Source organism: Patella vulgata, chromosome 2 (assembly GCF_932274485.2).
Source record: "Patella vulgata chromosome 2, xgPatVulg1.2, whole genome shotgun sequence".
NCBI lineage: Eukaryota > Metazoa > Mollusca > Gastropoda > Patellidae > Patella > Patella vulgata.
The window spans coordinates 72,154,403-72,218,849 of record NC_065880.2 but is presented as its reverse complement, the minus strand read 5'-3'; the positions used below and the strand labels follow the sequence as shown (position 1 = coordinate 72,218,849).

General features: G+C 37.1%; 1 protein-coding gene across 3 annotated transcripts; it reads right to left on the bottom strand.

Annotated features, from left to right (window-relative positions):
* Positions 1–10,135: 10,135 nt before the first annotated feature.
* LOC126810360 (plasminogen) lies at positions 10,136–36,811 on the bottom strand. Of its 3 annotated transcripts, none has more exons than XM_050535369.1 (4): positions 36,429–36,811; positions 27,037–27,620; positions 22,614–22,753; positions 10,136–15,052 (listed from the first exon to the last, which is right to left on the bottom strand). In XM_050535369.1, the coding sequence occupies exons 2-4, from the start codon at positions 27,056–27,058 to the stop codon at positions 14,375–14,377; spliced, it is 840 nt and encodes a 279-aa protein (XP_050391326.1). In that variant the 5' UTR covers positions 27,059–27,620; positions 36,429–36,811; the 3' UTR covers positions 10,136–14,374. The 3 variants fall into 3 exon arrangements, with proteins under 3 accessions (XP_050391326.1, XP_050391325.1, XP_050391327.1); XM_050535368.2 differs by having other exon boundaries at positions 27,041–27,620; positions 36,429–36,809; XM_050535370.1 differs by lacking the exons at positions 22,614–22,753; positions 27,037–27,620; positions 36,429–36,811 and adding an exon at positions 15,208–15,324.
* Between the last annotated feature and the right edge of the window lie 27,636 nt (positions 36,812–64,447).

Below are 64,447 nucleotides of genomic sequence, written 5' to 3'. Positions count from 1 at the left end.
TTATACTTTAAAACGATGCCCTTGATCAGTTTCCCGATATATCTTCAGCACTTTATGTATTTAAAAACAAATTACAAATGGATATAAATTGTAGGGCAAGCAAGGTATTTTAAAGAAATTTCTGTTGGACTTTTATAGTTGAGAAGTTATTTTTAGTAATAGTAAATATTAGTCTTTAAGTTAGGAACTATGTGTTTGAATCAAGTTACATTGAAAGCTAACATCAATATTTCTTTTATAGCCAACGGGAAGTTTGTTCAATTTACGGCTATTTTTACCACCAACTGTAAAATGTCGAGTTTGAATGAAAAATTTCATAGTTAGCTTTGCATACATAATAAGTCCACGGAGAAGGCTTAAATTCATTGAATGCGTTAGTTTTGCATAATAAGTCCACGGCGAAGGGGGAGCCACGGTGGCTGGGTGGTTAAGACGTTGGCTCGCTAGCCTGGAGGTCGGGTGTTCGATCCCTGCATTGGCCGAGAAAGTTCATCTGGATTTTCCGACGTGGTTTCCCCTTGTCAGTGATGCAGAACGGAGGGCCTGACAAGGACAGCTGTCTAGTCCTTCGGATGAGACGAAAAACCGAGGACCCGTGTATACATTGGAATGCACGTAAAAGACCCCTTGGCAGTTGGAATTCGATATAAGAGTAGGCGATAGTGCCGCTGCCCGGGCAAAATTTCCCTCATAGCACACTGTATGGCGTATGCCCGTCTTCATTAGCCCAGTATAGGAGCAGAACAGTAGGACGTTAAACCCCATTTCATTTCATTTCATTTCATTTCCACGGCGAAGGCTTAAATACATTGAATGACTAGAATGCAATAAGCTGTAATTCAAGGGGTGGAGGTGGTCAAATGGCACGGAAGGGGTGCGGTCGCCAGTTGTTTTTGTTTTTTACGGATCATCCGGTTTCCTCTCACTGCTAAAGAACTCTATCTCTCTCTCCAATCAAAAATTAGTTATCTAGACGAACGGCATGCTGTTACTTGTAAGTAATTTTCACTTAGGAATTATTCTATAATCATCTAATCTTTTATGAAATAAATACTCTTTAAAGTTGCTGATGGTTAGTCGGGTACAATAAAGATGGTGTTGCTTAAAATATAAGTAGTGGGTAGTGTTATTTTACAAATGTTGATGTTCAAATTCGGGGCCCCCTTCAAAAGTTGCAGTTACCCTACCCATTTATGAACATATTTTTTTATTACTTTCTGAACCCCTCATCCCACCCCCCCCCCCCCCCTGTACACACCCGCTGAAGTTAAGGGGGTTAAAATGGGGGTGAAAATTCAGATTTCACTGAATATCTTCATTATTCCTCCCAGTATAAACCTCATCTAGACTCTATATAAGGTTTTTCGGAGTCATTGAGTTCAATGGTGATTTTAAATTGAAGACCTGAAAATCCAAAATGGCGGAAATCCAAGATGGCGATAATATTTCCGCAAATGTCATACACGTTGATATTTTCTCAGTGTTTAACGACTTGTCTAACATTTACTGTTATATTTCTTATCTATAAATTTTTTCATGTATACTTATCTGCATACTCAACTATATTTGTCTATATTCTCACATATTTGTGCTTATTGTGTGCGTACAGACTAAAGTAATACCGTAATGACCTCACCGAAACCTAAAAAAAAAACTGCCCTTCGGCGCGAAAACAGTTAGGGGAGAAATTGTATATAGAGACAGCTGGATGTATCTAATGAGACCAACTAGGGCTGGTCAAAGTGGTCGTTCTAAAAATGGTGCAGCTCTAGTTTTGGCATATGTGCTTGCAGAACTCTGGATATTTTGCAACGTACTACCAAACACATCAAAAAGAATGTACTGACTCTCTACACAAGATTCCAAAATCTCATCCAAATGGGCCAGGCAAGGAAAAATGAAAAATATAAAGAGAATGTTAAACTATTTAACACTAAATATTCTGAACTGTTTGATATCTATTGCGAAGATACAGAGGTTAGAATGTACCTAGAAAGTTTTCATGGTGTGAAAATGGCCTTTGTCGAATTTGATTTCTTGGAAGATCAACGAGGTGAAAACTTCATAAAATGTTTTATAGACTAGGAAATGTAACGGTAAATGTTAGACAGTAAAAGTATGTCAAATTTGGTAGGGAAGTATAGACACCCAATTTTACTAGAAAAATACTTGATTACCCGAAAAATGCCCATGGGGCAAGCACTGGGCAAAAATGTCAGGGTATCACTAACTGGCAACCTGACTATTGTCTATCAGCTTAATGTGTGCTGAGGGAGCAGTTGTTATTTCTTGATCAAATGGTTAGGCGGTTTTGGGAACATTGCGGGGTGTCAACGTAAAAAAGACTCTGCAATTAAACGGCGAAAAAAAGGGCGGATTGGGACCGGGAACCGGCCCGGGCTCCCGTGTCGGAGCGGCCCCTTTTACTGACCGCGGAGCCCGGACGGGCGGTCCGGGTGCTCTCCCCCGGGAAAGTTTTGCAAAATGAACCCCAAATATGCGATTTGGTGGCATATCTGATTATAATTTCTGCCAAATATTGAAGTTACGAACCACCGGTCAGAAACTTTTTAAAAAAATATGTTCATACATGGGTAGGGTAACTACAACTTTTGGAGGGGGGGGGGCGAAAAAATTCATATTTAACACCACCCCTTAATATAAGAGAGATCCAATATAATCTTTTCTAGTAATTTCTTAAGTTTATATCATGCATTTCACTTATTCAAATTCAAACATTAATAACAATATAGCATTATATACAAGGTATTGGGTGGCGAGCTTAATGTTAAATGTGCATTAAATATGTCGTCGATAAAAGTGCTTTTCCATTTATTAAAGAGGTATTATGCAAGATTTGGATAGAGAGCTGGGCATTCTCACTGTAATATTTCAAAAATAGATAATACAAAATTAATATTTTGAAAATTTTATTCAAATTTCTTCATTTTGAGCGAAGTAATCAATGGTTGTAGTTTTTGACAAGTTGTGTGCATTGATCGTAACTACCGCACTGGTCATTTGAGTCTTAGCCTCGCTTCTCCATGTTTAGATTAAATCATTAAATGACCGAACCATTCTAATCTATTAAAATCGGAGCCATCCGATTTAATCCAAAGTTGTTTAGGATTTTGTCGTGTTAATAAATATGTAACTAATAATTTATAACATTTAAGGCCTAAAGAAAGACGCACAGTAGACAGATTTAGCTCTTACACAATCTATGTTTTATTAATGCTTGGGTAGATTAAGAAATATCTATTAAAGTTAAACGTTAAAACAGTATTAATCTTTTAGAGGCATTTAGTAACTGGATAGTACGTCCACATTTTACAAGAGATGGATAGAGAACAAGCTAAATAAAAAGTACGATTTCTCGTACAATCAGGGGCCATAATCCAGAAAGTTATGGTCTGAAATGCGCAAATGTCGAAAGGGGTTGAGGTATTTGGGATATAAAGATATATTTTACATGTAAGTTTTATCAAAATTAGATAAAGATTGTGACTTCTAGTGGGTCCACAACCTTGGTATTACATACTTCTACACTATCTGTGTACAAGGAGCGGTCATTTGTCCGGCAGGTTTGGGATTCGAATCCCCGGTTGTACGTGACAAGGAGCAGGGTCGCCTGTCCAACCTCGTAGGTTTTCTCCAGGTCCTCCCAATGCTTAAAGACCCCTACATGCAAGCGAAATATTGAAATAAAATTGAACCATATGTTAGTCCCGACATGACCTAGTTTGTGTCGAGTGGACGTTAAACCCCATCTCTCTCTCTCTCTCTCTTTCTCTCTCTCTCTCTCTCTCTCTCTTAAAAGATACATTATAGGAGATTAGAAAACCTTTATTTATACAAATTTGATAAATTACTGGTAGGTTACTTTTTGATGCTGTAGTAACTGACAATCAAAATCACTGTTAAGAACAATAAGTAATTTACCTCTTGATATTTTATAAAGAGCTATACGGTAATAGCAACTGATAGAGCGAGGTTGGCCTGTCTAACCTCTCAAGTTTTGTTTGGTATCCCAACTATCCTTAGAAAAAGCTTTAATGTAGATATTTACTGTTTACATGAATAGACATTAAAGATACATTATTGGAGATAACGAGTTGGCATTTCTCGCTATAATAGTTAAAATCTAGATAATGTAAAGGGGATTTGCTGAAAATTTCAGTCACATTGATCCACCCTGAACCGAGATTTTGGCGCTTGAAGTCTGTACGATAAAATACATAGTCTCGATTATCCATTTAATGATTAAATTATGAATGGAAGTCGAACAGAAAATCGGAACCTAATCTAATAAACATCGCAGGCTAGCGATGCTATCGAGAGTTGATTATGGTCTAAAGAATGACCCGCAATAGGCAGATTTATCTCTTGCATAATGTATGTTTAAATATGATATTATGGACAGGTTGATTTAATTAAATTATTTACACTTAAAAGGTTAGAAATTGGTAAAAACACAAAATAAAAAGCTCTTGTATATCAAAAAGTCACCTTAAAACACACTTATAAAATCGCTGTTTTGAGAAGAGAGGGCGGGTCATCTTCTCCCTTTGTCATAATAAAAACAAGTTAAAACAGAAGGTGCAGCTGACAGGTGTTTGGCCGCTTGGCGTCATCAGTGCGGATAGAAAAAAAAGCCGTGTGGAAAAAGAATCCGCTTGCTTTATGTTGAAAAGGGAAGTGCTGGATCCATGGATTGTTTACGTATTAAAAACTTTTCGTCCAATAAGTTCCATATAAAAGTCCCTTTAAAACGGTTCATAACTTCAACGTTTAAACGTTACAGACATTCCATTAGGGTTTTTCTTGCGTATGACTCTCTCCAGATAAAAGTTACCAGAAAAAAAGAAGAGCCAGCAGCAACACAGAATAAAACAATTAAAACAAATTAAAACATTTATAGAAACCATATATGGCATTAAATTTTTAAACACAAATTAAATAAAACTGACTGATGCACTGTCATTGTTAATAATGGGTGTGTAGGCCCTTATTCCTTTCGTCATTATTTTTCCCTAATACATCATTATATTAAATCATAATGTTCCTTCCTTAATGTCAATATTTATTCTTAGCATCCAGGTGACTTATCCACCAACCTGGTTTACACAACCAGTTATCTTTCCATGACTAGTACTCTTTTGTCGGAACTAACCACACTGATCCGCAGTGAATATTCGCTTGGCCGCTACAATCACTGATAAGGATGACATCGATGCAACTTAATGACTACAAAATATTAACTTTTTTCTTTCGACAAATTAAATTCTGAAACATTTTTTTTAGTATTAGAAAAATAAATAAAGGTGTTTGAAGTATATCTTGATAAAAAATATTCCATATTTAGCGTAAATAGATACAGAAAATAGTACGCGGAGGCGTAAAATGGGTAAAACGATATAATTTTGCCCGTACCAGTTCATATTACTACGTTCGATGTAAACAACGCACGTGTGTCAGAAGTACATTTTTTACCGTCTAATCTGATTGACCGGCCCGTGTTTGTTTTAAAACAACAAAAACAAGCCACAGAAGTAATCTTTTTTTGCGTTATCGATGCCATCTTGCTTTGTTGGTAAACATTGTGATGTGACGTTACCCTTAGAACTACAGCGGTCTGACAGTCATCTTGGACAGAGATAAAAGACGGATGTCGCATTAGGTCTGTAAAACAGATTGGGAACTAACTTTTAAAACAGTTAATTTCCGATTCTGTTTTAAATTTTGAGATCTCTTCATAAATGTCATGCGACATAAATTCCGACAGGGGAAGGGTACATTTGGGGGGGGGGGGGGATAAATTTAAGTTTGGCATCTTCCATTAAACATCTCACAGGGAGTCTTTTCTCTTCCAATTTATTGCACGCAATGACATGATTAACGGTCAAAATGTGGCCGCATTCGCACTTCGCTGGTTTATATTTATGGTCAGCTTTACAACTAGATCGTTATTTTATTTGAATATGAAAGTATCTGATTTAAGTTTTTACAGTGCTATTCAATTCCTGGACGATAATGAAGATGGTGTTGTTTTTGGTTACAAATTTAGCGTCCAATACATTGTAACGGATAATTTGCTATGTTTATATTTCCAAAAGTCCAGGCAACTATGAAAAGCGACGTGTGGGATTTACCCATTTTTGATTGGTAGAAGACCATTTACGAACAACGCCCATTTTTCGATACGAATACTGATTGACCAGATCTAGACCATCTTGGTTTAATATGTTAGGTCACGACAACCCGAGTAATGACTTTTGTTACATCTTAGCGTATTGTTTTGACAGTTTAAACCGTCACCATTAATCTGACTTAATTACGTCTAGATAAACAATCAATAAAAGACCCCCGATTAATGCTCTTCAATATATGTATACAATTTTATAACATGAGTTAAATTATATCGACACCCATCAATGTCAAGGTTGATTTATGCTTTGCTTTTTACTGGATTATTCCCTTGTCGTATTTAATAATAACATGCATACAGTACATTCTAATTATACTATATAGTCTATAAAATAGATATTCTTAAAGTAGCTAAGTCTCTAACTCAATATCATCCAAAATCTTCGACATTGAAAACACGAATTATTTGTCAATTTAAATCAACATTGATGTTGTGATCTTACGGGCAAAAAGATGGGCTTCTGATATCCATTAATTAAGACAAAATAAACATTTTAGCGTTGGTACACGAATCGTGTACCATGGTGCATTTCAGCGCCATTTTTAACAAAGGACTCGTAGAAAGAGGCTAGCTATATTCCACAAGTCATGTCAAACGGTGACGCCATATTCTTATCTGGAGAGCATGCACAATAAATACTATCGGTATAGAGTGGAATAACCAGACGCTAGAGATTGCCTTTCGATTAAGACTTCTGGCGTATTTCGTCGAACATAACTGATTAGAAATTGCAGTAAAAACAGAAACGATTGAATGTAAATCAGTTTATATACATTCACATTGCATTATTGTATGCGTTGCGACCCATTTGTGTCAATTTCTAGATCCAAAATATTAGCGATTTAGCATAATTGTGCTAATTGTGCATAATTTCCTCAACATGCACACTGTTACCGCATGATGCAAAAAAGAGGGACAATAGAAAAAACACGAAATACAGTTTATTCCTAATTCATTCATAATTTAACTAAAGCACATGTGCACTGCCTTTAAGTTGCGTTGTCCGTTTAAGACATCCAGTCTTCTTAGTATAATGTCTGTCTGATTGGGGAAATTGTTTCCAATTCTATCCTCATGAACTTAGATTCGTTGATTTATTTTCAGAGACGGGACAAATCGTTTAAAGATTTGATATCTAAATATAAATATTAAACACAAATCCTACTATAAATATACATAAATTCACCCATTTAGTTGGTTTTAATCGATTTTCAAGTTTTGTAAAGTAAAATTGGTCTCTTGAGTTTTACATAAATTCAGAAGTCAGTTAATTTAACCTCCAGGAATTCCTTATCAGTAATATTCGCCTTTCTTTAGACGAGAATAACTGTTAAAGACAGCGCCGGAATTATCTATAGGCGTGGGGCTGGTTGGAGCCTATATATATATAGGCCTTGTCATAAGCCCTTCTCCCACGCACTGTAGTCTTAAACATCCGTCACCATCGTCGGCTTTGCTCAACTGTGTTTAAAACACACTTTCGTCTTCCTCTAATCGCGAGGGTGGGGGATTGGAAGGGGCCTTATAAGTGGAATAGTCAAGGGCCTCCCGTCTAAATACGGCACAGGTATTAGTGGAATGGGGTGGGGTTTAACGTCAATGCTTCTGTTATTTTCACACTAACCCACCAACGGGTACACGAGGGGTAGATGGGCCTCGGGTTTTTGTCCCGCCCGATCGACTAAGCACGACATTTCTTATCAGTCCCACAGGCGCTACCCAAAACAAGCAGGAAACGGGCTGGAAAAATTCCGAGATTCTTTGGTACAGGGAATTTAACTGGGTGAACACTGGTTTTCGAGAATGATGGTACGTTTATAGATGGTACTCCCTCGGGGCATATAAATTCTAGACATGGATAGCCAATCTAACTGTAAATAAACTGCTTTAGTGCGTAACAATTCTCTAAAAATAACTCAAAGCTAATTTTTAAATAGCACTGCGCTGACTATCACAGGTGTCTGGATCGTGATGCAATGATTAAAAAAATAGAAATAAAAAAAAAAACTTACAAAACAACCTACAAAAACTAAGAATGCATTTCTTTTAAAATTGGATTTCTAGGAATGCACAACAAGTGTTCACTCCCCTCGAGGCAATAACATTTATATACGTTAGTATATGCAATAAAGGTGCATAGATTTGTGAGGTGTGTCGAATTCCATATGTTACTGTGGTTATACCTATTCCGATACATCCATCGTTATCTGTAAGCCCAACTCGGCACGTACAATGATTACTGGGTGGGACAGAAATACATGGGGTCAGTACAAAGTTGACACCATAGATACAAAGAATGTATATTTGATTCCATTTCAATCAGTGTCAAAGAATAAAGACGAAAATATATTCATGAATAACAGAATATTTTCATTGTGGTTTCTAGTTTCCTCCACTTAGGGTTCAACATCCACTGCAACTAGGTCAATTCAGGACCAACATCTTCCGGTAATTCGCTTGTGCCCATGTCTCTTTGGCTGTGGGAGTAAACCGGAGGACCCGACTTAAACCACGAGCTTACGCAGACGACCACACCCCTTGACAAACCGTATGTGCTAAAGCCCACGCGTTACACCCCTCGACCCCCACCCCCTATCTACTTATATTTTGATGAATACAACTATATAGTTAATTCCTTGTCAAAAGCTGTTATAAACGATTTACCTAGTTCTGTTGTAGGCCCTATCTTGAGGCTTTTGTTAAATACAAACTATGACGTGGTTTCGATTCCCCGCCTGTAGCAAGGAGTAGGGTCGCCTATCCAACCATCATGGGTTTCCCCCGGGTCCTCCGATTTTCCACTACTGCCAAAGACACCAGTTGCAATGTAGCTGCGCTGTTTTGCGCAAGTAAACATAGCTTCAAACACAAAACTCCCAACACATAGCATCTCAGTTTGCATTGAAATAAGTAAATTTGTTACAAATAGTGAAGAGTGGACCACTGAAATATAGTTACAGAACAGTTTTTCTACATTTACGAGGTGACGTTAAATCACGCGTATTCTAATTCGGGTAGTAGAAATACCGCGTCGCCGCTGGATTTTATCACGAATTTTTGTGGTAAGGTTTGACCTTTATTCCAATGAGAATTAGTTTATGATATTTAAGCTATGTGCAGTGGAGTTATAGGCCAATAATGTTCTTGTAATCAAATGATTACAAAACTTGCGCAAAGAATGTTCATTGAACCATTCACTACTGTGGCTGGAGGCAAGAGAGAAGACATCAGGTAGTGGAACAATTTATACTTAAGACCCCTACGTGCAAGCGAATTATTGAAATAAAATTTATCTCTCTCTCAGTAGACCAAAAGTCCTTTCTGTCCGTTTTTGTGGGTCACAAATTAGTTACCAAGCCCCCAGTAACTACATGTAGTTAAAAAAACTCAGAATGATCAGTGTTTTCGACTAAAATCGTTGATTAAGGACCTTAAATGTCGATCAACTAGCTTAGTGTCTGTTCTGAAGCGGAGCTAACTGGAGACAAACGTCCTGAGTTTAGTATGATTGCATAGTACACTGAAACGAATGTACCGCATCATGCGCGGATCCCTGGGTGGTGGGGGAGTGGGGGGCTGGGGGGCGTGCCCCCCCCCTCAGCCCCAGTGAGACTGCAGTCATCACTGTTCAGACCAGCACCTGCAGCCAGCAATGGGATTCCCAGATTTTAGTTTATTTTTAATGAGGCCGCGACGAAGACTCTGGGGACTACACCAAACCACTAATGCATGCGGCACTCTAATGATTACCCTTTGCTCCAATGTATGCCCCCCCCCCCCTCGACAAAATCCTTTATCCGGGGCCTGCGCATTGTCTGTGATGTGGAAACGGGCGTTAAACGACCAAGTTGGTGATGCTAATTTTGAATTGAACCCAATATCATACCATTTAACCCCCAACTTTTTTTTAAAGAAAAAAAAAACAAATAATGGACAATATAATTTATTCTAGGAACAAAAAATAACAATATTTATAACAATATTTATATAAAGCAACATATTTAATATCAAAACAGTTTTATTTCTTCCGACATTTGTCAAACCACCGCTCAAGAATTTAAAAAAGAAAGTAGCTCTTTTATTTATGCTACACACACATGACGATGTGATTAGGTCGAAATTGAGACGTTCATGATCAGCACAACAATCTCACTGCAACATTATAACTGTTAGTGTTGGATATGTATGTAAATTCAAAATTCTAACAGTTTAAGCTCCAGTACTTCCACTAATTTTTTATAAATGTCCAAGTTCTGTGCTTAATGCAATCTAGTTAAAATACATTTATATTTCGTTTCGTCTTTGTATACTTTAGATGGCCTCCACTACATGAAGATCTGACCTGTTGTAGTGGGAGGTCGCGTCTGGGGTCATTCCAGCTGCTTTTGGCCCTATGACGTCAGACATTTGATTAACCAATCAGCGTTGACGCCAAGAAATCGTCGCAACAGACCTTTCCATTGGCTAATCCCTCACTTAAACTAGAACGCGGGCTATATAACAACCATGACAAGTAAAACGAAATTTTGGACTATTAAAAACGAAACAAAGCTCGTTTCCCAATTTAAGAATTATAATTTTCAAACAATTTATTTAAGAAATGTGAGGGTTTGTAAGATCCAATAAGTTTGTAGATGACCATAATATAGAATGTTTTCAACTTTAAGAAAAGACTGCCATGGTTGAATTTTTTTTTTATAAATTAATAATATTATTTCTTTGAAATCTCTAAAACGTTTAAAACTATGCACAATCAAAAGAACTTAAAAATCTGGTTCAAAATTTATTCACCTTAATTCCAAATGAATTTTTGTTATGGCTATTTATAGTTTGCACTGGTTTCAACAAGATCACATCGCCATCTTCATACAATTAAAACATTTATACCTTCTTTTTTGTAGAAGCCAGGCCATTCTTTATGAAAATCTGTTAAGCTCTTATTGGCCTAATTACGCAGAACAGATTTTGTAAATTAAAATGGTACATCGACTTTAAAATATATGTGAACGATATGCCTTGCTGTGCCTTAATATAATATTTACAGTTGAAACTTATTCCAACTGTTCGAAAATTAAAGTCTGAAAAAAAAAACCCACTAAATCAGTAGCGTGCAGGAGCTAGGTGATTGGGGCGCAATGGCGCGCTTTGCATCGTGGTATTCGGGTTTTGCGCCCCCTTTGAGTTTCTGCGCCCCCTCTAAATTGCAAAAAATCACGTGGTTCCAATGCGGCTTTTAACGATATAATCATAATCATAATGCTCAACCAGTGCCAAACATAAACCATGACTCAGATATGCCACAAATTGACTCTATAGCATGTTTTTTGTGCCTCATGCAAAAGCACCCGACTAAAGTATATAGGGCCTAGTACTGAGAAATGTGAGAAAGGAAGATATATTAAATATATAAAAACAGATGATATAAACTTGCTTTTAAAATTTAATTTAAATATTAAGCCTCATAAATTAAGTTTGGTACCCCAAATGGTTGACCCTTGTCGTCACCCCCTCCCCTTCCCTGCATGCCACTGATCGACATACAATTAAATCATATAAAATATTTTTAATAAACATAAATCAATTCAAGAAGTCCCGTACTTTTTATTTTATTAAACTGAGATATGACAGTATGCCCTCTATATTTTGGTATTTAATCGATTGTACAGGATGTTTATGAAATCGGTTCATATTTGGTGTAGTTACATAGCATAGAAATGAAAAATGAATGTCATTTTTATAAGGTTTTTTTTATATTATATTATATATATATATTTTTAATATCCAGAAGGTGCATTATCTAGAATGGTGGTAAACAGGATGCCCACCTTCAATTTCATTGTTGGTTTAACATATAATGTAACGTTGGGTTGTAACCTCGAACATTCCATTTTGTTAGTGAAGGAAATAACATGTCAATATCTACATTCAACGACTACAAAACACCTCATGTAAGCCATTTCTATATACTGTCAATTATACCAGACATGACTTCATAATGTATGGACTGGTAAACCTTGAAAAAAAAACAAGTTTAAAATTTCCAAGTTTCCTGTGTTTGAAGTGAGTTTAAAACTCAGTCATTTGCATTAATATATTAACTCGTCAATTCGGGAGACATGGTGGCTCAGTGGGTTGGACGCTGGCTCACTAACCAGGAGGTCCAGTGTACACGTTAGCGTGCACGTAAAAGAACCCTTGAATAAGTTGGAATTCGAAGTTAGAGTAGACCGTAGCGTCGTTGTCCGGGCAAAATTTCCCTCATAGCAGTGGTATTTCGTATGTGCGTCGTGAAGTCGATGCAGAAAAGTAGGACGTTAAACCCCATTTCATTTCTACATCAGTTGACTATATTAAGTCGTCAATTCAGTTCGTTGTCATAATTATCCAATCTAATTTTTTTTTTTCTTCTATTCGGCTCCGGTGGACATTTTAATCAGACTCTTCATGAATTTAGTTAAATTGATATTTTGACAGATTAGTAATTTTTTTTTAAAACTAAAAACTATATATAATCGACAATCGATTAAGATAGAATTGTTCATATTTTTTCCTATATCATTTAGTAATTGAACAGATTGAGCACACAAATTATAATTAAAACAAAATAATAAATATTATATCAAATAATCATTTACGCCTGTTTACATATACACATATATATATATATAATATGTACTTATATTTGTGCAAGCTATATATATATATAAGCTGCAAGAAAAACACAAAGTATACGATTACATTTGAACAGCCCCGGAGAAGAACGATCTAAGTCACTTTTTCAATGAACCCCAGTTAATAACGTCATCTGGAAGCAAATTGTATAAGCTTTCTGTGGAACAAACCATTTCAGGTAAAAACGATCGGAGTCACATCGAACCAAGGCCCTTCTGAAATGGGCTTCCGGACAAATACGTCAATCGTACCCTTTTTACCTTAATTTGGCTTAAAAGTGGAAGTTAGTTGTTGTACTGGTAATTATGATTCGTATTAAGCATCGTTTTGAAGTTGTAATTAAACCAACTCGTTGTTCTGTTCCTTCAAGCATTCTCGCCCAAAAGTCTGTTTTGCCTTTTATGCGAAAAGACAGAAATGTGAATTAGGCCGTTCTTCCCCTGGACTCATCATTTAACAAATACGAGCATACTATGGACCAGGAGCCGAGCATGACGTCACTGCAATACGTCCTTCAATCCAATAAGCATGTCGAGTTTCATGTCGATTGTACTTGAATTGGCGGAGCCTTAGGCTTTATTCGAAAAACGTCGCATTCAAGCAGTAGAAGAACAATAACAAGATGAGTAGCGTTTTCGGCTCAGTTCCTGGTCCAAAAAGTTGAAACATGTTCTCCCCACAGATGCGCCCATGTTCCTACCCGCTTTCTTCCACCTGATTGAAAAATGCAACACAAAAGTTTTTGAAATTTTGACTATGGCTCACTGAGTGGCATCCTAAATTTTTAGATTTTCAAGTCAGCATGACAATCATTTCAACCACAAACAGAATATTCTTTAATGACACTTTTAACATTCGATTTATACGTAAACAAGGTATATTTCCCCAAAAAAATACCAATTCAAACAAATATCAAATCTATAAAGTCAAAAATACATTTCTAGAGGTTGCGCTGTAAACGATGTGATAGCCCTATTGAAATGGTCGGTTAGCAAGTTCTCCCCGCGGGACATAGGAAATAATAGCACTGTGACAGCAAAGGGACAACTCTGATTTCCTCTGGATCACTGTGCATTCTTTTTAAGGTTTTTTTTAAAGAAAAGAACAACAATCACAGTTTAAAATAACACACATAGATTGTAAATTAATATAACAACACCAAGAATACAAGTAGTATTTTGTTAGCGGATTTCATATGTGTCTGTTGTAATTATGTAAAATGCTAGACATAGAGTCTATGTGACTCCATCATCCAGTATTTTCATTGTATTATTAAAGGCCAGACAGCCTGAATGCGTATAACCTGTCAATGTAAGACATGGTAATTGTGGAACATATTGGTAATTTAAGTGGTGAAGAAAGTTAACAGACTTCACCACACGCCTTGGCTTGAAGGCGTCTGTTTCAAGCTGAGCAGGTGACCTCCGACATCTCATTATCTCCTGTTTTAAACCAGTCACTACCAAAATATCGTTTCACTATGTTTTAATCGTCTCAGTTATTTTCTATAGTGTTCCTAATCCACGACAGGTAGCTAGATACCTTGGTGTAAATTCCGTACTTTCCCTTTCTACCACAGCCTTCGCCATAGCTCGTTACTCCGTAAATAAACCACCGTTTAACACCGTTGTTATCTTCTCTAGAACACATGAGAGGCCCCCCACTATCCCCAGCACAGGAATCAACCCCACCCCTTTTATACCCTGCACAGACTTGGGTATCTGTTATGTCATAATTGAATACACTTTGACATCGCCTCCTGTTAACAATAGGTACGCGTGCCTCCTGTAATTTCTCTGATCCATAAATAAGTGTGTTTTTTGTTTTGCCCCAACCGATTGTGTAACATAAAGTTTTTCTGCGAACTTTGTCCCTTTTGTCTGGTAAACAGGCAAATTTTATCTTATCACTTTCTACTGCGCGTTTAAGTTTGATTAATGCGATGTCATTGGTAATGGTGGCATAATCAAAGTCAGGGTGAGGAAAGTCTTTCGCGGGATGAACGGTTAGTTCCGTTTCTTCATATTCTCCCAGATCGAGTTCACCGATTTTCAGTATAACTTTTCGCTTCCGACCTTTCTTGCGCACACAGTGAGCCGCCGTTAAAACCCACTGAGGAGCAATTAATGTTGCACCGCAATATTGTTCTTTCCATCTGGTCATTACAGCTACCTGAAGAACAACAAAGTATATAATTAAATAGATATGACGATATATAGATATGATCCTATGACGATTGGCTAGGGACGTTTTATTACTGAATTATTAAAGTAAATGATTTTCGAGAAAATGTTTTAGATTGGCTGAATATAAAATTTTCAAATTACATTATTACACCTTTATGTAGATTATGTTTGCCACATATTACTTTTTGTAAACAAACAATACTACTTCAGCTTTACAATTTACTACCACATGCTTTGTGTTTCTATACGCATTTTGTGGGCATTGTTAATCGATCCACTCTAGTCAGTTTAGACTTCATAGCTGCAAGACATGGTAAGCTTATTCTTTCCCCGAAAACTAGATCACATATGCCGTGTAGCTATCAGAGGTATATTTACTTTTACGTTTGGATTTATAACGTTATGTGATATCTACTGTCGACAAATAGAGATAAGGGGTAATGTATTACGGACTTACAAATGCGCCAATGCCTTTACAGTTGTGCGTGAACCATTTCCGTATATTCAATTGAATATATAAATATTGACTTTATCACTTCATAAATCTAACATGGAACCAAAGGATCAAAATAGTTTGGAAATATTAAGAACTGGGATATGGATACATATTGAAGTAAAATATTAAATAAATTGATTAAAATCCAAATAATATAGTAAGTCAGCTTAAACCCCACACTGTGTATCATAATAGTGCATGCTATATTGAGATGTAACATTGTGTAAATAATGTCTTAGATTTGGATGCACTTTACAATCTTTACTTAAAACAGAAAACAAAGAAATAATTCTTAAATAATGACGTCAAATATGTACGCAATACGTATTGTGCATGCCTACAACATTCCAGCTAGTTACCGACATACTAGCAATATCAGTAAGAATGGGGTGGCTCGATATATAACTCTTTACACTAACATGACAAAGAAAGCAAGAACATCTTACAGATACCAAATACCAAACATTTCTTTGAGAAACGTTTCTCCATCATCTCAAAGACCGAAATATACACTATACAGCTTTATATCGTTTCTCTAGATACAATCCTGTACAATAAATCCTATAATAAAACCTGTTATTCAATCTAAAAATAATGTGTGCAAATATAAACAAATATTAATAACAGTGATAATTCTGGCGGTAATCCAGAAGTTTATCGCAACAGACATTTGTATTGAGGATGACTTTCAGAATTATACGTTTCGCTTGTTTCCAAAAAGTACATAGTTCCATTGGTTCCACAAGGTTGGCCATTTAGTAAAGTGGCGTTGTTTTAATTCCCAAGGAGTGAGGTCGCCTAACCGGTCGTGTGGGATTTCGTTTGGTCCTCCGTTTCCTCCAATTGCAAGCGAATAATTGAAATAAAATTGAACCATCTACTGGTCCCGAAATGAGCTAGTTTGTGTCGAGTGGGCGTAAATCCCTTTTCTCTCGGCTAGCTGTGGCTAATGATATATAGACATAGCAACACTAAACATAGCTCTGCTAACTATATATTTGGAAGTAATGAAAGCTTACACCACCTGGAAATAAATACCACAAATTCTACAAAGAAGATACTATAAACATGATACAAAAATGTTGGAACCAAAGCGGCTTTAGAAGAACCTGTGCGTTTCAGTATACTATTCGCCCTTCGTTTTAATATCACTGGAATATTGTATTTAGTCTGAAACATGCATCCCATATACACGAAACAAGACGATTATGCGAAATATTTTCGTTAATTATTATTGAATTTTCAGTTTTTCTTTATTGGAAAATTAAATGGCATTGGATTTAACGTAACACGGACATGCGTCATGCAGTTTGCTATGCGGGACATTTTTCCAAAACAGTGGCACTATTTAGAATTCCAACTAATAAGAGTTCCTTTGCCATGCATCACTGACCGCACTGGACAATCTCGAGGACGTCCTGGTAAGTGAGCTAGCACCATGCATACCGAGGCCACCAAAGATATCAAATTTATAGGGAAGGACAGGTAACAGCGGATACAGCATACATTTACTATTTATATGGCAGAGATTGTTATTACGAAACTATATTAAGAGTTTGAATAATATATGTTCACAGAATCGATCAATCAGACCGCAGTCGATAATTTAAATATGTACAGATAGCATAATGTGAAGACTTTGGTTGGCCACACTGAATCTGAGGAGTGGGAATCTCTAGCGAGCCGGAGGTGAGAATCAAAAGTTTTTTCACCCTGGTATAACCCGGAATTGAATTTATCGATATTAACACGAAACTGCATATGCTGATTCTCTCTAGAACAGTTCTTCCAAGGGGATATAAGGGGGGATTTGGTTGACCAAATGATCACAGACCTCCTTACCCTAACCCACAATTCCCGATAGATGACTTTTCCGTATTAAAATATGCCCTGCCAAACAAACAACATTTCGGTCTATCTTTCTAACTGGCTTATAAAACACCATATCGGGGATTTCCACCTACCCAGTTGAGACGCCCAGGGTCTAGGTTTACCTAATACTAACCCTAACCCAGAATCGCCGATAGACGAATTTCCTGTACTAAAATATTCCACATCTCATCCCCAATCTCAATCGGCCAGATGTCCTCCAAATAGTCATATCTTCGCTAACCGGCCAGATCACCCCTAACTGACCAGATAATATACAACGACGTGTTGACTAGGTCAATGACCTGTTCCATGTTACTGATTCTGTAACACGTGAGTAACTAATGCCTGTTTTTCGCATATCGGTGATTCTGTAACATGTGTTACGCATATGTGTTTAATAGGGCAGTGATCTTTCCCATGCCAGTGATTCTTTAACGTGTGGATGTCTGCTGGGCCAGGGAATCTTCTAGTCTCTATCGAAATGAAATGAAGCGGAGTTTTAACGTCCCTCTTTTTGGCACCAACCGTTCTAATGACGACATGCATTTGTGGCTACTCTTCGTACTATCATGGGGCCTTAAACGTGCATGCCAATTCCGAGATTGTGGAGGAATGGCTCCAAAATAGAACAAGGGATGTGCTATGAGGGGAACTATGCTCGAACAGTGGCGCTACGGCCTACTCTTATTTCAAATTCCAAAGTCAAAGTTAATTGTATTACGTGCACGGCAACGTGTACGTATAGGACCTAGCTTTGTCGTCTCATTCTTGTGCATCTGACAAGGGGAAGTCATGCTGGAAAATCATCGGCTCTGTGCACGCCACTGGGTTCTTAAAATAATAGTTAATTGTCTTTACTATAGGTCAGTAATTCTGGTAGTCCTTGACATCGTGTGGGGTGATGTCGTGATTAAATTGTACGGTTTATAATCTATTGCTAACTTTAGTTCTTGTTCAATTATATAATCATCAGAGACTTGATCCAATCATATTGTACACATGACTTAATGTTGTGCTGATTTTGTTAACGTAAAACTTATTTATGGATGTTAATTACCACTTTGATTAGCAGATTACAAGGCGTGAAAATGTCAACTCTTTCCATTTCATAAGATTATATCAACATGTTAACAATTTCACTTGACTTTTAGGTTTGAAAAGATGGCGTCGCCTAAAATAAGCATGTAATTACCCCAACAATACACAGTTGAAATAAGTGTTTGACGCGTCCTGAAGCTGTGACCCCCACAAAGGACATGTCAGTTGAATAATTACCCAATTTTTAAAGCCCGGGGATTAGTAAAATTCTAGAATATCTGACAATAATTGTAATCGATAGAGTACTGATATCGATTGATTGGGTATATGTCTAAGAATACTCGTTATGACGTCTATATACCGGTAAAATTGAAAGTGATACCCACGCGCGTGTTTTTTAAAGATAAAATGGTCATTATGAACAATAGTCCGATAAACATCAATTCATTACAGCACTTATAGCACATCATGTTTTCCCTATTATCAACTAGTTAAGCAAAGAAAAAATATTTGAAGAATCGAATTGAGTCTGGTGCCATATTCTTTCCTTTCAGTCGCTATCGATCATGGTGTGAACTTCAGTATAAAAGTTCATCAACAGCAACAGGTGAATGACACTATAAGCCCTTAGGTAAATAAAAGTTTATACTATTTAATTTTGCACTGTAACAAAAATTTCCTTGAAAAAACGTAAAAAATTCCGGAAACAAAAATTACCAGGAAAATTTTATCCGTATTTGTTTTTCCTGTAATTTACAGAAATTCCTTCAATTAACATAAATTCCATTTTCAAATACAGAAAAAAAAAATCCTGGTAAATTTTGTTTCGTGACCATGAAGGTGATAAAAATTTCATTGAATTAACCATTGACTTTATACGCGTGCGTGAAATAGCTTTATTTAACGTCCGCTTCCACCGAAGTGATATCGCAAATAATTTTTAAACGTAACCTCTTTTCGCTATTATAAGAATCGAGAGCAAGGTATCACAAACCGCTACTCGTCAGTGGTTGGAGGCTTTCAGATTTAAGTTTGCGGTATTATCAATTCGCAGGTATGCAGACTCTGCCATAGAGACAAACCGACTTACACTGGCCAACCGGTTGTACTATCCGGACTTTAGCGTGCTTTTTTTTCTTTTTTTTTTACCAGATATTACAACCTTAACACCCGCAGCATTAAAACATACTTTTACATATTTATGAAAATACTTACAATCTGATTACCGTATGATGAATAACAATACACTTTATAGATCTTATAAATAATGGAAATTAGATATACATGTCAAATAATATACCAAACGTTACAAAATATGATTCTTCATATTATGGTTAATAAATTGAAATGAATACTATAACATTATGATTATAAGGAATGATTATATATGTATACGATTACTTATCGTTGCACCGTTTATCCCGTAAAACAACAGAATTAAGTCCATTACAGAACGGAATAAAACATTTTATCCCTAAATTTCACGGAACTTCCTTGTCATTCCACCGTTTATTCCGTAAAATAACAGAATTAAGTCCGTTATAGAAGGGAATAAAACATTTTATCCCTAAATTTCACGGAAATTTCCTGTTTAATACTGAATATTCCACAGAAATACATAAAACACGTAATTTGAAGAAATAATTCAGACAATTAACACAATTTCTCCAAAAAATCCATCGATTAACAGAAAAAAGGTGTTAAATTACGGAATTCGGCCACATAAAAAATGGATATTTTTTACAGTGTGTCCTACTATCGTGACAAATATTGGTCGTCAGTATAATTTCGGATGGAAAGATCCCCGATTGCGTTCAATTAAATCAATATTCCACATGAAATTTAATGATAGACCTATTAACATTTGGGATAAACGGTAGACAGCTCAAAGTTATATTTAATTTGGTTTCGATCGTTCCAACATTCGCTTTCGATCGAATTCAGGAGAGAACCAAGAACATTGGTGCCCAATATTATTACTTAGCTATTTCGTTCCTGATATCTTATCTGTGTCAAATTTTACTCTACTAAGCTATTTCGTTCTGATATCTTATCTGTGTCGAATTTTAATTTACTTAGCGGAACCAGTGACTTATGAGATTGCATGAAAAATCGTAGTCGTATATAATACAGACTGTAATGATGAGCTGGGCATTGCGACTGTGGTCACGATACGATTCGTATCGCGATGTATAATTAATGCATTATGTACCAAGAAAACAACAGGATAAATGAATAATTTATATTTTTATTGGAGTAACTAAAACCTGGAAAAACAATGTAAGGACCAAAACAAATGAAATGAAATGAAATGGGGTTTAACGTCCCACTGTTCTGCTCCTATACTGGGCTAATGAAGACGGGCATACGCCATACAGTGTGCTACGAGGGAAATTTTGCCCGGGCAGCGGCACTATCGCCTACTCTTATATCGAATTCCAACTGCCAAGGGATCTTTTACGTGCATTCTAATGTATACACGGGTCTCGGTTTTTCGTATCATCCGAAGGACTAGACAGCTTTCCTTGTCAGTCCTTCCGTTCTGCACCACTGACAAGGGGAAACCACGTCGGAAAATCTGGATGAACTTTCTCGGCCAATGCAGGGATCAAACACACGACCCCCAGGTTAGCGAGCCAGCGTCTTAACCACCTAGCCACCGTGGCTCCAAGGACCAAAACAATTTAAGGGTGTTTGTGTACCTATAGATAATGTGTGACGTGGATAATTTAGAGCCAGCGTCTTAACCACCTAGCCACCGTGGCTCCAAGGACCAAAACAATTTAAGGGTGTTTGAGTACCTATAGATAATGTGTGACGTGGATAATTTAGAGTGATAGGTTAGTTACTGAAGCGACAAAAAAAACCCATTTAAATAATGGAATCGGCATCTCGCGATTCAATACGCGAATCGAGAGAAGATGAATCACGATACATCGATTCAATGATATATCGTGCCAGCACTCTACAGTCTAAAATTGCCCAGGGCACTTAGAAAATCTTTCCATCATTTGCCCTTCAAGATAGATGAGATAAAGACGGCAATGGAAAAGAACTACAAACGTTTGTCAGCTATGTGAACATTTCAAAAGGGAAGTGGTTTCAGGTGTTCTAGAAGAGTAAGCATACCCTGGGTCAGCCAAAGGCCTATGGAGTTTTATCGATGACGATACATTAGCACAAAATTCCCCATACTTTAATGTTCAAATTGCCATGTTTTTTTTAATTTTGCCATATAATGATATATTTAACAATTCTGAAATTGATGACATCGAAAAAGCGTTGTCCCAAAAATTTCCGTAATAAAATAACTTCATCAACCCCGACCCGTTGTCGACCATGAATTGTTAGCTAATGTTTTATATATAGCCAACACCACAGCTATCTCGAATCCACCTGTAAATGCATGGCTATATGATTATTAGTCTCTGATGGGGAAACGTTGGCTTAGAATTATTGATATGCGTTTGATTTATATATATATATATATATCACTTGGTTCAGCCAATCTAATATCTCGCTCATCAGATCAAATAGATTGTATATGGCGTGAAATTATTCTGCAACTTAATATAGTAAAATCTAGAATGTCTCCAAGCGTACATTGTATTTTAAACCAATATCAGGACAATTTGTGTAAATTACCTGTGATCTAATTTATTAATATATATAAACAAAGAGATGGAGACAATTGGATTACACATTCACTAGACTCAAACTATGTTATTTCTGGTACAATTATTTTATTTCAATAATTCGCTTGCTATGTTATTTCTGGTACAATTATTTTATTTCAATAATTCGCTTGCACATAGGAGTCGTTAGCAGTGGGGCGAGGAGGTGTTGGGAAGGGGGGGGGGGGGTGGAGAAAACGAATGAGGTTGAAAAGAAGACCCTTCTCCTTGGTCAAAAGGTTGGGATCGAATCAGGCTACTTGACCCTTGACACAGACTGTACGACCCAAAGCTCACGGGTTGGACCATTCGACCATCCACCTACCTACCCCTCCACGCCCGGGGTTATAAGAATATAAAAACGGTTTCATTTTATGTATTTAATAATTAATTATACTAACCATCCCGGGGTTATAAGAATATAAAAACGGTTTCATTTTATGTATTTAATAATTAATTATACTAACCATCCACGGCCATGATAGTTTTTTCGCTTCTTGTCCACCTACTATTCTGTAAGATCCAGACATATTAGGAGGTCTAATGCCACATTGTGCCTCAAGACTATCCAGTTTTCCTACTCCTATTTTTCCCTTTCTTTCTGATTCTAAAAAATACACAAAATATAAACAACGTTTTCTAAATTTTACAAAATATACATTTATGACGGTAGATACTTTGGTAAAATATAAGTGGTTTAGCAACGTTAGTCGCAAACACAACATACATCTACTGGCACTGTCAACAAAGGCTTTCATAACCTAGGTGCTGCTGTAGTTCGAGTAGAACTACTGCACTGGCATCCAGATCATTTCAAAATAGACATCAATGTATAATAATAAATGACACCTCCTCGGACCCCAGAAGCACCCCCGCTGGTGTTCCACATGGATCTGTACTGGATCCTCTGCTATTTTTAATACATATAGTGAACAATCTATGTGAGCTAAATCACAGCACGCCACCCGGTAAAAGATACCTTACTCCGTGCCGACACCAGTATAAGTCCCTAATAACAAAGGGGTGTGTTGACCTTGACTGGCGTAATGTGATGGGGCCCCCATGAAGCACACCAGGTTAATCCGGCCCTAATTATAGGTTCACAAATTACAAACCTATATATAATCTCATTTTGTAGGCTTATTTAACATTTACATAAAATGGATTTGTAAATTGAAAACCAGCGAATTTTTTGATAATGTTGTCGACAAATTAATTTCAAGTTTAGAGCCTAATGGATGTGTTGAAGTAGCTAAGCCTCTAACTCAATATCCTCCAAAGACATTGAAAACACGAACTATTTGTCGATTTAAATCAACATTGATGTTGTAATCTTACCAGGAAAAGAAATGGCTTCTGATATCCAAGACAAAATATACATTTTACCATTGGTACGCGAATGGTGTACCATAATGCGCTTCAGTGCCATTTGTAACAAGGGACTAGAAGATCGGGGCCAGACGTATTCCACAAGTCATGTCAAACGGTGACATCTTATTCTAATCTGGAGAGCATGCGCAATAAATACTGTCGGTGTAGACTGGAATAACCATTGCCATTCGATTGAAATTTCTGATGTATTTAGCAGAACATAACTGACTTGAAATTAGAGTAAAAACGGAAACGATTGAATGTAAATCAGTTTATATACATTCACATTACAAAAGTATGCGTTGCGAACCATTTGTGTCAATTTCTTTGTCCCAAATATTAGCGATTTAGCTCCTTTAAATCTTCTTTTGCAAAATCGCTTGACATTTTAACGATTGGTCTCTTTCACATAACCACTTAGAGCACGAAGAAATAATGTTGCATGAAAAAAACACCCATGTATCTCACTCAGTCTGTTAAATGTTAATTCTCAACAGTTTTTGTTTCTGCCTTGTTTAAATTGAAGTACTGTCCCACATTGCATGAAATAACATTTTCTGTGAGGACAAATTCGTCTACATATGCTTACAGTTACCTGACAGACCCTATTTTTTCAGCCAAAATCGCCGACTCTAAAAGTTAATCACAACTGCAGTCGGAATCGACATGATTTTCAAGAACCCTAGAAATGCTAGAAAATAAACACTTTACGATATTAAAATGACACCACAAAAGCTATATGCTGCAGCTATCGATATAGCTTATTAAAATGTCAATTTATTAGTTCAGTTAGTTCTATCCAATCTTACCCTAAAATATCGATCGACCGACCCTATTTTTTAGGACCAAGTAACTGTAAACACACGGCTAGATCTATTTATTAAGGCCAGCTCAATTTTTGGTCAAGGTCACTAAGATGTAAATAAGGTTAGGGCACGTGATTGTTGGCGAGATTGTAGGTAAGGGTTAGGGTAAGCGTTAGTGCTAGGTCAAGGGTTGGGGTTAGGGGTTTATGATTAGCGCTAGCCCTATTTACATCTCGTGGTCTTTGACCAAACTTGAAGGCGGCCTTATGAAATAGATCTAACCGTAAACGCACGTATTATTTTCTTGGCCTGATATGCCGTATAACACCGAGACATGATTAACGGTGATTTGAAATAGGATTGTAAATGTCAAAGCAATTACACTTTCTTCTATTCAGTCGCGATCATTGAAAACGACAATAGATGAAGTAGTGATCCCTTCTTATCAGTCTGGAAATATTAGCAGAGTAAGCACAACTGCATAAACACACCAGAAGAAAAATTACTGATATGACTAAACGTGTTTTCAAAAAATAGACATTGACTTTTAAGTTCTGTGGAATAGAGTGCTACCTGCATATTACCCCATCGGCGTCAGCCGTAGAACTGGCTATACTTTTTACTTCTTGTTCAAAACCTTTTGAGGATTCTAAGTACATTTAGTAGGATTCTCGCGCACCTCAAGAAGGGCCACAAATTGGAAAGACCGTAAAGACGTTCGTTTCGCGTTTTCAACCTTTTCTCCCCCCAGAGGAGTTAGAGAAAATTGTCCTGAAGGAGATAATTTGGAAATTTTGTACAGAAGTGCATAAAGGATTTCAGTCAAATGAGGTCACCGTGTTTGGTTGTTCTGGGGCTATGTAAAGACACATTCAAAAACCTTATTTCAACCGAATGTGATAGGAATGCTATTGGCGATAGTTATTCAAGTTTGTTAAACTGTAGGAAGGCGGTACTTATTTAAATTTACTTTAAGTAACGCTGATGTGGTTTATAGACGCGTGCGATATGGTTGCATCGACAAGAAACCTTTAGACACGAATTCCTAGCTTCTGCTGTCATCGGCAAAACATATAGGAATATGCTATAAGCCCACTTGAACTCTTGGTAGTAGCGAACCCAACTGTCACCACTTTGCAACACGAGAAGACAATATCAAACAGGCATTGTTTCTCAAAACTACCTTTAGGCTGCGTAAAAATGTGTCATTACATTATTTGCAGATTGTTGGTGGCACGTAAGATACGTACACTTGAAGACAGTTTAAGAACTGTTTCCAGCGATAGAACAGTTCTCACGCGCACACAGAAAAGATTTTAATTTGAATTGTTGTGCTGTATAAATACAATGAAATAAAATGTGGTTTAAAAAAGCTAAATCGCTATTCTTTGACACCTAGAAATGGACACAAATGGGTCGCAACGTATATCATAATGTAATATGAATGTATATAACTGATTTATGGCGTGGTTTCACTTTGTCAGTGATGCAGGACGGAGGGCCTAGCAAGGACAGCTGTCTAGTCGTTCGGATGGTACGAAAAACCGAGGTCCCGTGTACACATTGGCGTACACGTAAAAGATCCCTTGGCAGTTGGAATTCGATATAAGAGTAGGCCGTAGCGCCGCTGCCCGGGCAAAATTTCCCCCATAGCACACTGTATGGCGCATTTCCGTCTTCATTAGCCCAATTTAGGAGCAGAACAGTAGGACGTTAAACCTCATTTCATTTCATTTAATTTCATAACTGATTTACATTCAATCGTTTCTGCTTTTACTGTAATTTACTGTTATTCCAGTCTACACCGATCTTACATGGGATACGTTTAGCCTCGTTCATCGAGTGGCTTTATACAAGTCGCGCTCGAAGGCATTCGTGTGCCAATTTTAAAATGTTCATTTTGTCTTAAAAATTGGATATCAGAAGCCCAACTTTTTACGGTAAGATAACAGCCTCAATGTTGATTTAAATTGACCAATAAGATGTGTTTTCAATGTCGAAGTCTGTGGATGATATTGATTTAAATGCTTGGATCCTTTAACGTCCGAATTTTCATCCCCATCCGGGATAATGAAGCCGGTCATACGTCATGCAATGTAATATGAGGTAAATTTAATCCGGATGGCCGCTCTACGGCCTACTCCTATTTCGAATTCCAAATGCGACCGAGTTTTCAGTTTCCGTCCCACAGAACGTTTACCCGCTGTTATTTGGGAAAACCACGCAGGTAAAAAACCAAGATCAAGCCAAGATCGAGTCCGGGAACTCAGGATTAGCAGGCCATCGCCTTACTAACTGAGTTACCGCGGCTCCCCATCACAAAAGACTTGCTTCATCATCTTGCATTTTTAGAAAGACACAGCCAGCAAATTTATGACTGCAATTTAAATAATTGAAAACATTTTTTTCTTTTTTTTTCATAATCATAGGTATCGCATTTCTGCTATTTAACCAAGCAAGAGATTAACTGAACAGACCAGTCTGTGATTTAGAGTACTTATAGGATTATCAACAGTTACATAATTTTAGAGTAAACTTATTTAGAGTGCCTGGGTCTTTTTTCTTCTGGGAAAATGTCAAACGTCATTCAAACGAGTCGCTATCAAATGGTCATAAAATATACACAAAAGGAATACGGTAGTTAAATAAAGCAGGGTATATTACACAAAGATAAAAATGTTCAGGTATTAAGCCAAAAATAATGACACTATACCTACTTTCATTGGCTGTAGCATTTTTTGTATTATTTATCTGTGTTGCATTGTTGACTATTTCTTCTCGGGGATGTTTATTTGTAACTTGAACGATTGGTTTTAACATGTATCTTCTTTCACATAGTTTTCCTGTTACACGGCATCGCCTTTCTTCTTGTATTGAGCTTTTTCTGCAGATGTGTTGTACTGCGCATTCTCTCTGTCTCTTTTGCTTACACGATCGCGTACATGGGCTCCACTTAGACCAAGAACTATACAATAAATCGTAAAGTAATTGCTCAATGAAACGGTTTTTTCGTTTAAAACCCAACAGTTTATAAGATAAAACAGAACACCTTCCTTTCTGTCGTCGACATGTCCGTTTTTCCTTGACAAAACTGTTACCGCACTGTTCCGGTCTGCGACATCGTCGTTCACGCACCTGTTCACACTTTCTACTGCACGGAGTCCATTTGCTCCACTTACTGTAATATTCACATAGAATAGAATCTATATTTGTTTCTTTAACTTCTATATCTGATGTAGAATAGGTTGTATTATAATTCACTGGGGTAGTTGTTGGTTCTAACGTCGTCTTGCCGTTCTGAAATTTAGAGATCAGATTTAGTTTACGTCATAAAGAAAAGAACAAATAAATTAAATGGGGTTTAACTTCCTAATTTTTTCACCAACCGGGATAATTTTGCCCGGACAGCAATTGAATTCCCACTGTCAGGGGTTCTTTTACGTGCACTCAACTGTACCTGGGACCTCGTTTTTTCGACGAATTCAGAAAAGAACAGGGCTCACAAAATATTTCTTGGTTTCGCAATGTTTAGGCAATCTATTAGCCACTATGATCTTGTTCCCGGCACAGATTTGTCCAGATAGATATGGTTAGCTTGTGGCTAAATCAGCAGACGACTAAAGAATATATACATAAGGATATACGAAAATGGAAAAAAAAAGATTCGGCGTCTAGGGAGCCGCGATGACTCAGTGGTTTAGACACTGGCTCCCTACACTTGGACGTCCTGGGATTGATCTTGGTTTTGGCTTAAGAAGTTCATGGCGATTTTCCGACATGGTTTCCTTTCGTCATAAGAGTAGGCCGTAGTGCCGCTGTCCGGGCAAAATTTCCGTATGGTGCACAAAAGTTGGACTTCAATCCCAATTTCATACAGCTTCATTTCGTTTTCGTGTCAATCATTTCTACGTTTAAGTTTAACCTACTCGTTGTGTGTTTACGTTTAGGTCAATTGGTCACATCTCTCTAAGTAGTCTGGCTTGGTGTAACATTAACTTACATACTAATTGACTAATCGACATTCTTCACATAATTATATACCACTCAAGTTTATTCGAACCTTTTTGTACGAAAATACACTTGTTAGCTCTACACATAATAGGCTACGTGAGCACGTGAGACAAAATTACAAACGACCATTTTGCCTAGAGTGCCTACTTTGTTCAAATCTAATATCAACAACGCCTATTTTCACCATTGTCTGCAAGGTTTCAAGAGTACCCACAGATTAATCAACAGTATAAATTACAAGTAAGTGTTTAACTTGGCATATATATAATAATTGTCTGTGTTCTTTCAAGTTAATGGCCGATATTTTAGAAGTCATATTGCAAGTTAATGAGGTACTTGTCTGCTGCAGTAAGCAAAAGAATGTACCATGTGAATTGAATTTCTTCTAAACCAATCAGTTTATATGTAGGGTAATATAGTATTAAAAGGATTACATTTATATACAAGTGGTATAAATATTTACTCGGTACTTGTCGTGCACGATATAGGTTCCGCTCATTCTTTCTAGAACACACGATGCTAAGGCCTATTTTGTTCCAATTTAGCAGACAAGATGACTTAGTGAGTTAGGCGCTGACTCACTAATCAGAAGGTCTCGGGTTCGCTTTAAGTGGTGACCGAGAAAGTACCTTGTGATTTTCCAGCGGGTTATCCAATTGTCAGCGGTGCAAGACGGTGGTTCTGACAAGGACAGTTGTCTAGTCTTTCGGATGGGGCAAAAAAACGTTGCTATGTTTACACGTTGGCGCACATGTAAAATAAACTTTAGCAGCTGCAATGCAAAATAAGAGTAGACTGTAGTGCCGCTGTCCGGGCAAAATTTTCTCATAAACCCGTTTGATGCGGGACAGTAGGACGTTAAACCCCATTACATTCCATTCATTCACATTTACTTTAATCACCGCTTACTTATTTTAGTCCGAAATACAGAAAAGCACAACAAAAACAGTTAGCTTTTTAAAAGTTGCGAGATAACTAAAAAGTGGTATCTCGGAGAAAGCAGGGTAGAAATATTAATAATACGCTCCATGGCGTCACCAATGACAAGGGGAAAACCGGGCTGGATAATCCCCGACAAACTTACTTGACAAACACCGAACCAGGGCTTTATACTTATAATACAATATATATTAGAGGGACAGGCGGGCTGTGGTACAATAAATATATGTATAATTTTATCAAACATTTACATTTTTATTCCTGCGTGGTTGCGTAGGGGGTCCTGTAACATATATATTAATGGTGTCAGTTTTTATCAAGAACACCTTTTTTTACCCCAAAGCATTTGATCCTACTGTTAAGTCTTGGTGTGACGAGGTGAGAAAATTACCACAACAGTGATAAAGTCGCCATAAGAACAGTTGTGAACTAGGCGCCTAAACATTGTTCACTTCACATTAATTATATATTGGCTATAACCCTAGCTATAAATACCCAGACAGAATTCCTATCGATTTAATAATTCTTTGTGGTTTTTACCAGTTATCTAAAGACGAAAATAGACAAACATATCAATAGAAAATCCGTCTTTTAGAAAATTGACAATATAAAAGAGTCGTGAAGATCTCAATGTTCTGGTGTAAATACAGTTTACAGTCTGTGTATATTCCCTTCGCGTCTAGGAATTATAATCTACTTTGTCAAAACTATCAAGACAAGAAAAAAAAACCTCAAATATAGGTTAATAGATAGAATGAATAGTTGTATTATGTTAGTCTTGTCTACGTCTTCGCACGTGAAATTAGCATTATCTTTTCTTGACTTCCAGCTAAACGAGAAATGAATAGGTTTTATACGCAATTGATGTAGTCTTGTAGACTCGTATATCTAGGACTAAAAAAAGTATTTAGTTATGATTATGGGTTCATACGCAACATACGAAAGTTAAGCCGTCTGTCTACAATTAGCTCCGTTTGAGAACAGACACGAAGCTGATTAACTGGCATTCTAATTCATACACATCGACGATTTTAGTTGAAAACACTAAGTATACTTCGAGAATATGAAGCAGTATTTATTCTGCATCCATTTAATAAAATTGAAAATGTTTTTTTCGTCTTCGTGCGTAAGAAAGATGTAAAACGGATTAGAACCGCATTACAAACTAGTATACTATTCAAGGCAGATATCTATTCTCATTGTAAGTAGTTCTCTGTGTGCAGAATGTATACGCATTTGGTGTAGTTTTGTGAAATGAAATGAAATGGGGTTTAACGTCCTACTGTTCTGCTCCTATGCTGGGCTAATGAAGACGGGCATACGCCATACAGTGTGCTATGAGGGAAATTTTGCCCGGGCAGCGGCACTATCGCCTACTCTTATATCGAATTCCAACTACCAAGGAATCTTTTACGTGCATTCCAATGTATACACGGGACCTCGGTTTTTCGTCTCATCCGAAGGACTAGACAGCTGTCCTTGTCAGGCCCTCCGTCCTGTATCACTGACAAGGGGGGGACCACGCCGGAAAGTCTGGATGAACTTTCTCGGCCAATGCAGGGATCGAGTGTAGTTTTGTAGACCCGTGAATCTAAATGTAGAACGAAAATCTTTTGACCCGTAAACTTCAAGAGATTTGTAATAAGATTAGATCATCAAATCTCAGTCGGTAACAATAACCGCTTCCCCTTATTTGCGTCACTTTCTGATTTTTGTTACAGATTAACCGTAGCCAAGATCTCTGTGTTAAAAGTCGTCTTCAGTAGCCCAGTCGGAGTAGAACAGTAGGACGTTAAACCTCATTTCATTTCATTTCTGTGTTAAAAGTATATCTGGAATATGTTTCACCGGTTCTATCAAATGCGTTAAATTGCAATTGACGAACGCCAATATTGTCCTTTAATTAAATGGACGACATACTGGTAGATGACTTTTGAAAGCATTTATAACTTTATTTGATCATTTCTAACTCTGTAAAGTAAGGGTCTTGCGTCAATTAATTTTGGGTTTACTTGTGCATGAAGCCAATTTGGTTATATATACCAATTCCACAGTTCCATACAAATCTGACTGGAATTGTTCAATATATGGCAACCTACATGCTCTATAACGCTTATCTATTTTTCAAATACAGTGCTATAAGAGGAGCCGTCATAACCACTATACACATGGTCGCATTTGATATACTTGAACATCTGGCCTATCTTTATTCACACCGCGGTTCAATTAACGTCGTGATTAGGCTAATCATTACAACTTATTCCAAACTCATCGAACAAAATATCTAAATTAGAAGTAAATAATGAGTCAAATATGGCACAGGGATTCAATCCATCGACAGAGTTGGTTTTCAAAAACTTTTACTTAACCAAAGCGTATACATGGGTATGGCTATCTTGGTTACTTTGCGTAATTATATCTCACATAAATATGAATTGAGTTTGCGTTTACTTTAATTAAATAAGAATTATTAACAAAAATTCCAGGACTCCCAATAAAGAGCTATAATGTCTTCCATACATTTGTAAGCAAAGTGGTCGTCTATTATGGGACTGGTGTGATATTCCCATTCAAGTTTTTTTCTCAAATAGGTCAAGGTTTCTTGGATGATAACGAGATGCACTGAATGCGCTTTCCGTTCTGAGTCATATTGAAACAGGCTACAGGAGACATTTAGGGTTTGGTAACGATTAAGATGAGACACGCCGATTTAAGGTTAACATCAATGATTACCTTATATATGAACTGGACTTAAAATAAATGACGGTCTGCTAACTAAACTAAACTTTCACAACCAAGCACAGAGCAGCCCCCGTTCCCCTACTAGAATTACTACTAGAGTACGATTCAACAACACAAGGCGACAGTATGTTATAGAGAGAGAGAGAGAGAGAGAGAGAGAGATGTCCACTCAACACAGACTAGGTCATTTCGGGACGAACATATTATGGTACAATTTTACTTAAATTTTTCGCGTCTCCGTACGGGTCTTCAGCATTTGGAAGAAACCTCAGGTCCCGGAAAAAACCTACGAGCTCTTAGGCATGCAGCCATACTTCCTGGCACGTGGGATCAAAGTCACGCCACTTGACTAAATGACAGACCGTATAATCTAAAGCGCACCCAACATCAAGCTTGCTAAAAACTATTCCATTGTAATAAATCATCAAAACTTCTAATACCTAATTCTTATCTCATAAGGCGGGGATGGCCATTACGTTCACTTGCGGGGACAGACTGGACTGTCGGGCATATATTTATTCTAAAATAAATAAAATTCATCCTCGCATCCACTGAAAAATATAATGGCCTACATTCGAGGAGAGAAATGATCTATGCGTGGGGTGCGGAATAGGTGAATCACCCTAGTTTCGCTTATTCATCGCGATGGGGGCACAAGGATTGCCCAGAGTTATCCCCCACTCACTTGTTTATTATTTTTACTCAAGATACAAAATGTCTTTACAATGACTGGAGCGGAATTCTCAAAGTGCACTTTTCACAGCATGTATGATATTGGGTTACCTTTGAACTTGACAGTATGCGTTGTACTTTAAGCGATGACCCATGCCATTTAGTGGTACGAGGCAAGTTTATTTAAAGGTTTAGTGTATCCATTCTAAATGTTTCTTGGTGATAAATAAATGGCTTAATATAGCAGCAAAATTTAAAAGACGGGTTTAGTTTTAGTACATAATGACGAAGACAGTTACCTTCAGATGTAATGTTTCGATGAAATGATGAAATGTTGAAAGGGTGGGGGGGTCAGGGTTAGTCTGAGAAGGAGCCTTCGAATATGGTATGCTCAGGGGGCCCTAAAGAAGTTAATCTACTCACTTAGTTTGGAGGCCCCCTTTTAGTCTTGATTTTATGTTGATTTTGACGAATTGGTAAGATTGCCACACGTTAATTTGGTGCATAAGCTAGAAACATTAGGATATACTCTAGAACGCAACATTTACAGTCAGTTTTTCATTTTCAAAACATCTTCTCTCGCCAGGGACAAAAGAACGTCTCACTTTTCTGCACCAACCAGTATAATATAATTAAGGTGGACCTTCGTCATACAGTATTTTATGATGGAAATTTTGCCCGTACAGGAATTGAATTTCAACTGTCATGGGTTCTTTTACGTGCACACCAACGTGTACACGCGACCCTGGTTATTAGCCCCATCCGAACATCTAGAACAGGGAATTTTCTCGGCCACCACCGGAATCGAAACCCGGGCCTCCTGGTTATGACCTTATGAACAGCGAATTTAATGAGTTATTCATTGTTTGACATACATGTAAATGTTTATGAGCCTCATATTTCATGTAACCAACATGCAGTTGGGTAAAATTAATATTTATCATAATTTATCAGGTCTTTGTCGATCTATTCACTCATAATTCATGTTCACTCAGAGTTTATTAGATTCCGAATACCAATTATCTCTTAGTAATTTCGTCTTATCTCAAGATATGCGTCGCTCTTCTCCTAAGAGTTTAAAACATGCCCCCTACCGGGTATATCTAGTGGATAACCCTTTAGAGGAATAACAATTAGACCCCCACATCCACACCAAAACAGATTACAATTGTTTGATAACAGAATTACATATTCCTAGGGGGTAATTTTCGCGTTTGATTCATATGTAAACAATGTGCTTAAAAGAGAAATGAAATCAATTTCTTTTTCCACGGAGGTCTTAAAGTAGCAATTTTGTCATTAATTTATCAAGCAAACCACGTCCCGTCTGTGAAATGGAGTTTAACCTCCTACTTTTCTGTACCTGGGCTAATGAAGACAGACAGTGTGCTATGAGGGAAATTTTACCCGGACAGCGGCGCTGCGGCCCATCGAAATCAGACTGCCATGGGGTTCTTTTTTACGCGCACGCCCCTGTGTACACCGGACCTAGGTTTTCCGTCCCACCCTAAGGACTAGACGCTGTCCTCGCCAGGCCCTCCGTCCTGCACCGCTGACATCGAGAAACCACGCTGGAAGATCCCGGATAACTTTCTCGGCAAACACCTGGGCGAATCCCGGACTTCCTGGTTTTATCGAGCCAGCACCGTACTCACTGGGCCACCGGGGCTCCTTATATATTTCTCGGATGGTATTAAGGAGATTTGGCTGTCAGCCTTATAAAAAGTAAATTTATTATGTCCAGTCTTTGCGTCAATATCATCCAAAATCTTCGACATTGAAAACACGATTTATTTGTCAAATTTAAATCAACACTCATGTTGTGATCTTACCGGAAAAAGATGGGCTTTTGATATCCAATATTTAAGACAAAATAAACATTTTACCATTGGTACACGAATCGTGTACCATAATGCGCTTCAGCTCCAGTTGTATCAAGAGATTCGAGGGACGAGGCTAGACACATTGCACCAAACCAAACGGCGTATGTAGACTGGAATAACCAGACGCTAGAAATTTACACTCACTTGAAACTGCTGGCTTATTTCGTCGAACATAACTGATTTGAAATTGGAGTAAAAACGGAAACCATTGAATTTAAATCAGTTTATATACATTCATATTACAGTATTATATGCGTTGGAACCCAATTTTGTGAATTTCTAGGTCCCAAATGTTAGCGATTTAGCTCCTTTAAACCTAACTATATTATGGGAGAGAGAAATGAAGTTTAACGTCCACGCGGCACAAACTAGGTCATTTCGGGACTAGCATATGGTTTAATTTTATTTCAGTAATTCGCTTTCGCGTAGGGGTCTTTAGCAGTGGGAGGAAACGCGTTAGATCATCCGACCACCCCGTTCCCTCACCGTCTAAGGCACACCAGTCAAAAACACCATTGTACAAATATTGTAGGAATTAATATATTAGTGCCACGGAGTTCTTCTTACATAAAAATATATACCACATACTATGTGTCGTGTTGGTATCGTACGTACGTATATAATATAGATATATAAAGCAGGTAAACGGGTAGCTATTATGTAACGTAGATATATATACATATATTTCAGTTGTTATATACATAAATACATACATCAAATAGTTTACATATTCTACCAGCTATTAATTCATTCCCTAATCTATAATACATTCTTATCTACACTAGTGTTCAGTCAAGTACGGGTTTTTTTTTCTTCACAAAACGCTTTTCGCTTTCATTCACAAGAAGACCTATATAGCATGTATAGTGATCTAGCTCTCTGTATTTTGCCTATATATATGTGTGTCCTACATAGGTGTATTTAGTTTACCGGCCAAATGCCACAACAATCTATACGGCTATACTTGTTTCGCATTTAAATGGAATAGTTCGGTGTACAACAAGAAAGTGTACTTAATGTCATTTATCTTATTTATTATTAAGACGGATGCAAATTATAGAAATCTTCCTATATAAAATATTTTCACTGTTCGACATCTTACATTATAAAATTGCTTCGTCCAACGAATCTTATTTCAGTCGCGGTTTCGTCAAAATCAGGTTGAAGAAATAAATATTATGTACTACTGTTCCATTTTGGTTCTCACTGACAGACACTGGTTCTGAAATCATGCCCAAACTAGTGTTCCGTTTGGCTGTAAGTGTCGTTCACGCGGCAGGGTAATGGTATGGTTACTCTTTGCATGGAACACCTGATACCCTTTCTTATTTGAGGACTTTACCTTGTTTATAAACTTATCAAATTGCATTGATCGTCCTCTACGTTCAATATTAGTAGTAATGGATTTTTAGAATTGAAACAAGCATATGCTTTAAAGTTCAATATCTATATATTTAGTAGCCCATCGACTGTTTAAGACTTTATTAAAATAACGACAACAAAGCAATTCAGTCTGGGCGATGAGAATAATTATTTCTCCACAACCAGTACTATGTATTATAAAATTATCCGAATTAAGTATAGTCTTTAATAGAATAAACTATCAAATAAAACAGAAACGATATGACCATCAAAATGTTTTACGTAGACTAAACTGATCTAAAAAGACCTAAAACATGAATGTACCTATTAATGTCAGACTAATCCAAAATAGTCTTTAAAAATAGCTACAGTTAGTCTTTAAAAAATAAACTAACAAAACAGAAACGATATGACCATTAAAATGTTTTGTGTAGAATAAACTGATCTAAAAAGACTTAAAACATGAAATAGAATAGCTATTGATGTTTAGACTTACCTGTGGCGGTAATGTAGAGCGTACACTGTGTACATATAATACGTATAGTAAGATTTGTAGTAAACTACGAGCCAACCAGCCACCGTAACACATTGTGATCAAATAAACTACAGTCTATTTTCACTCAATTCACTTCAAGGTTTCAAATCGTTGGTAGGTTTAGTTGGGTGTTCTTCACCGTGTGATATTATTACAGCGCGCCGTCTCCAACACCTTGGCGAAGAAGACGTATATCGGAGTTTTTGTTATAAATGGCGAAGTTCATGAGGCAACAGCAACAAGTCAATACTAGCAGGTCAAACTTATATCTGTAGTTGGATATGAATGAGGGAATCTTTAAGTGTAAAATCATTTTATTTTCTAACCACACTTAAATCAACCTACGCGACTATGACTTTCTGTGTGCGTATAGTATTGTAACGTTTTGTAAAAACCAATCAGAAAACGACCCTCCCCTGTCGTGTCATATATTCATCAATTCACGTATATCATATATACTGCGTTCGCGGTGTGCAATGAAGTATAATGCCCTTCCTCTCCGCCATGGGTTAGGCAGCCAGCAACAATACATCCACCAGTTATAATTGAAGCTGGGTGCTTGTTAACTATTAAACTCCGTATTAAGCAGTATATATACATAGACAATAATTCTATTGTTCTCCCACTCAATAGAAAATAATTTTCACCAAATTTATTCAAACTTGATATATATATATATGGCCTCTCCACTTCATTACCTCGCATTATTCAAAATCAAATAGCTCTGTAAATTATATTCAAGAGAATCTACGCATTTCATAAAAAAATATATCAAGCATGTTTTGACCAAACAACTACGATAAAAGTTTACAGGTTTATGGTTTATAGGAAACTCCTGGTTTCGCCGGTCGACAGTTATACACAGCTATTCTCGTCCAGTTACTAAATGCCGCTTAAACAATTTAGTAATACATTAGGTTGGCATTGATTTTGCAGACTACTGATACCCACAGGGAACGTGAATTATAAATTAATGTACCAGAGATAAGGCCAATAATGCATAAAGGAAATGAAATAAAATGGGGTTTAACTTCCCACTTTTCTGCACCGACTGGGCTATAAATAAAAACAAGCATACGCCGTATCGTGTGATTTGAGGATAGCAGAGCTACGGCCTACTCTTATTTCAAATTCCAACTTTCAAGGGTTCTTTTACGTGCATGCAAGGCCATCCGCCCTACATCACTGACAAGGGAGAACCACATCGGATTTGTAAAAGAACAAATACTTTTCATACGTGTATTAAACTGAATTAACCAAGGTTGTTTCACTAAATGTGAACCTAGTGGCATAGCTAGAGATTTCGCGGCCCAGGAGGGTCCTTTATTTTGAGCCTATCCCTTCCCCCCTTCCCCACGAAAAACATAAAAAAGTGCACCATAGTTTCAGACAGTAAGTAGTAATTTCGTAGAAAATAACATATATCCCTCAAAGGGGAAGGGCTACTCTAAATGTTTGAAACTTGTGTCTGATGCTTTTGATGTGTCAATAAAATCTATTATTCCGGGTTTCCCAAAATGGTGCTTGAGCGTTGTAAATACCAAATGGTATAACTCAGTTGTTAGGGTTAGATCAGATTCCCAACATAGTTTATATATGGTGATATAACATTGATGAATTAATGCGACTGTCTTAATATGTAAAGACACTAAGTTGCCACCCTATTAGCTATTTATTATAATTACTATAGATTGTTACCCATGATCTGTTTTTAGTGTTCTGTAAAGGGTATCATTACATACAAAGTAATAAAACTGCAACGTTTTTTGACTGCACGGACGATTTAGCTACTGTGGCCTTAACCCACTGAACATTCCTTACGAGTTTGAAAAAAAAGTCAGATGATAAATTTAGTCTGTAGAGTGTTCGTAAGTAGTAAAGTGGTCTATATAAGAAATTAAATGAAAATGAAATGGAATACGGTTTAACGTTCTATTTTTTCTGCGCCGACTGGGCTAATGAAGACGGGCATACGTCATGCAGTTTGCTTTGGGGGGAAATTTTTCTCGGACAGATAGCGGCCCTAGGACCTACTCTTATTTCAAATTCCAACTATCAAGTTTTTTTTACGTGCACGCCCGTGTGTACACGGGACCTCGGGTTTTCGTTCCATCTGACCGACTATACCTTGCCCCTTGCCAGGCCCTGCGTCCTATACCACTGACAAGGAGGAACTTTCTCGGCCAAGGCAGGGCTCGAATATGGGACTTCTTGGTTAGTGAACCGACGTCTTACGCACTGAGCCACCGCGGCTCCCGTCTTATTTAAAAAAACTCTACTGACAGTTCTCCATACAAACCATTTTCACTGAACCGGTGGTTAAAATAAAGAGTTTACAGTAAAGCTAAATAACGACTAATGTCAACAGATAAGACTCGTGGTGTCTGTAAAACAGGACAAAATATTATCTGTTTATCACGGCATATTCTAAGTGACAATGTATAAAACCCAGACTTTTTCTCAATAGATCGATTTCGTACAATTCCACACTATTTTGCGCTACCTGAAGGCAGATAAATTACCACCGACTAAGCATCGGGGTTATTGAATATATTTCCAAATGCACGTATTTTATGGATGCCAGAATGTTTAGCTTTTGTATAAACCCATTGTATGAACATGGCGGCCATGGGGAATTCTCGTACACGATACTGATGCAGGATAAAATATAAAAACATTGAAATGCTTCGGATCTTTTGTATACCAATCATTTATGTCATTGTAAGTTTATATCTCTGTACCTTAAAAATCTATGACACAGGAAATAACAACACAATTACCTTCCCTTTTTTTGCTATTGACAACATGGGGCAGCCATTTGAAGTTAAAAATGATATTTTTGCCAATTTCTCAGCTTGCAATAGCAAACTTATAGGATTAATAGGATTATTCTTTAACAAGGTAGGACTGTTTATGGATACCATCCACTTTAAGGCTTTATTTTAATACATTTTAAAAATATAACTTGAAAATTTGCAATTTCCGCTTTAACGCACACGCCCATGCACTGTGCAATGACCGAACATTTTATCGAATTCCAACTGTCTTAAGAAATATAACCCGGAACCTTCAAATTAACGAGCCAGCGCCTTATCCGCTAGTGGGGTTATATGGCCGAATAGTTAGCACGTTAGGTCTGTCATTGAGTCAACTGGCTCAGTTGTACGTGACAAGAAGTAGGGTCGCCTATCCAACATCGTGGGTTTTCTCCGGGTCCTCCGGTTTCCTACTTTGCTGCAGGTGGAAACCGACGATAAGCCCCTACGTAACCCGATCACCAAAGTCAATCTGTATTTATAAATTTGGTATAATAAACGAATTCATTCCCTTATTCGTCTACTGACTCTTATCATTTTATAAGTGTTTTAAAATTCAACACGCACTTTTGTCTGCGATATTACCCAAGGTGGAAGCGGACGTTATGCCTCAACGAACGAACGACACACACCACTTCAAATCGCTTGGTATTGTTCCGAGAACAGAAACCCAGAGACTGTACCTTTAAGGAATTTTTGATTTCTTAAAAAAAAAGGAATTCTACTAAATTTGTCGATATTTTATCATGCAAATCAATACATGTGACATGATAAAACGTTTACCAAAATAAGAGATTTATTTCAGATTTACTACATAGATTCAGAATGATGATACCAGTAGTACACACAATATTTTTTAGCGGCTTTAATGATTCAGTTGTATGCTATGTCAATATAAAATCTGATTTGAAGCAATGCCAACTTCCGCATTTTTACAAAACAATTCCAATTAAAAATTCTTGTACTTTTAGATCCCATTCGGTCCATTAATGGGAGGTTGAAATGTCTGGTGATTATGGCGGAAGAGAGGATTATGAGCCGCGGTGGTTCAGTCAGTAAGGGGCTTGCTCACTAACCTGGGTTCGATCCCGATGTTGGCCGAAAAAGTTTCCCGGATTTCCCCCTTGTCAGTTATGCACCACCGAAAAGGCGAAACCACGCCAGAAAACCCCGAAGACATTTCTCGGCCAACACCGGGATCGAACCTCCAAGTTAGCGAGTCAGTGCCGTATTCACTCAGCCACCAGGCGTTACGTAGTTGCAGTATCGAAATTCGTTTTCGTAAGTATTATTATCTAACGTAATCTTGCGATTAACTAAACTTACTTATTAATTATTAATCTGTCAATTCCGAAAATAAAATATCTGCTTTCGTTTTTACAATATGCTGGTAGCTGCTTATCGCATAATATGTTTAACAGTTACTTTTCCTTTCTTATGGTTTTTATTTTTGCACAAAAATAAAGATTGTTCCATTGATAAGTTTTATTTTGTTTCTTGTTGGTTTCCATAAAACAATACAGCGTAAAACTCCCTTTGATGTTTCTACGTTGTTTTATTTTATTTCAAGCCTACATTCATAGTCTTTGATGGGGTTTACAGACTAGCTTTGATTAATATGTCATGAACACGACGCTTGTTGTAGGGTTGGCCCGGAAACAGGCATGATATCACTTGTTTTGATCGTTCAACAAAATCGACGAAGTTCGTCGGCAAAAGGCGAAAATGCTTCCGGATACAGCAATGTGAACCATCTATGGAATAAGACATTCTGTTTCTCGTTTTAAAAGAACTCAAAGACTCTTATTTTTCAATTATGAAAATGTCGTCATTTGTAAACAGTGGTCTCCTCCCACATTGTTTTCATTTTACACGTAGTTTGATTTGATCGACACGATGAATGACTCTTATTGTTACATGGAAACGCCAGACCATTTTTATAAAACAAAAGTACACTGCATGTACTTTGATTTCAACAATATGTTAGTACGTATACCTTTTATAACGTACAGAAAGCTGTTTATTCTTCAAAGTTGTTAAATGCTGGGCCATGGGTTTTAAGGGCTGCATATGTAGTAAATACAGGTACTGAAAACCTGGCGGTCCCGGGTTCAATCTCGATGTTGGACGAGAAAGGTCCGGTGTGGTTTCCCCTGGCAAGTAACAGTGTCTGGTCATTCGGATGGGATGCAAAACCGAAGTCCCTTCTACACGCTGGCGTACACGTAAAGGACCATTGACACTTGAGATTCGCTGAAGAGTAAACGTAAAACACCATCTAAAGTTAGATGAGTGGTGCATACAGTAGATGCTGTGGGTGGAGGGGGGGGTGGAGAGAGAGAGAGGGGAGGGGGGTGGAGAGGGGGGACTAACATATTCAATTTTATTTCAATAAATCGCTTCCACGTAGAGCTCTTTAACGGTGGGGGAAATCGGAGGACCCGGGAAAACCCATATGTTCGACAGACGACCAAACTTCTTGTCGCATACGAGTGTTTGCTCGAAACTCTGTATCCTTTACGTTCCAACTTCGTGGGTTTTCTCCGGGTCCCCCGGTTTCCTCCCACTGCTAAAGACCCCTACGCACAAGCGAATTATTGAAATAAAATTAAACCATATGTTAGTCCCGAAATGACCTAGAGTGGACGTTAAACCCCATCTCTCTCTCTCTCTCTCTCTCTCTCTCTCTCTCTCTCTTCTCTCCCTTTACGTACTCGAATCGGGTCAATTTAAGTAATGCTTGTCCTACATAACTATATAAATACAGTAGCGTCATAAAATAGCTTTTTCTCTGGAGATAACATACATTATCTTCTACTTACCGTAAGCATCAAAAACATAAGGCGACCAACAATATACATCCAAAAATATTTAAGAAAAAAAATATCGATAGGTTAAAGTTTAAAGATGGATTATATAAGGGACAAATTTTATTATGGGTTCAAATTGTGTATAAATTATTATTTTGACATTTGTTCACTTGAGAAGCCCATAATCAAATCTCTAGATAATCCGGTGGCTTATTGAGTGGGTTAGACAATACGCGCATCAACATTAGACGATAATATGGCGAACTCTCGGTGACGGCCGATTTGAAAATCAAGATTTTGTTTATTATCGTGGCAATGATACTTGACAATTAAAAATATGAACTGTCAATCGGCAATCGTCGGACACAATTGTGATTAACTTAACCGATGATACGATTGGTCGTGTGACGATACGATTAATTAAAATACCCATATAATTAACTAAGTTTGATGTTATATGATAATAATTTTTGGTGAGATTGTTTTAGTAGATCGAGGCATTTGTCATCTAAGCTTCAACTACAGGGATACTTGCGTACTAAACTTATTAAAACCTTTAAAAAGTTTTATGGCCGTCATATTGACTTGATTGGTAAATATAACATGTCTCTCTCGGCTATTATTCTAGATATATTTAATTGACGCGTATACTATCTCCCTGATAATGTCTGTCTACTACATCGTTAACACTGTTTTGCATACCGATAGTTCATTGGCCAATCACGCTATTTTACCGAGATTTCGCCTAATAGTTTGGATGCAGCTATGGCGGGTGTGGCGCCAGGCAGGGTAAGCTTACTCTTCCGGACACCTGTTACCACTGTTTGTCGTGTATTTTGAACACGCTGAACAGTCCATATGCTGATTACACTATTTTGCCTTATTACACTATTTTGCCTATACCGTTTTTTTTTTGTTTTTTTTTTTTTTTAGGACTTCGAATTTTGTCTAATGGTTTGGATTGTTCGTACTTGGTTTTATTTTATTATGTAACCATACGATTAGCTAACGTGAACATGAATCGATGTGTCGTTGCGATTAGTAGTCAGAAAAATTCAATTAGCTAACATGGTGGTACAATCAGCTAAATCATAAATAATACGATTAACTAATGTAACCTCACGATCAAACGATTAGCTAATGTGACCTAACGATTAGCCAATGTGACCTAACTATTAACTAGTATGACCTAGCGATTAGCTAATGTAACCTAACGAGTAGCTAAGGAAATCATAAGAGATTAGCTAACGACTTAAAGTAATCGTGTAAACTAATGCAACTATACGATTAGCTAATGCATCCTAACGATTAGCTAATGTGACCTAACGATTAGCTAATGTAACCAAACGATTATACGATTAGCTAATGTCACCTAACGATTAGCTAATGTAACCTAACGATCATACGATTAGCTAAACTTACGATTAGCTAACGTAATCTTTTAACTGACGTAATCATGCGATTAGCTAACGCAATCTTACGATTAGCTAATGTAATCATGCGATCAGCTGATGTAATCATGCGATTAGCTGATGTAATCATGCAATTAGTTAATGTAATCATGCGATTAGCTGATATAATCTTACAATCTAACGAAACCTTACGATTAAATAATGTAATTATGCAATGTAGCAGTTGAAATTGCCAATATGATGATCTATGACACCGGATCTTACGAGTATCTATGCTCGTGACGTAATCTTATGATTAGCTAAAGTAAACGTACGATTAGATAAAGTAGCCTTACGATAAGCTAGAGTAATCTTAAGATTAACTAAAGAAATCATACGATGTTAGAGGATCCACATGAATTTGCCAATATAATGATTTATGACACTTTGTACATTTTCGATGTGAAAATTGTTAATTAAAGTTTAATTGGAATATGATCATCTCGAATTTCTTGTTCTCATGAAAGGAATTGTTTGATTTCCACCAAGTAAAGTTAAAATGATAGATATATCATTTCTAACAGCCTTTCAGTCGGTTAAAACTTTCAGATTTCTGTCCTACCCTCCACGATCAGTAAGGGACGGCTTGCATCTGTAAACGCAAAATGTGATGGGGCCCGGTGTGATCTTGCGACGTTACGGGTTACGGTGATATGTTAAACTTGAAGCCATGTGCCTGCCTTCTTTTCCGCGTTAAACGTTTAGAGAGAAGCCGATTTCTTAAACGGTGTGCCATATTTCTATCAACAAACCTTGTATATTTTGTCCTTATTGATGTGAAATGCAGGCGGTGTGTTTAAGTGCATAGCCACCTTTAGCGTAATACCAGGAGTAGCCTCGTCTTAAACTAGTAATACGTGGACCTGTTCATTTTAAACTTTTTTTTTGCGGTGAGTGTGTATATTTACAAAAGGTTTTCAGTTCTTGTATGTCAAGGTCAATGTTTAGAAACGAGAATAGTAAAAGAAATGTAACTGTTCGTGTGTCTATTATATTCAAGATATAACTTCAGTGAGATTTCCCCCAAGATTTTTTGTTTGGATCAAGTATATGTCATTAATCACCATACATTGACACTTTAATTAACTTCTGTTTTCAATAGCACGTAATAGATTTGTACTAGTGCCTAATTATCCTCGTGTACTATGTAACCTACTGGGTCTACTTCATCAAATTTGATTTCGTGTCTACTTGTCGTTGAAGTTAAAAAGCCAGATAAATAGACATTTTCTCCACTTGACCCCAGCAGTCTTAGATATTTACTAAACAATATACAGTGGCGTATGAAGGATATTTGGTTAGGATGGTCTCTCAAAGCAGATTTTGAAAATCGGAGAGTCCATTGTGATTTGTGTGCGGCATCTATCTTGATTCGAATAAAACTTTCAATTTTATATCAATTACATTACTCCAACCATCAAAATGGGCAAATTTACAATATAATTAATGTTTTGAATTCCCCGAACGAAATTGCTAGTCAGGTTGTTTCATATATTTTTAAGTGTCTTCAATGAAGAGCGCCAGAGTTACTTTAACGACTTCTTTAAATTAACCTGAACACCTATGTTCAATAAATGTATTATATTTACGGGTTTAGCTAATTATTGAGGTAGATATAGCCTGTTCGATTCGTAGGCTAGTTTAGATAATTCTCGTTTTTGCCCAATACTGTTTTTCATTTTACCGACAATCCTCTGATGCTTCCAGACTTATTTTATAACATTGTACATCCATAAATCATCACCCCAGATGTTATGTTATAGTTGTATGATCAACTTTTAAACGTTGTATGCTGTACCGTCCTTGGTGGATGTAATGATACAATGAAATCTTATCTCTAGAGGTGGGGAGAGTACCTCTGGATCCACCACCGACTGTATACTAAACTACGCTTATAGGAAAACTTACATTTCATTACTATTGATTTTGACATTGATACGATTCAAAGTACATGTAAATAATGAATTATATATTATGTATATCTGCTGCTTCTATTTGCTGATTAATTCAAACATTTTAGTGGTGACTTGATGATTAAAAAGCACCCAGCTTCTTTAGAAAACTGGGACCGTGATAGGTGTTCTAGACAGTATTGAACCAGATATGTGAATAGATGGTCAAGGCAGTTTTGGGCCAGACATGTGAATAGTTGGTGTAAACAGTATTGAACCAGATATGGTTTTGCAAGTAAGAGAGTTTTATCTTGTTCAGGTATCCGCAACGCGATGGCATCTTTAAGGCATAACACATCGAGAGTTAGATGGATACAAGACACAAATTTGATCCCTTGTATCAGTATTTCCCATTCTTTCCCTTTTTGCTTGATCATTTTTGTTGATTTTGTTGTGTTGAATAGAAGAAAAGGGTTGGACTTTACTGCCAGGTTATGGCGAATATTGGTGATTTTGAGGCCACATATGTTCAACCCAACAAATATGTGGGAAAAAGAGAGAACCGGTCAAAGAGACAATGGTCAATAGTTTACATTACAACAGCGGGGAATTCAATGGTTTCAGACTCTAGGCAATGATCAGCACCAATAATCTGCTAGAGAACTGTTCTATTATTAATTTATATTGTGCAGAAAGTGATTAACATTATAGAAATATATAGATATATATATGTTCTTGTGTGGGTGTAGTACATCCATAATATTTATCTTTACGCAATTTTGATCTGACTATATATCTATTAAGGAGCCGCGGTGACTCAGTGAGTAAGACTCTGGCTCACTAAACAGGAGGTCTCGGGGTGGCCGAGATAGTTCCTAGGGATTTTCCGGCATGGTTTCTCCTTGTCAGTGGAGCAGGATGGGCAGTGTCTAGTCGTTGGGATAGAACAAAACGAAAACCCGAGGTCCCGTGTAAACATTGGCGGTAAGGTTAAAGAAACCTTGACAGTTGGGATTCGAAATAACTGCCAAGGACCCTTTTACGTCCTTACCAACTAATACATTGAATGGTCTCGGTTTTTCGTCCCATGCGACAACCAGATGCTAAAGCGGTCTAATCAGTTTGAGCAAATGAAATTCTAGAATCATCTCGAAAATAGATCCTGCCCCCTCTGTTCAAACTCAGCGATGCAGCCAGAGTGCCTATGTTCAGTGCAATGTTCTAGTCACTTGACTTATGTTCCGTTTAACCGATGTGCATCGTTCATTAAATTAATTAAGTATGCAATATAATATAATAAAATAGCATTTGCTGCAAGGACAGTTCTAACATTTGTACTAAAGAGTAATACATTTACTACATTCTGTCGGTATAATTATCTACCATTTGCAGATCAAGCATTTGCAGATAGTAACACAGAAGAAAATTTACGAAAACCGGTCGTACCATAAATGTGCTGTCTATGAGATAGCAGTGTTTGGATTTGGTGTAAGAATATTTGTATGTAGTTGATATCCACTATCATTTATTATTTGAACACCGGGAACGAACCATATACAAAGCTCTACAGCCTTTACAACAAAATACATGTAGTACATATTTTTGGCTTTTGAGATAAGTGATCTAATGCTTGCACTGTAAAATACAAGATCTGTCAATGGGAATGGTTTCAATGCCATGTTTGTCGTGCTCGTTGGGGATTAAGCTTGCATGGGGCCCCTGACTGAAAATGCCACTGGGGCCCTTGCATCAACAGTAAAAAGGGGGCATATTCTGGTTATTATCCGTCACAGTCGCACAAATGCAGTTTGTATGTATGTATGGTAGGTAGAAAGATGTATTTGGCGCAACGTATGCAGCATAATAAATGACATATTTGTTTGTGGAAGAAATTTTCTTTAAAACTATAATTTGGGGGCGCCTTTAATAGGACTATTTACTCGATCAGATTGTTTTTAAATATATAAACACAATATTTATTAAAATAGGGATTGTATTTGAATAGGGATTGTGGAACAGACATCTTCTGTATTCAACCACTCTCCCTGGGTTAGTGCTTGATATTCGATCACCCAGTAACTAAATGACCAAGAAGGATGCATTTTACATCAAGCGAATCACGTCCATTTACAGCTTTACAGATCCAACTGTCGGTGCTCAATAGATCAAAATCAAAAGACACCACTCTTATCAGTAGTCGTCTTAAAAACAGAATGAACATTCGCCCACCTGAAGCACCTAAAGGAAACAAAACAGACAAACTACCATAATTACACAAAGGTTAACATTATCTTGTGTCGGAAATTGATTGTCTATTCTCTGTATTTATGTCTAAACGTTTCATTTAGCAGTAGAAATTTAAGATTGGTGGTCCTCTTACTAGGAAGCTACAATAAACTCACGAGACATGATTCAAGTTACCATCTTTTTTAGTTAAAATGAACGGTGATATGGTTCCGGTACAGCCAAACTTTCATGCATCAGCATATTTTGGATTGAGACATAAAATGGAATGCAATGCAATGAAGACGGGATTTTTCCTAAGGGAGAATCTAAAGAAGTGAAAACCTTTTTAAACATTAATTAAAATTCTACCAAATGAAGGTTGATATGGTTTCCGGTATAGCCGACTTTTCGTACATAGGTATCTTCTGAATTATGACTTTTTGTCCCACTTTTTCTGACACGAACAGGCTAATAAAGACGGGATTTTATCGAAGGGACAGTCCAATGAAGTGAAGTTGGCTGGAGTGTAATTACATTTGACATTTTCCTTCGACATAATATTTGATTTGTCAAGCATTCATCAGAATTTCTATTCACAAGTGTATGGTCACCGTGAAACGTTAACGAGACAGTATTGAGAGCCAATAAAAGTGTTAATTTTGATTATTTGAATTATAGACAAATAATCACTGAAAAGTAATTTAGAAGAATGTTTTGTGTGTCCCGTGAACACATTGGTGAGCACGTAAAAGAGCCCTTGGCAGTTGGAACTCGGCAAAATTTCCCTAGCAAACTGCGGGGCATATGTCTTCAGTCTCCAGGTTGGTCTAGAACAGTACAAACTGGGTGATTTAATGGTATATATGGACAAAAAACATATTCAAACTAATTAATTTGTCATAATTATGCTTCAAATCCTTCTCAAACATTATAATTGCAAAGAAATGCCCGGCTATTAAAATTCGATCAAACCAGGTCATGTTTACGTCACGTCTTGGGAGTCAGAGGAGAATTCATTGCTTACATAAGACCATGTTGTCTTTAATCGCTTACTATTTATTACAAATATCGAATCCTAATTAAATTCTCGGATTATCCACTACCCGCGTCTTTTTCCATCATTTTTATCTCAGAAAGTATTGTACGTCTAACTCTTCATAAAGTTTATCAACTTGTACATCAAGCGCCCAATGATCGCTTGTGACCTTTGACATCACGCGTGCAGAAGTTCCTAATCGTCGGGCTGTTGATTAGGGAAACCTTTACATTTTTGTCCTGTATACGCTCCATGAATGTTTTTCGGGGAATCCAGTATTTTTCTAGTAAGATTGGATATCTCTACTTTCCATATATACCAAAATTGCCATACTTTTATTGGAAATAACCACCCGATAAATACTTTTCTGGGAACCCATCTTTAAACCCCATTTCTTATCATTTCAGACTGTTTTGTAACTCTCTTTGAGTAGCCACCTCTTCATTCATTTACCTCTCAAGTTTAGCTGGCAGTTGTGTATTTCTAAGAGAAGGGGTAACTTCCACTCGACACAAAAAAAGTCATTTCGGGACTAACATATGGTTCAAACAGTAGGAAAAACAGAGGACCGGGAGGTCACCCAAGATGCTAGGCAGGCGACCCTACTCATTATTCCTTACAAGCCACTCAGCCCCCTTGTTTATTTGATAGCATTTTATTTATTAATAACAGGATATACGAAAATGTTTTTAAATTGAGGAATTTCCATTTTGCATCATTTGAATTTTTTTTTTAAAAACCCAGACTAATATGGATTTTAATATGATCAACGGAGGTGTGGGAAATGGTTTTGTTTACCGACAGACTTGAATTGACATCTGAATATAGTTATATGTTTTTAGAACTATTTTCAAATGGTTGTCAGTTATAAAATAATGCCGGTTGGACGTCATCTTTAATCTTTGGAGAAGTCATAACATTGAATTGCCTATCATTTAATGTTATTTCTTTAAACATTTGTTGCGATAACTAAATGCGGGGGTGTAATAAAAACTTCACTGTATAAACGGGAAAAATAATATTTTACAAATAAAAATTTCAATGATGTATCTATTTCAGAAAGAGAGAGTATTCGCTTAGCTTTGCATGGCTCGTGGCTGAACACGATTAAAATAAACACGATTAGGTTGCAGTTCGTTAGAATAACGTTTGATTGAACCGTTATGACGGGGGAAATGGTTAGAAATAGGATTTCTTAATTGAATATGATATTTTCTCAGTTTTATGTGACACGATTGCTATCGATACGCCCACGGTTTGATAAACAGTGTTGTGTCCGGTCGCCGACAGAGGCAACATCGTAGAATGTAAAACATTGCACCCAGTAACCGTTTTATTTGGGTAGGCAATTATTTAGTGACTTCATATAGCAAACAGTTTTGAGTGTACTTTGGGATTTAAAACGTGGTCTGCTGACGCTTTTGATGGCGTGGTTTCGATCCCACGCTTGTACGTGACAGCGAATTGGGCCGCGTATGTTTTCTCCGGGTCCTTCGGTTTCATCCAACCATTGCTAAAAAGACCCTTATGTGCATACAAAGGTCATACAAAATGGAAGTACATTTATCTAAAAACATTTTGGCGCAAAAATTATTGAAATCGATACATTCTATCGATTTCATACTGCCATCTGTATATGGCTTTGACTAAAAATAAAAGAAGTAATAACAATTCTCCCGTCTATTTCGTACAAGTCAGCGTTTTGCTGTGAAACTTAATGACAACAGTGGTCTTTACAATAAAATATTACACATATATTTTTTTAACTCTTGAGATAGTGGTATACTGCTTGCGCTGTAAATTGCAAGGTCTTTCAAGTGGCTATCATCAAGGCACGTGGCGGGTTTACCGCAATTTATGACTGGCGTCATCAATGTTATCTGTGGACTCAAAATGTCTGGATAAACTCTTTATGTTTTGTTATTGTCAACAATGTATTCTAGTAAATCGCATTAGTTTTTTCCGAGGGTATATTATCAGGCAAACGCTCTCTTTGTGTATATTAAAGTTTTGGTATTGTGTTTGATATTGCTTCAGAGACGTTTAGACAGTTAATGTTTTAGATATAATTTTTGACACGTTTAGACAGTTATTGTTTTTAATGTAGTTTTAGACAGTTTTTGTTTTTAATGTAGTTTTAGACCAATCTGATTAAAATACAGATCTATATTTCGTTTTTTTTATACTTCCGATAGCTCTGACCAGTTGTAGTGGGAGGTCGCGTCAGGAGTCATACGAGGGGTTTTTGACCCTATGTCGTCAGCATTGCTGTTTCTGGTAGGAAACCCACAGTTCCGTATATCGCACACAAGAACTCGCTGCAACAGTTCGTTTCATTGGCTAATCCCTCACATCAACCAGAACACGGGTTACATAACAACTCTTCTTCCAGGTCCTAGACAAGTAAAGCGAAATTGTGAACTGTAAAAAAAAAAAAAAAAAAAAAAAAACCGAAACGAAAAAGGAACTGGCTTTAGACAATTTTGGACAGTTTGTGTCTTTCTTGTAAATCATTATTTTGTTTTTTCAGTTTGAGTGAAGACGGTATTATTACAGGCCCCCGGGCCTGTTTCACGAAATTTTAACTAAGATAAAATCCAAATTTTAGTAATTTGATTAGAAAATATTAGATTGATTTTAGTGCTTAGCCAATCAAAATTGAAGTATCTACTAAAATTTGGATTTTATCTTTAGTTAAGATTTCGAGAAACAGGGCCCAGGACTGTACAGCGAAGTGGGCGCTTACGGTAGGCCCCCTGTCCATTCGCTTGATTTGATATTTGTTGTTTATTTCTTGCAATGTCTGTCGGTTTTGTTTTGCGGTACCCGTGCACTTACTATAATCAGTCCATAATTAACCATCGGGTGACTTAGATATTTAGTGTTGTTAAAATATCTTCGCTATATAATAATTTAACAATAAAATAGCTAATCGAGTCTTTGTTTATAATCGTAGCAATGACAATCGAGACTATGCTATTCTTGCCAAAACTTAATGTATTCATAACTTTGTTCAGAATAAAGTAAATTTAACTGAAATTTTCAATATATTCATTTTTCATGATCTTTTTATAATGTATTATAGCAAGAATGGTCAGCTCTTTATCTAAATCTTATCTCCGTGCATCTTTCTCAATGAAGATATAAAAATGATACCAGCGAGCATTATTTCCGCTTGAACAACTTGTTGCAATTAATCAATTTATTCGTTGAAATATGAATGAAAAAAGAGTTGTAATACAGTAGAGGCTTATATATACTAATTGATTTATCGATATGAACAAGTTAGGAATGGGCATAAAAAAGGTCGTTATCCCTGAAATCAATTAAATTACACTATTCGTTGATTAGTATTTATAGGCTAAGTTTATAATTATCCACGGATGCTTGTCACTGTTGCCAGGACAGTTCTCACGCTCACAGAACAGACTTTCATTTGAAATATTGCGCAGCATAAATGCAAAAATTATTATTAAAGCTTTGGATGTCGTCGCCAGTTTAGAAATAAACTATATTTTAATTTGGGGTGATTCGCCTATACAGTTGCGCTGTTCTAATTATATTGTATGCAATAATTTGAGACAAATTTGTCGTTCCATAGCCGACATATTAATGTTTTAACTGTCAAAATACGAGTCGTACGACTGTTTAGTGGTTTTCAAGAAGTTTAACACATGCTGACCCAAAATTTATTAGCCCCGCTTTCCATGTACGCGTTTCAGCGAGCGAAAATGTCGGTCTAATGCAAATATAATGGGACTGTTTCAATGTGAGCATTCCAGTGAGCGAGAAAGAGAGAAAGAAATGGGGTTTAACGTCCACTCGACATAAACTAGGTCATTTCAGGACTAACATATGGTTTAATTTTATTTCAATAATTCGCTTCCGCGTAGGGGTCTTTAGCAGTGGGAGGAAACCGGAGGGCCCGGAGAAAACCCACGAGGTTGGACAGGCGACCCTACTCCTTGTCACTTACAACCAGGGATTCGAAACCACGCCAGTTGACTCAATGACAGGCCTTTTGATACAGCGTGCATGTGCTAACCATTCGCCCCCCCCCCCCCACACACACACACACACTCAATGAGCGACTTTTACCAAAGTGATTTTTTTGTTTTTTCGCGCATCGTGCCCAATCGGATGTTTATGTTTAACTTCTGTCAATCAACGGCTCTTGTTGCTGCATGTACAGCTTAAATTGTTAATGTTATTTTTAAAAAGGCGGGGATTGAACGAAAACAATAACACTTTCTTCATTTATGACGTAATTTGCGTGTGATTCCACAAAACTTTCCGCGATATTCAGAACTCGTGGAAATACATCGTGCGAGGAAACGCTTACACGGAAAGCAGGTCTTACTTAAGTAAGTCCACTGCTTGCATTGTCGGTATTTTGAATATCTAAATTTATTTTCTTGGTATGAGTGATAATGACATATCAGTATATCAGAGTCGGATTAGATGTAGAATAATTTACATGCGGCCAAGGGTTTCCAAATAAATTCTCCCAATTCATATTCTTATGTGGCCATCAATGATTCTTCTGTTTTTCCTAATCATTGATTTGTAAACATACATTTTTCGTTTCATCCATGTGACGTAATCACTGAAGCGGAGATCAGCTCGCATAGTGACTAAAAATGTGGCGGCCCATGGAAAGTTATGTTTGGAGAATTAGAGATAAAAGATGAGATTAGAAAACATTCTAGTCTAACCGAGAATGCGTTTTACGGGAATTTGGGTCACCGTATAAACTGGAGATACTGCTATGAATGACGACGGTCGACTCCTACATTCAACTCATTAATCAAAGGATAGAAAAGAGGTCAAGAAAAAATAAGGATGACAAATGGTTGGGGTTTTTTTCGGTGACCTTTTCGTTGCGTTGTCTTAAAGTAGCTAAGTCTCTAACTCAATATCATCCAAATTCTTCAACAATGAAAACACGATTTATTGGTCAAATTAAATCAACATTCATGTTGTGATCTTACCGGAAATAGATGGGCTTTTGATATCCAATATTTAAGACAAAATAAACATTTTACCATTGGTACACGAATCGTGTACCATAATGCGCTTCAGCCCCAGATGTATCAAGAGACTCGAGGGACGAGGCTAGACACATTGCACAAATCTAACGGCGAATGTAGGCTGGAATAACCAGACCCTAGAAATTCCCACTCGCTTGAGACTGCTGGCTTATTTCGCCGAACATAACTGATTTGAAATTGGAGTAAAAACGGAAACCATTGAATGTAAATCAGTTTATATACATTCATATTACAGTATTATATGCGTTGCGACCCACTTTTGTCAATTTCTAAGTCCCAAATGTTAGCGATTTAGCTCCTTTAACGGCGACTTTCGTGTTTTGAATGTCGCGTGTCGCCGTAAGCCATGTACGAAGTGGTGCTCATAATGATATAACTGTGACTATCGCGTTACATCTGGAAACACGACGATCTAAATGGACGCTTTCAGCCACCATATATATACTAGGGTACTGGGTTAAATCAAGGACAAGCGGATTGCCACCAAAAGCAAGCCGGAGACCACCTGGTTAGCGAGTCGGCGTTTTACTGAATCACCGTGGCTCCCTCAAACAGAACGGTAATCGGCTGATTCGGACCATGGCTGATTCGGATCTGGCTGTTTCAGTCCAGGTTCTTGGCTGATTCGGTCTATATTCTTGGCGCTTTCAGACTAGAGTCTTTGCTCATTCGAACCATTATTTGAATGGCAAAAGTATTTAAAATATGTTTCCATATATTTAATAATATGACAAATAATGACTATAAATAGTACAATTAGTGATTGATTACTTCAGTAACAATGAGCTAAGTCATTGAATATTTCTCAGTATCACAGTTCACTCAAAACTAGCAAATAACCCAATGCTACCCAATAGTACCATAGCGTACTACCCAGTATTATGAAATGATAACCTAATGTCACCAAATGGCTGCATGCCAGTATAATTACTGAAACGAATCTGTGATAATTTGCAATAAGGAAAGAAAATTATTTTATGTATAATATTTTAATCATTATTATATCTTTTTATGGGTGTGAAATTAAATAATTCTTAAAATGTGTATCGTATTATTATATAAGATGGCCATCAGTTTGATCATAGTATTGAGGGTTTTGGAACGGCGGTTGAAGAATGAAGATGCCGTCGATGTGTGGCTTCCATGTTAGCCGTAATTAGTCGAATGTCGTGCCAAGGAACTTTGTCTCTGATTTAAATTCTAGTCTTGCGCTACTGAGTTTTAACATAATTTTTCTATTGTTATAAGACGGAAGAAACAGCATTTCTACGAAAAGAGCACATATTCTATCATTGTTTTGCTGATATTTTTATATTCTGATGAATGTAATCAGTATATTATTCCTTTTTTAATATATTACTCCACGAGAAATTATGATTATTAAAAAACCGTAAGTGCGCTAATGTTTTATCGTTTGGTAAAGCCTTTTTATACCACGTGTTTCATGTTAACATTTTCTTACGTGTTTTGAGTTGACCTATTTCAAATAAATTCATCGACTATTTATTTTTTATATCAAATATGCAAAAATATTTACCCGTAAAAAATGACAATGATAAGCTTTGCCTGTTGCCTAATCCGCTCAGTTTCTGAAAAAATATTGTTTATAAAAAAAATGTTTATTTTTGGAACAAGGTAAGCGTAATATTTTAATTGCTTTTATATACATCATTTATTCGCAATGACATAGTATATTTTCCATAATGTTACTTGCTACCGGGTTGGTATTGGTTTTAAAGTGTGTACGACTTATTGAAATTAACTTAAATTGACGGAAATAAAAGGACAGATAGTCAAGTACAGATAGTCATGACAGAGTCAAGATGAACCCTTTTAAACGTAGATGTCTAAATCTCGGTTTCTAGTACAGCATTTATTATCATATTGCCCTAGTGAGCCTAATGGTACTCCAAATGAGCCTTGAATGTGGCCCTAATAAGCTCTGACTTTTGGTCCAAATGAACCATGGTCCGAATCCGCTTGATTTGCAAAAGTACATATTATCTTAATATACAACTGGCGGTAGTTTTTTCTCTGATCTCATATCAACCTGTCATGACGTCATCATAGGTTGATTATTTGGTTCATATCAACCGCTGATGACGTCATCTCAGGTTGATATATCCGGTTCATATCAACCGCTGATGACGTTGATGATCGAAATAATCCAAAGAAGACAGAAATAATTTTTTATTCTTTTGACAATGGTACAGTTTGTGGCATTCAGCACCGAAATAGACGGCGTTGAATTCTTTTGTAAAATATTTTTGGGAACAGTCCACTTAACACAGTCGGTCAAATCATTCTGTGAACATACCGAAAACCTTCACAGTTCACTGTCAGAATTATCTGAAAAGATTGCCTTTTGATCCAAATTTTCTTTAGCCTTTGACTTGCAACTAGTAGAACCTCGTCGGAACATACCGAAAACCTTCACAGTTCACTGTCAGAATTATCTGAAAAGATTGCCTTTTGATCCAAATTTTCTTTAGCCTTTGACTTGCAACTAGTAGAACCTCGTCGGAATTGCATTCACATCTATTCCACCGTCAATCTGTTCGCTAAAAAGAATTGATTCACATCTATTCCACCGTCAATCTGTTGGCTAAAAAGAATTGATTATTCGTCCGAATAATTCTTTAATCCTTTTTTCACTAATCACATTGAAAAATACTGCACCATGTATACATAACATGTTATTGTCTGCGATATCACAACTAACCCACACCTATTCTTAACATATTGGTAAAAAATTATAGTTACAACTCGTTGCGTTGAAACCCAGAATACTGAGTTAAAGGGTGTATGACTCTATTTTTTGGAACCATAAATTGGTCTAAAGGCACATATTATTGTAATATCAGTGTATATAAGGTGATTTATATTCCTTTTTTTAAAACCAAAATAAAATGTAATTTCTAATCAATTAGGTGAAATAGGCGAACAGTCCAAACTGAACGACAATCATTTACACCTAATTATCCCATTCTTCTCGGTTTTTTTATTATTATTCTATCTTCTGTATCAGCCATTACTATTTACTGTGATATTGTAATTTAGGATATGTTTTCTTTTTTTATTGGTTTTGCTCCCGAAACGATATGGTACCATATTTTAAAACGTTCATTGTGTCTTAAATATTGGATATTAGGATCCCACATTTTCATGGCAACATAACAACATCAATATGGATTGAAATCGACCAATTTGTGTTTTTAATTTCGAATATTATGGGAAATACTGAGTTAGAGGCTTAGCTCCTTTAACTCAATCGGCAAGCAGGGACAACTGGATTGCTAGTTTGTTTTATCCGGTTACAAATTATTAGGTTTTTGTGTTTTACGATTTTGTAATGCCCAGTAAATAGGTCGTAATACATATCTGATAGGCAGACTTGGTGTGCGTGTAATTATATTTCGCAAATGTTCTCAAAACCTTCAACGTAAGATATGTCTTTAGAGATTTACCCACCCTTTGTAATTCTTGACTTTTATAACCCGGAAGTGACGACAAAACCGCCATTTAATCAATTTTTTTATAACAATAATAAAACTGGCCATAAAAGTCACATCTTACAAGGAAGGTGTACTTATATCATCGCATCTGTATGCGTATCTTTTACATGAAATGTTAGCGCGGGATTTGCGGGGGCTTTGTTGTTGAAATTCCCGACTCTTAATTGAAAGGTATGCGTGAATCAACCCGTACCTTGTTGCTAGTCACGACCATATGGTGACAGAAGAAATGCTTTCAGGTTTTATTCTTTTTGGTATTTCAGAAATGTCACAGATATTTGGTCAAAATGTTAAACATGTGCCGCCATATGCACAAATTTCTAGAGGTCATTTCTGACATGTTACATAAATAATGATTGAAGTTTATTTTTATTTTTCTTCTCTGCTGATTGAAAGGCCCCGTTTGTTGTTTTAGTGCAGAAAAGTAAGACGTTAGACCTCATTTCATTCATAATTGTTATTGGGGGTAACTCTCGATTATATCATCGGTATTCTGCAATGATTGGAATGGCCCTGTTTGTTATTTCTATACTGGTTTTTTTTTTTTGGGGGGGGGGGGGTTGTTATTGACTTACACTCAGCTATATATTATACGTTTTTTCCGAGGGGGTGCAGGGTGGATATTACAGCAAATAAGGCTTTTGTGTAACTCTTGATGCTGTTTAAGAGTTTAAGTTTAACCGGTTTCATCTTCATAGCATCACCAATCCGGTGTTTTGAGGAATAAATTGGTATCGACATTATGTTGTGCTGTTGAATTTTTCGACAACGGTTCAAACTTGAAATGTTGTCACACAAGGACTATACTGTTAACATTTAAGAGTCTTCAGTTAAGTTATAATCGATATTTATTTTCTTTTATTTCAGAATTCTGTAATTCTCATCGTGCACGGATAGACTACGATCTGCTTTAATATAAAAAGAAATACGAGAGAGAGAGAGAGAGAGAGAGAGAGAGAGAGAGAGAGAGATGGGGTTTAACGTCCACTCGACACAAACTAGGTCATTTCGGGACTAACATATGGTTTTATTTTATTAACATAATTCGCTTGCGCGTAGGGGTCTTTAGCAGTGGGAGGAAACCGGAGGACCCGGAGAAAACCCACGAGGTTGGACAGGCGAAAAAAAAGAAATACGATACTAGATTGAAATGGAAATATAATATAACAAAATACACATTCTAACTGCAATATTAAAGACAATAACATTTTTACATGTGTATATTGCCAATTTATTAGAAGTAAGAAGTTACAGAAGTAAACATATTAGCATACGCGTTAGGATTAGTGTCGTAAATTCTGCTCCATACATATCCGGTGTTATGTGGAATATAACTTTCCACACTGATCAGCAGTGAATATTCGCTAGGCCTCGTAATCCTCTGTGATACCTTTCATGCTCTTGATACAAGATTTGTGTGTGGAAATTTCGGTCAATTCGTTATATATCTGTAGCGTCAAGAGAAAACGCCCTATAATGTTGATATTCAGTTTCGTCTCATCATTCAGGCAATTATCCAACTTCTTACCCTTTGGTTCTGTTGATTCCCCTGTGAAATGTGAAGTTAAAGTAACTAAGTCTCTAACTCAATTAGTAAGTACAGGGAGAGTGCACCACACATAATTTACACATAAACAAATCTACGGACAAGACACAATACGGAGAAATCACAAACAAACGTACATATCAAATTAAGTGAATGGATCAGGGGGGCTGGCCGTAAGCGTCTACTACGTTATATAGTCCCGGGCCTGTATAGTAATACAGACTTCACTCAAAATTAAGAACAAACAATCAGGAATATAACCCAGAGAAAACCATTGTGTAACACCAACATGAGTCATGATCTGCTATATGTCACATGAAATATGAATGTAAACATATTGAAGTAAAATTTACCTATACAAATAACCATATCGGTGAAATGTATAAAATAAACAGGTAGTCCAAAATGCTATGTTCTATGTTAAGCAGGCCTGGAAATAACGGTTTTAGATGTACCTGACAAAATGTCATACACTAATGAAATAGTACCTGACATTTTCAACTTAGTGCAGACATGTATTAATAATATCAATAAAAAGACAAATCAGTGCCGGACAAAATGACAGGCACCACAGGTTTAGTGTCTGACAAAGCCTGAATCTGTGCCTGACATTGTCTGTGACAGGTGCCTTATTTCCAGGCTTGATGTTAAGTGAGAAACATTTTAAGTATTCAATAGAATTGAGGTATATTGACTATAAAGTTAAGGCATGTTTCATTTACCACAAAAACGGAGAAAAAGAACCCAAAACAATACTGAATACAACAAAGAAGCAAACTGAGAAAATGTAAACCATCTCGAAAGACATTGAAAACGCGATTTATTAGTCAATTTAAATTAACATTGATGTTGGGATCTTACCGGGAAAAGATGGGCTTCTGATATCCAATATTTAAGAAAAAATGAGCATTTTAGCATTGGTACACGAATCGAGTACAATAATGCGTTTCAGCGCCACTGTAACAAGGGTCTCGAAGAACAAGGCTAGACATATTCCACAAGTCATATCAAACGGTGACGCCATTTACTTATCTGGAGAGCATGCGCAATAAATACTATAGACTGGAATTGCCATTCGATTAGAAGTTAGGGTAAAAACGGAAACGATTGAATGTAAATCAGTTTATATACATTCATATTACATTATTATATGCGTTGTGACCCATTTATGTCAATTTCTAGGTCCCAAATATTAGCGATTTAGATCCTTTAAAGTTAGCTTTATCAAATGGAGTGCTTCAGCTATTTCACAGCTGATCCTATGGCGCCTGTCCAGGGGGTTCGAGGAGTCCAACCTCCTCCCCCACAAACGTGAGAGTAGAAATTTTGCCCGGAAAGCAGCGCTACAGCCTACTCTTATTTCGAATTGCCATTCCTCCTACATTCATCCAAATAAAGTCGAACAATTTAACGTGCGAAGCGTTGCCGCCATTTTGGTCTCACTCCGCACTAATCCGATACTTATAATACATGTATGCACCTAAATGAGAAGGAATATTGTCTCAGAGCTTCTGACCTCAAGCCAAACTTAACGTTATCTTCACCCAGTACAACAGTTGCTCGAATTCCTGGACACACCCTTGATTCGACAACTCGCAACAAATCATGTTTCAACTATGGGGAATGGATGGAGTTGATTTGATTTGTTAAAAGAAACGTGATTCTTTTATCATATTACGTCTCCAACATTAGGACAGATACCATCAATCACGAAAGTTTGAGATTCTTGCGGTCTTAATAATATATTCTTTAGGATTAAAGTGTAGGTGAAACACGCCTTCACAAGGTGAATTATGGAAATCTATTGCGGCCATGTCTATAAAATTATAATATTATTGTCACCAGGCAGTTGAAATAACGCAATGTTATGATAATTAATGTGATTTGTATAGGTTTGCCTTTGGGTAAATTTTTTATAAAGCTATAATTTTTAAAAAAAAAGAAATAACATATTGTCACGGGACACGTTGAAATAACGAAATATTATGATAACTAATGTGATTTGTGTAGGTTTGCGTTTGGGTAAATTGTTCTGTTGGGGGTAGTGAACGTGCGAAATTATAACAAGGTCACAACAGCCTTCCATAGTTTATCGGTCGAGCGCCTTTCTTTGGTGATCTTTGCTACGATCTTCGAGAAAGATAGAGTTAGGGATAGTCTCAGATATCTTTACAATCTGCATGTAAACTCCTTTGCGTTAGTAAACTTTCGTCAGCACCTCACGGGGGCTACAAAATAAAATTCTGCACCAAGTACCCCCTTTAAGATCAATAACCGCCACGTTGCTAATACTTGAACACTATAAACCTCTTTTACTTGCATAACCATCTCTGGTTCAATACTGTCTAGACCATCTATTCACATGTTTTAATCTTATCTTTAAGAAAGCAATTTTTATCATTGTCCCAGATTTCTAAAGAAGCTGTGTGCTTTTTAGTCTACACGTCATCGCGAAAATGTTAAATTAATCAGTAAATAAAACTAATAGATCTATACACAGAAGATCCGTTTCTTACTCAACTCGCAAACAGTCAACTCGGCAGTTTTTCTCTAACAATTTAGATATACATGTAGTGTTAAATAAGATGGAGACACCATCTAGTATGTCATAAGGGAAATTTTGCCCGGACATGTACACGGGACCTCGTTTTTTCAACCTACCACCTATACTAATAATAATGCAAGCCATTTCTTACATACCAGGCCATTCCTAATGAAGGTGTTTTTATACTCAGATATGCTTAAGTACATAATAGACGTTTTTTACATTAGTAAACATTTTGACTTTTGGGATAGGCTGTATCATAGTAAAGAGGTTAATAATTGCTATGCCAATACACAACAACAGTTTGTCATATTGGCGTAACATTACGTCAGAAAAGTATATAAGATTAGCGCAACAGATACGTCAGAACATCGTAACTTTAGAACGACTTAAAAATGATCGACTTTTTGGATAGGCTATAATATGTGAAAGTAAATATATTAAGGGAAAACATCATAGTTAAATTTACATATTCAAATGGTAAAATTGGCCATTTTCGAGATTTTTCACTTCTAAATCTATCTATATATATATTTGTGACTGTCGTTTGTCTGTCTGTCTTTCTGTCTGTCTGTCTGTTCGGGGTTGGCGGCTACACTAGGTCTGCCCCGAGTCTGAAATTGGGGTGTAGGGGTAGCACGGACCGGGGAGTAACATAGGCCAGGTGGCGTTAGTATACCACTTCCGGTTTCGGAGTTATGACCACCGAGCGAAGCCAGTCTGTTCGGGGTTGGCGGCTACACTAGGTCTGCCCCGAGTCTGAAATTTGGGGTATAGGGGTAGCTCCGACCGGGGAGTAACATAGGCCAGGTGGCGTTAGTCTACCACTTCCGGTTTTGGAGTTATGACCCCCGAGCGAAGTCTGTCTGTTCGGGGTTGGCGGCTACATCTGCCCCGAGTCTGAAATTTGTGGTATAGGGGTAGCTCGGACCGGGGAGTAACATAGGCCAGGTGGCGTTAGTCTACCACTTCCGGTTTCGGAGTTATGACCCCCGAGCGAAGCCGGTCTGTTCGGGGTTGGCCGCTACACAAGGTCTGCCCCGACTCTGAAATTTGGGGTATAGGAATAGCTCGGACCGGGGAGTAACATAGGCCAGGTGGCGTTAGTCTACCACTTCCGGTTTCGGAGTTATGACCCCCGAGCGAAGTCTGTTCGGGGTTGGCGGCTACACTAGGTCTGCCCCGAGTCTGAAATTTGGGGTATAGGGGTAGCTCCGACCGGGCAGTAACATAGGCCAGGTGGCGTTAGTCTACCACTTCCGGTTTCGGAGTTATGGCCCCCGAGCGAAGTCTGTTCGGGGTTGGCGGCTACATCTGCCCCGACTCTGAAACTTGGGGTATAGGGCTAGCTCGGACCGGGGAGTAACATAGGCCAGGTGGCGTTAGTCTACCACTTCCGGTTTCGGAGTTATGACCCCCGAGCGAAGCCGGGTATCCTGCTAGTATCACATAACACAAAAACACTATTTAGGATCAAAACAAAAATTGCTCGACAAAAATTAAGAAAGTAAAAATCTAGTTATGTTTTTTCATTTTCTTTTTTTCACATTTGCAAATTCATTGTAACTTTTTCTTCTTTGCATTTTAAACTATCAGATTTTCTCTATTACATTGCATTTCCAATCTAACTAAATCACGTGGACAATTTTTAAACGTCATCGTAGACTCGATTGTCTGCCTAGCGAAAATTAGTGAGTATTGCCATTGGTTGACGGGATCTAGAGTACTTTGATCTCAATTATTTAATTCGAATCCGTTTCTCACCTAGGTATTATTATATCTACTGAAAGACAATTGGTTTCAGACGAGTTATTTGCCCCTGAGTTAGAAATTGGAATCAGACCAGTTATATGATAAGAATATTAGTTGGGATGCGTTGTCAACATTTGAGAATAATAGGTCATTGGCTACATTATCCGGTCTTTTACATTATCACGAACAAAGTCTAAAGGAGGTAACTAAAGATGTTGACTCCAGACGCGCGTGAAATTAATTTAGAATGCCATTTTAGAAAATCCATTTGATTGCATTGCCAATTCAATATCCTACACTTTTAATTTTTTATTGTAAAATTTCTCTATTGATGGGCCATATCTATGGGTTTTTTTATCAATTAATCATAATTCGTCGTCACGAATGACTCATGTTCGTTTTTATTAATGAATGCAAGAATTATGGAGTTTATTGCGGGAAGGGGGGCAACTCTTACTTGACTTGTCCAAAGATACTGGATAATCAACCACATTAAAAACCAAACTCCCGGGCACGCGCGGGCAATGGAACTTTTCCTCAAATATTGACAACGGTCCCAGACGTTGAAGACTAGGAGGTTCTGGGTAACCGAGAATATCTGTGACCATTTTCCGTCACGTAGTGTACAGTAACGCCCCGGTCCGAGAGGAGTTTAAATATTATTTTATATGATTAATTAACCAGCAGATGTTTCCGAAAGTCAAAATCATCTACGGCGCAGTGAACGCTTACGCAGAGACCGTGAGAGAGTGGCGGGGTGGGGGCAGCTGGGACACTTGTCCTGCAGAGATCCGGAGCCTACAATAACATATCAGTCCATGCCAGAACATATCAATCCATAACATAACAAACATAACACAACATAACAATCTGTGACACCCTTGTCCGGTAACTAACCTGATTTGAGTTACTAGATGATGCAATCATCACGGTATAATGAATAATAATGAGTCACATGACTCGGGGTTGGAAACACAGGGCCGTAACTAGCTCAGAGCAACGGGCCTGTGGAAACATGGGCGTGTGCCAGGCAGTCTAGCCTTTATGTTTTATCGATATTGTGTATAGTAGGCTACAGTAGTTTTCGGCGGTTAGTCATCCTGTTAGAATAGGAGCGATGACGTTGTGTTAATGTAAAATATAGTGTTACGGTTAACTTTGGTATTTAAACCCAATTGTTAAATTGTTATTAGCAAACCACGTTTTGACATGCCACTGTACGTAGACTAGTAAACTGTAACTTTGTGAAGTCGTAAAATTGTAGCTCTTATCGTTGAACTGTTATAATAAACTGTATTGACGGGATTCCAACAAACACTTTCTGTTGCGGTCTAGGCCAG

What these genes read in the sequence shown, in the direction of transcription:
- LOC126810360 (XM_050535368.2), bottom strand. Translation starts at nt 36,521, where the DNA reads ATGTGTTACGGTGGCTGGTTGGCTCGTAGTTTACTACAAATCTTACTA. An exon ending in GCTCTACATTACCGCCACAG is followed by an intron (nt 27,621 to 36,428) that starts GTAAGTCTAAAC and finishes TCTAAATTTCAG; the next exon opens with AACGGCAAGACGACGTTAGA. An exon ending in AACTATCATGGCCGTGGATG is followed by an intron (nt 15,053 to 22,613) that starts GTTAGTATAATT and finishes GTTGTTCTTCAG; the next exon opens with GTAGCTGTAATGACCAGATG.